General features: G+C 41.6%; 1 protein-coding gene across 2 annotated transcripts; it reads left to right on the forward strand.

Moving 5' to 3' along the window:
• The first annotated feature begins 6,041 nt into the window (after positions 1 to 6,041).
• On the forward strand, positions 6,042 to 34,694 carry LOC147880093 (Ribosomal protein S8e family protein). Of its 2 annotated transcripts, XR_015540656.1 has the most exons (10): positions 6,042 to 6,128; positions 6,222 to 6,341; positions 18,983 to 19,050; positions 19,190 to 19,298; positions 19,436 to 19,504; positions 19,635 to 19,692; positions 33,482 to 33,717; positions 33,889 to 33,940; positions 34,069 to 34,192; positions 34,445 to 34,689. XR_015540656.1 is itself a non-coding variant. In XM_087371685.1 (9 exons), exons 1-9 carry the CDS (start codon positions 6,126 to 6,128, stop codon positions 34,134 to 34,136), a joined length of 783 nt encoding a protein of 260 aa, XP_087227811.1. In that variant the 5' UTR covers positions 6,042 to 6,125; the 3' UTR covers positions 34,137 to 34,694. The 2 variants fall into 2 exon arrangements, 1 of the variants encoding a protein (XP_087227811.1); XM_087371685.1 differs by having other exon boundaries at positions 34,069 to 34,694.
• The last annotated feature ends 29,103 nt before the right edge of the window (positions 34,695 to 63,797 follow it).

Here is a 63,797-nt window from a genome sequence, read left to right on the forward strand (position 1 = left end):
ACAAGTTTGGACACTATGAAAGAGATTGCCGCAAGAAGCAGTACGACCAAGGCGGTCAATCAAGCAGTAATCGAGGAAATTTCCGAGGAAGAGGAAATCATCGTGGTGGACATTCTAGTCAGAGTCATTTTGCAAATGAATAAGGAAATATGTTTCTTGCAAGCGAGGAATTGCATCAGACTGATACAATGCACCTAGACACTGATTTCAATCCCAAAGAGGATTACAGTTATCAAGTCGACCAAGTGGAACAGGATCCTTGGTACATCGACAGCGGTGCATCATCTCATATGACAAATCATCAAGAATGGTTCGTAGAAATGAAGCCATTAGAAGGTCAGAAGAATGTCATCTACACAGCAGACAATACACCGAATCCAGTTCAAGGAACAGGTGTTATCCCTATGAACAATTTCACTGGTACAAAAGGATTAGTCAAAGATGTGCTCTATGTTCCGAAGCTTAGCAAGAACCTTTTGTCAGTTTGTCAAATGACGGAACACAACTACAAAGTCATCTTCGACGATGATGAATGCACTATTAAAGACAAATAAAAAAAGATGTCAGCTAGTAGCAAAAGGTGTCAAGGAAGGACGCTTATACAGAATGCTAGCTACAGTACCAGATAAGCATGCCATGTCAGCTCAAATGCAATAGATGCCACTATCTGCAAAATGGCACAAGAGATATGGTCATGTCAACTTCAAGTACTTCAGGAATCAGAATATGGCAATTGGGATTCCGAAGCTATAGTTTCTTGGAAAAGTTTGCGAAGCATGCTGCTTCGGCAAACAAAAGCGAACCCACTTTGTCAGAAGTACCTCTCGTGCATGAGGTATTCTTGATTTGATTCATACAGATGTATGGGGTTATGCCCAGACCCGCAGCATCAATGGTTCACTTTATTACTTGACCTTCATTGAGGACTATAGCAGATATTGTTGGGTCTACTTTCTGAAAGAGAAATCTGAAGTGTTTTCCAAATTTCAAGAATTCAAAGCCATGGTAGAAAACCAAACAGGCAGAAAGATCAAGGTCATGAGATCAGACAGAGGAGGTGAATACATGTCTTCAGCATTCATGAACTTTTGCAGAAATCACGGCATTCGAAGACAATTCACATGTGCAGATACTCCTCAGCAAAATGCAAGAGCTGAAAGGAAGAATGGGACTTTAGCAGACAGTGCTAGAGCAATGCTTAGTGAAAAGCATCTTCCGAATCAGTATTGGGTAGAAGCAATAGCTACAGCAAACTACTTGCTTAATCGGCTTCCTACCGAACCGATACAGGGTATGACTCCTTATGAAGCATTCACTGGACACAAGCCACGCATTGGGCATCTCCGCATATTTGGTTGCATAGCATATGCCCACATACATGATGATCATTGCAGGAAATTGGATGCGAAGTCACGCAAATGCATCATGGTTGGCTACAGTGAAGAAAGCAAAGCATACAAATTGTATGATCCCATCAACCGCAAAGTCATTATCTCCAGAGATGTAATCTTTGATGAGGAATCAGAATGGAAAACCTCACCTACACAGGAGATAGAAGCATCGACTTCACAGTCATCTACAGAACAGGTTGATGAAGAAGAGCAAGAATTGCCAGCAACACCCCAAGCAGCGCCACAGCAGCTTAGACGGTCTACTAGGGAAAGCAGACCACCAGCCAGATTGACATATGCTCAGAAAGGCAAAGCAATTCAGGTGGAAAACACCAACTATGCTCTTATGACTACCATCATGGCTATAGAAGAGCCAGTGTACTTCAAAGATGCAGTAGACAAGCCAGAATCGCAAACTGCTATGAATGAAGAAATGGATGCTTTGTATAAAAATAACACTTGGGAATTATGTGACCTTCCACCAGGAAAGAAGGCCATAGCAAACAAATGGGTATACAAAGTGAAGTACAATCTAGATGGCAGTATTCAGAGATACAAAGCCAGATTAGTTGCAAAAGGATTTGCACAACAATATGGTCAAGACTATGGGAAATTGTAACAGATTTTGCATCCTCTGGGACACTGACTGATGAGACTTATGCTTCAATAGCAAAGATGGATTCCATACGGTTCTTGATATCACTAGCGACACTCACCAAATGGAATGTGTATCAGCTTGATGTCAAGAATGCATTTCTCAATGGTTATCTAGACGAGGAAGTCTACATGCAACAACCATCAGGTTATGTTGAACCAGGAAAGGAGAAAAAGGTTTGCCATCTCAAGAAAAGTCTCTATGGCTTAAAGCAAGCACCCAGAAGTTGGTATAGCAGAATTGACAAGTATTTTGCTGGTTTGGGATACATGAAGTCCAATGCAGATCATACTCTCTACTACAAAGTTCAAGGGGAAGACATTACTATTGCACTTTTGTACGTAGATGATCTGATTGTGACAGGAAGCAAGGATAGCTTCATCAGAAAATTGAAACAAGACTTATCTGCAGAGTTCGACATGAAAGATCTTGGATTTATGCACTATTGTCTTGGAATTGAGTTCTGGAGAGATTCAGATAGCACATTCATGAGTCAGCTCAAGTATGTTGATAGTCTCCTGAAGAAGTTTCATATGGCAGATTGCAAGATTGCAGCCACTCCCATGGAACAGAGTTTGAAACTTACTAAAGATTTAGAAAAGCCTACAGTCAATGACAGATACTACAGGCAACTCATCGGATCTCTTATATATCTGACAATCACACGACCAGATATTTGTTATGCAGTAAGCTCACTAGCACAGTTTATGGCAAATCCAAAACAGTCTCATTGGAATGCAGCCAAAAGAGTCTTGAGATACATCAGAGGAACAAGACAGTTTGGGATAGAATACAGAGGAAGTCATCTGCGGTTGCATGGATACTGTGATAGTGTCTATGCCGGAGATCATGAGACCAGGAGATCGACACAGGGATATGCATTTTTCCTTGGTCAAGGTGCTATATCATGGTTGTCAAACAAACAGCCAACTGTTTCTTTGTCTTCAACTGAAGCAGAATATAGAGCACTCACTACAGGTGCATGTGAGGCTATATGGCTCAAAAGACTATTGTCAGAAACAGATTACTTTGATGAGTCAAAGCCAACAACAATATACTGTGATAATCAATCGGCTCAAGCATTGGCAAAAAATCCAGTATATCACTCCAAGACAAAGCACATTGATGTCAGAGAGCACTTCATCAGAGACAGAGTGTTACTTGGTGACATCACTCTGCAGCATTGTGATGGCAAAGAGAATGTTGCAAACATCTTTACCAAACCACTCGATAAAGAGCTATTCGAGAAACACCGACTAGCTCTTGGTTTGACGCAGAGGAAGGACATTCCCATTAAAGGGGTGTGATGGAATGTAACGCTCAGTCCTTCTTCGATTCCCCAGAATCATCATCTTGAGGGAAGGCCTACTTCATGATGTTGATCTTGAGGGAAGGTGTTGAGAGTTCACACTCAACATCATGTGATCATGTGTGCATAGCACCATCACGTGATCATATGTGCATAGCACTAACCTTATAGAGTGCTATAAAGGAAAGGGTTAGAACCCCTAATCCTAACCCTAACCCTAAAAGGGTTTGTATATATTCTATTTTTTCAACTAAATCTAGTGTTGATACTATATCATTGGCATAAATTTGCCAAGAAAATTCAATGCACATGAAAAGAGATGGTGCATTGATGGATAGACTCGAAAAGCATGTCTATGTTTTAGTCAAAGCAAGCATTGAATCATATTCATGAGCTTGAAGTTCATGAACACCTTTGCTATGAATATAGGTTTTTCTTTGTAGGAGATAGCAAAGTCATAAAGCTCACAACTATCTTGAATATGAATACATGTCTACTTTGGTGGAAACATCAAATGTGACAATTTGGACATGCTTTGTAATAGTCCATCTCACATTGAATTTGAGGCTCATTTAGCCCGCACATTAAGAGCCACTAAGTCATGTGATAATAATCAACATATCTATTTAGTTTTTTAAAGGATTTAAAATTCAATCATCGTGAGACTACAATTGTTGTGATTAGCACATTGTAAAGTACATCCCTCCTCATCCCAACTGAATAAATAATTTTTTGCACAACCAATTTGTATTCAACGTAAAGAGCCATTTTTCCATGGTTGCACAAATTGCATCCATAGTCTTGATATCTTAAAGATTTCAACCATGCTATTGGGCATGCTTGCTTCTAGCAAACACATACATCCCTTCCTTTATGAGCCCCTTGAGGTGTTACTTTTATAACAACCTCATCAAAATCCACTCTTCTTGGGGCTCTCTAAGTACTATGGGAAGGCTCTTTATTGTATATCACCTCTTCATTCCTATTGAGCGCTATGTAATCTAGCTTTTGCCTACTCAATCATATTGCCAACATGATTTGCATTGGCCTTTAGGATACTTGTGCTTGCTCAGTCTCTACAAGGTAAAATGCAAAGACGGTTGATTAGCATGCAATAGTATGATATAAAGGGCATCTACCATAATGAAGACATACTTTGGCCCTTCCTATCTATGACATCTAAGGATTAATGGGATAGAAGGCTCTTTAATATCAAAAGATTGCTCCCCTTCATGCCAAAAGTAGCGCCATGCAAAGTGGATGCATGGATGCCTTGCCATTGGAGTCTCCTTCATGATCATGTGGTCCAAGGTTGGTACTCCGTTGGTAGCACTGTGTAATGAGTTGTTGTGCCCATCAACTCATAAAGCCTTTGTTCTAATGTCCTTGAGCCTTGACTCCTTTCTATTCCCTATGGATCGAACCAACACATTCAACTCCTTTGCTATAGTTGTGGTCCCTTGTGAATAGATTTCTATTCATTTTCATTAAAACTATGATAATAAGGGTCAATTTGCTCTAGTCCTTAGAAGGAATTCAAATTTGTTCAAATGCAGGAGCATATAGTAATGAGTTAGTGCAACTATGCCATGTGCATATGTCATTCAACAAAAAGTATACTAATGAGCCTAGTGCAACTATGACATGTGCACATGGCATTTAACAAAAAGTATAATAGATTTTAAAGTCCAATTGCCAATACCAAAAGTCAGGGGATTTTGGACATATCCTTTGATGTTGCCAGTGCTAGAGAATATGTTAAATGCCAATAAACAATGAAAAAATCATGGATATGCAAACATACCAATGGTTATAGAGATGATTATTCTATTACCAATGTTTAAATAGTCGTGTCAATATAATGTGAAAAACTTTTGACTCAACCATGAGAATAAGGTCTAAGAACAGCATTATGAACACCTTAAGCCCAAGGCAGTCAGATAGCACACTAACGACATGAGACCAAGCAAGACCCCTAGTGGAGTGGAATTGAAGGTCTTGAAAGGGATAAACTTAACATAACTATCTCAATTGTTTTTAAGTTATTACTTATGTTATGCATAAAGTTGTCATAATAAGAAATTTCAGTTTTTTTTTCTTTTGTGCATAAAGTGGTATATCTGTACATGTGATGTCAGTTCTCCGAGCTAACAATTACAATGGCTTCCTCTTTTCAAGCACTTTGAAATGAGTACCTACTACCCATATTGTATAGCTTCCTTGTATTGTTTCCAGTTGGTCTCGAGCTTCAAGAATACATAACAAAAATCTTGATTAAAATAGCATTCCCATGGTTCACCTTTAAGCTAAACCCCGATTTTCTACATTTTAACTTCTTTCCTTCACAAAAGGTGCTTAAAGTACCTATTTTAACGTAACTAAACCCTCTTGAATCCCCATCTCTTATTCTCTCTCTCTCTCTCTCACACACACACACACACACGCACACACACACACACACTTTTTTTTTGTGGGAATACACACACACACACACGTCACACACCCGTAAGGGCCCAGCACGGCCAGGTCATTTGTCTGGATTCAAACGAGGGCAGCCGGGGCAAAATGCCCTATACTTGAGAGTGCTCCTCAAGTAGGAAGTCAAATCTTGACTCCGTAAACCCTTTACTTTTTTTTTTTTTTTCAAAGACCTTAAACCCTTTACTAATCAGGTTTAAGTAGGAAACTTGTTTTAAAATCGTCCTCTTTTCTCATGAGCTCCTGAGCTGAAGAGATTGCCATTTGGACAACCTTCCTCTGAAGAATCACCATGGTACGAAGGCCTCATCATTTGCCCTTTTTTCTTGAAAGAGAGCTGTAATCTTCTGTTCAAGATGGATTGATCTTGTCTTTGGAAATCTTACAGCCTCAGGGAGAGCATATCGAGTTGCACCGCAAGCGGTATGGATACCGCCCGGATTACTTTGAAAGAAAACGCAAGAAGGATGCCAGGGAGGTGCACAAGCGCTCGGCCTTCGCTCAGAAGGTACGCTGCCAATATCACCCTTCTTAAACGATATCACCCCTAGAGAACAAAGTGAAATTTATTGCTTGTTTCACAAATCGGTTGGAGACCTGAAACGCTTTCCAGAGACTCAATGCAGCATCGCTCGTGTTGCCCAGGATCTCTATTTACATGTTGTGTGCACAGTTTTTTCTATAGATGAAACCCGGCCATTCTTGTTCCGGTATTTGAACGCTCTTGTATTCAAATTCGCAGGGTCCTATGGTTATTAATCCTAGGACGGTACTAAACGCTCGTCTCAAACACTTCAATTAACTCTTATTAATATTATTTCGAGGGCTTTTGTAAAAGTCAATCATCCTTTGTTGAATTGTCGACCAACGACGGCCATACTTTGACTCCTTTGTACTGTCTCTTAATAAATGATGTGCACGTGCGTGTTTGTTTGGAATTATTTGTTTATTGTCTCCTCTTTGATAGAAGCTTGGTACAAAGCTTTTTGTAGAAGTGGATGCTCATGTCTGCTGTCTGCTTGGGCGTATGGATACAAATTTGTGCATGTTCCATCCTGTCGTTGATGGTTAGGATGTTATGTTAAGACACTGTGTCCAAAGGGTTTATAGAGGGTTCTACCAAGGGTATCCATTTTTTCTTGTTCCTGAACAGTCCTGCAGACCAGCATGATCCCTTTCAGCAGATACCCGCAATGTGTAATGGAGTTGATGGTTTTGGCAATGAGGAAGGGTGAAACTGCACTGTTCATTCTGCTTTTATAGATGAGTTTGGACATCTTTTTGGATTCATCTAGATATATGGTCTTACTGCTAGCCTTGGCTGCCTTGTGGCCATTAGGGCAGAACGAGGTCTAGGTCAGAATTTCAGGTCCTGAAGTATGCAACTGTGCACAGCAGAAAACGCAGACAATTCTCTTTAATACACAACAACAAATCTGATCCCACTAACTCTAAATGAAAGGAACTTCCAAAATATACTCAGTTTAGGTCACCACAAGACTGGCTGAACTGCTTCAGGGTGAAGCTACAGACATCTAGCAGAGTGCTGGCAAATACAGGCAACTGAGACTCTGCAAAACGGAGGTATAGATGTAGATAGAAGGGCTCCAGAAAGTCTACGTGGAAGCACAATTGTTACTTAAATTACTCAATAAACTTAGAATTTCAAATTAGAAATTAACAAACGTTCACATATTTCACACATGGTCTAGAGTAGAGAAAGAGGAAAAGCAGAAGAATCGGGCACCTGATGGGGTGTGAATGAGATACACCCCCTACCTGGGCTGATTACCAGGTATATTTTTGTATTACACTGATGCTCTGCTTCAATTACAATAGTGCTCTTGGACAGAACCTGGGGTAACCTAGAAGACCTAGGATGTGATCATGGAGTCCAATGCATACACAGTGATCTCCCCAATGAATGAAAAATGGAAGAACTCAATACATAAAACTGTAGAAGACCTAGAAAGTAATCACCGGCAGCCCCCAGGATATCTGGGTGAAGAAAGTCCCAAAATCCTTCTGAGTGGAGCCCCCGTTCTCAGCAAAATATTGGGGCTGGGTGCTGTAATAACACTACATTGGTACCATTCTAGATGTCAAGCTCTGAAATACATAGAATTCAGATTTGGAACAGTTAGGGTTGGAATTGCAGGTTTGGAAATCCCTAGAAATCATTATTTTCAACGTAAATATGATCAAAGCGATTAGAATTCAAGGTGGGTTGCTTAGAAGTAAAGGGATTTACTTCTAGAATTTGTAAAACGAAAACTGAAACAGAGAAGAGCAAGCTGAAACTGAATCGCAAATTCAGTGGAAGGAATGATTACTATCACACACGTTTGATAGGTTTATCAAACGTTTGAAATATGTGTGGTTCACCTTGAACTCATATAGACCACATTCTGTTCTGAAGGCTCACTCTTATTTGATGGTAGCGTGATCTTAGGTCTATCTTTGTAAAGTAATTGGCTCCCCTCAGCTCTTCAAGTAAATCATCAGTTCTAGGGATAGGAAATTATCAAATCCCTGTAAGCAATGCACATCCCATATGAGCCATCCTTCTTCTTAACCAAGAGAACATGGGAGGCAAAAGGAGACTGATTTTATGTGATGAAACCTTTGTCTAATCAATGCACATCCTATATGAGCCATCCTTCTTCTTAACCAAGAAAAATGGGAAGCAAAAAGGAGACTGATTTTATGTGATGAAACCTCCGTCCAGACTCCAAATCCTTGACTTGCTTTGCTACTTCCTCCCTTTCAGCCCTTGGAAGCCTATAGGGTGCCCTATTTATATGTTTTGACCCCAGCTCAAGATCAATTGCATGGTCCACATCTCTCTTGGGACATAAGCGATGAGGAAGATCAGAAAAAACATCCGTAAACTGCTGCAGCAACTCCTGGATATCCTTGTCCTCCACCATCAGTCCATTGCTGTCCTCTGTTTTAGCTAAGTGCACAGCATAGAGTCCACAATCCCCCTTGAGGTCCCTTGCAAATTTTGAGGATATGACTGTCACCTTAGGAGGTTTGAAGCCCATAAGTGTGATCTTTTTTCGAGAATGCAGAAATTTCATATACATCTTGTCCAAATCCACAGAGAACTCTCCTAAGGTCCTCAGCCATTCACAGCCCAATACAATATTAATAGGTCCCATATCTAGAACATGTAGATCTCCAATAAAGGTGCATCTCTAGCAAGTTTAACTTGAGTGGCTTGAAAACATTGTTTGTCTATGGAGTGCTTCCCATTAGCCACTTCCAACTTTAAGCCCATGATCCAATGTAGATGGGTTCGATTTGACTGCTTGGACTGTCACGAGCATCCACACGCCCGTGGCCATGCTAGCTAGTGCCAACGAAGGCAACCAAGTCAACGGCCACGTAGACGTCCGTACAGCCATTCAAGAAGCCCTGCGCAATCAGCAATCAGCACACAGTCTACAGGCAGTCAACGCCATGTCATCGCAGGTAAAACACGCAGAGTTGACTTTTTGGTCAAAAGTCAACGCGTTGACTTTTGGGGGTCAAAGTTGATTTTTTGATTGACCAGGTCAACGGTCGGCGTTGAACAAGTTGGCTAGGCTGACCTATCAGCCTATAAAAGGGCAGCCTTTGGCCCTCATTCTTCATCCACTCCTCAGGCCTTCAAGCCTTCAGAGCAGCAGAGTCAGGCCTCCCCGCAGTAGACCAGTAGGGTAGCCTCAGCCTCAGCCTCTTCAGGGATCTAGTGAGGATTCACCTCCTCTAGGTAGTCTAGTCTTCTAGTTTTGCAGTGAGGGTTTCAGCCCCTCCATACAGTTGTATTCAGCCCTTTTGGGCATTCATTATTCAGTTGTATCTATTTCCTCTTTGGAGGTCCACTACATTCTCTCCCTCTGATTCTCTCACTCACATCCATAGCTCACTTTGTGTATTGAGTGCATCATCTTGCAATTGCAGTTAGTACTGGGCAAGGAGAGTGAGGATAGTCTATCGCCCGCTACATGGATAGATTTGGAGTTGATGAAGTTATGGGTGCTTCTGTTGGAGGCCAACATCTCCTGATGTCACATTGTAGAGGGAGAGGGCCTTGCTTGTGGGTGTGCCTGCCCCGTGAGAGGTTAGGGTAGTGAGGGCCTGTGTTGTGGGTATGCCCGCCCCCTGTGAGGGTAGGGTAGGGCAGATCTGCCCATTGTGGGCCAATCTAGGCTTGGTGAATGCGATGGGTCAGCCCTTGCTGTGGTGCACTTTGCTGAGCAGTGATGAGGGCCTATGTGGCTGCCCCTGGAGCTGCAGGTTTTCCCTTATGAGGCCTTGATAGGCTGAGGTGGGCCGAACTGTTGGTCGGCCACGTTTGTCCTGTTGGTTGGCCCATAGGCAGGGGGTTCAGCCCCCTCTATTTAGCTGCGTGGCAGTTTGTTAGAGTGCTGGAGGGGGTCGGCCCTCTTGGAGCAGCTTTGTCGGGCAGAGGGGCAGGGGTTCAGCCCTATAGGCTGCATGGCAGCCATCTCATAGGGCAGGTTGCTGAGGCGACTCACCTAGTGGCAGAGGGGGAGACTGGCTGTATGGCAGCCCTTGTAGGCTGGAGGAGGTGGGTCGACCCACCTTGCTGGCTGGTCGGCCCCTAGAGCAGGGGGTGGGTCCCTTGTTGCAAACGACTAGGGAGGGGAAGGCTGCCTATATATAGGCCCCCCTTCCGTCACTTGGTGGTATCTCAGTTCGGAGCAGTTTTGGCCTATATACAGCAGAGGTTTTCCCCATGGTTTGGAGTTTTGTCCTGAGGTCCCTTGCATTTCTCTTGGTCTCTCTCTCTTCTTTCCAGTTCATTTCATGTGTGGTCTGCTCTCTCTCTCCATTTCTGTTCAGATCCGCTGCACTTCTCACAGTTTAGCCTCTGGAGAGATGCTGTACAAGACAAATTGAGGGTCCCAAAACACTTCATCATTCTCAACACAAGATTTTCCTTCTGAATCTCTTCCAACATCCACATATTTATTAACAATTTCAGCGTTCCATTGTTGGCATGCTCTTGGGCAATTGGACGTAGTTGCCATGGATCATGGAGGTGTCCCATATAGAACCACTTGGGTCAAATGGAAAGGTATTCTCTTTTTTGGATCCTTGTATGATGCCATCGTCATCTTTGCCATCATTCTCACAATAATGAAATTATGAATTTGCATGTGGATGATCAGAGGGTAGATCATCATCAACCTCTAGTATCATGCTGACTTTTGCCCCTGCCCTTAGCCTTGCATACACTCCAATGCTTCGGGGCCCACTTTTCACCGCATAAGTAGCACATATTGTTCTTTTTCCTTCCATCCATAAGGGCCTGAGATAGTTGCTTCACCACCTTCTCCTTCTTATCACGTAAGTCATCCCCGAGGGTAGGCTTAAATGAGGCCTTTGCATCCTCAGGATTATAAGTTTTTGCATGCCCCATATTACTGATTGAAGAGGTTGTAGATGATGCATGAAGCTTGTTTTCATCAGTAGGACCACCTTTGATTGAAGGCTTGGTGCCAATACCCAAGTTCCGTTCCTTCAAATTGTACTTGGGTTCATATGACTCAGCCAATTGCATGGATGAAATAGTCTTCCAATTTTGTTAGTACTTAGTCCTAGTATGAGCCTTGTAGGTCAGGTCAACCATATGGTTGACTTGGGGGTATTTTCCTCTTATCCATTTGAGCAGTACTACGTTTTGCTCCAACTTGTTGTATGCTTCCTGCACCATTGCTTCCTGCACCCAACAATGGTATTAGAGCAGGTTCTCTTGCTCCTACCTGCCTTCCCTCGTGCTCTCCCATTGCTCCTACCTGCCATTTTGCTCTAGCTCAGTCCGGTGCCTCATTTCATTGCCAGAAACCTATTTTTTTGAGCAAATAAACAGTATAATGACTGTTTTATGACTTTTTGAGGTCTGATTTCAACGTTTTTTGAAATTTTTGAGTTGCCCGCATACAAACGACCTTGTCTTGCACCATTTTGGCCGGAAAAGAATTGTTTGTACGACTGTACGGACCTGTACGGACAGGTGAGCGATGTTGCCAGGAATCCGTACGACTTGTCAGAAGTCGATTTCGAGCACTTTTGAACTGTTTTTGGAGGTTTTTTGCTCAGATTTGGACTCTTTTCAGTTATTCGGGAATTCCTCCAGGTGCTCCAACTTGCTCTAGCACCATTTGGCTGGGATTCTCTCCCTCTTGACTTAGACCTGCCTAGTAGAGTTGGATTTGAAGCTTTTCACCCTCTTTTATGTCACGTTTGCACACATTGTATTGACATTGAGGTGATTTTGCTCTAGCGATTGGGGCTTTTGTGTCACATTTGCAGATTTTGCAGTGACATTTGCTCCTTTTGGTCACATTTTGGGGCTTTTGCAGTATTTGCCCTATTTTGACTTCATTTCCACTCCGACATTTCCACTCCGACACTGGGGATTTTGGATCTATTGCTGACAGATTACGGGATATTTTTGTAGGTTATTTTGTCACATTTGCTTTATTTCAGCAAAATTTGGGGCTTTTGGTCATTTGCCCCAAATTTGACAGCTTTGCCCTTCCAAAAATTGGAGATTTTGTCAATTTTGTTGAAATTTGCAGTGACATTGGCTTGGTATAGCCAATTTTGGGCATTTGGTAGATGCATGAACATTGACATTGGCTTGGAATTGCAGCACATTGAATCACATTTGCAACTTGCAGCACAATTTGGGGCTTTTCCCAATTTGCCCTCTTTTTGGCATATTTGCCCCTCAGATTTTGGGGCTTTTGCCAGATTTGCTGTCCATTGCAGTGACATTTGCTTTATTCACCTCAATTTGGGTATATTATGCATTTGCCCCTTGATTTGGGCTTGTTGTCTTGTCATATTTGAGGCACGCAGCCTCCATCTGGGACATTTATAGCTCAATTGATTATTGGATACACTTGCAGACATTTGTCCCTTGTTTTGGGCTGATATTTTTGTAGGACAGCTATCTTTGGCAAGGGGGTCCTTTGACCGGACAGATATTGTTTTGCAGGTCATATTTTTGGAAATAGCACGTGCATTTAGCTCATTGTTTGAGCAATCAACTTTTGGTTGGTCATTGCCTGACATTTGCTGTCATTTTTGGACAGGCAGCTCATTTTGCAGTGAAAGCCTTGAGGCTACTCTTGAGCGCACATGTTTTTCTTCAGGGATTTATTTTTGCTATGGAAAGCAACGATTGGATGGGTATGTTCTTAGTTGAGGGCAAGCTTGATGGACCTAATTATCCCATGTGATCATACATGGTGAAACATTTGCTGGTTGCCAAAAATTTTTGGGGTATTGTCTCAAGATCGGATCTTCGACCTTCCTGTGTGGCATCCACTTCTACTACTGCTACAGCTGATGCAGCTGTTATAGCCACTTTTGGATCTAGTGCCACCGTTGGTGCAGCTGTTACAGCCACCTTTGGATCTACTACTACTCCAGCCACACCTCGAACATGCCAGATGGGATGGTAGAGATGCCCAAGCACATTCTATCATTGCTTTTTTAGGCAAGAGACATATCATTTCTCACATTCAGTCTTGCAAAACATCAAAGGTTGCGACATCTTGGCTCACCTTTACAAGGTTCGCAATGAGGCATGTGTTGCTTTCTTATGTAGGCAATTGCAGAATGTCAAAATGGAAGAGGGGGACAGCATGGATGCATACATCACAAAAATCAAGGATTTTCAAGAGAGCTCATTAATGTGGATGAAATTATTTCAGATGCTCAAGTAGTGTCCACGACACTCAATGGACTTCCCGAGTCCTACCAAGGGTTTGCTACTACATTGAGGTTGGTTGCCATGGGCAATCTCAACACTTATACTTTCGACCAGCTTGTTTCCCTTCTCGTGCGAGTCGCACAAATCGTGCTGCCTCTCAAATTGCAAATCAGGCTTTTTGTCGCTAATCACAAAAATAAACGAGAGAACGGGCGAAATTACAGCCTTCTGGAGGCTCATCAATTGCTGGACACTCATCTAATTTTGCACCGTCCGATGCAAAGAAGAAAAACAACAAACGTTTCATTATTGCCGAAAGCCAGGACATGACATTTCTGAATGTCGCAAGCGCATCGCTTCTGAAAAGAAAAAGCAGCAAAAGGGACTTGCTATCACTACTACTGCTGCTGCTTCAGATGATGGTCATGAGGCAGCAAACATTGCTCACCATGAGTGGGCTTTCACAGTGACATGCTAGTACCATCTAGAGAAGCATGCTACAGCCTTGTCTGTCTTAGATTCTAAGTCAGATTGGTGCTTTGACAGTGGTGCTTCCAAGCACATCACTTCTTGCAGATCACTCTTTCAGACATTGGGGGCTGCTCCACATGGTGGCACAGTGACATGTGCCAACAATGCATCATATCCTGTGAAAGGGATTGGCCAAGTCAAGGTCACTTCAGTTTCAGGTGATACGATCACGCTCATGGACGTTTTGTCCCTTCCAGGTATCAAGAAGGACGCCATCTCCATTGTAGCCATATTTTTGAATGGCTTTTGGGTTCTCTTTGATGGTTATCGATGTGCTGTGTACGACAACCGGTATGATGACATCATAGTACTTAGTGGGTCACTTTCTTCTGGGCTATATCATCTTGATGTTTATGACAATCAGCCTGCTATGGAGGCAAATTTGGTGGTTGAATCAGTAATTTCAGAGTCCCACTTATGGCATGCGAGGTTGGGTCACCTCAACTATAGAAGCTTGGTTAAAATGCATTCACAAAACATGGTGGTTGCTCTCCTACCCATGCGTGCACTGGTTAAACATGTTTGTGAGGTATGCTTGTTGGGCAAAATGCACCGTTTCTCATTTTCAAAGGATGGGACAGTTGGTGCATCCAAGAAGCTTCACCTTGTGCATAGTGATGTGCGCGGGCCGATGCGGACAACATCTCTTGGGGGCTACCTTTACTTTTCTACCTTTGTGGATGACCACACCAGGTTTGCTTGGATATATGGCATGAAGGCCAAATCTGATGTGTTCCCATGCTTCAGACATTGGCTTGCCATGGCTGAAAATGAATCAGGGAACAAGCTCCTTACTCTACGCACTGATAGGGGGGGAGAGTACATGTCCCGTGAATTCTTTGATTTTTTGGCAGCTCGGGGTATTATTCATCAATGTACATTGCCTTATACTCCGCAGCAGAACGGGCTGGCAGAGAGGAAAAATCGGTCAGAGATGGAAATGGGCAGGTGCATGCTCAAAGGAAAGTCTTTGCCAAATAAGTTTTGGTTGGATGCTGTCATGTGCTCCAACTATGTGCTCAATCGGCCACCCAAAAAGGCATTGAAGACTATCACACCTTACGAGGCATGGCACGGTTGCAAACCTGAAATTTCTCATATGCGGGGGTTCGGGTCATTGGCTTATGCTCATGTGCCATCTCAGCTGAGGCACAGGCTTGAAGACAAAGCTGTAAAATGCATATTCATTGGTTATAGCGCAGAGAGCAAGGGATATAGGTTGTATCATCCCAGCACGGGCAAGGTCATTGTCAGTAGGGATGTATTCGCTGAAAATGTGCCTTTACCTTGGCTGGAATGCAAAAAACAGCCTACTGTTGATTCCTCAGATGTCTTTGATACATTGTTGCCTCTCTTTCAGTCACCCACAGAGTGTGTGCCATACGCTTCTACCAGTGCACATCTTCCTCCAATAGTTCTTGCTCAGCGTGATATGCCTTTAGTTGATGATCATGCTATGGAGCAGGCAGTTGCATAGGAGAGTGCTGTCATTAAACAGCAAAAATCAGTCCCGAGATGGCTTTTGGACACCCTCAGGGACAGCAAACAAGCTGAGCCTTGGCCCTTTGCCAACCCGCACTGGAGGTGCGCATAAACAGATGCATGGCAACTATTTGGCTGTAGCTTTGGTTGCTACTGCTTGCAATGAGGAACCTTTATGTCACAAGGATGCCTTTGACAGCAAGGAATGGATGGGTGCCATGAAAGCTGAGCTTGAATCCATTCATGCAAACAACACTTGGGAGTTGTGTGACTTGCTAGCAGGCAAGCGTGCCATTGGCACGGTGGGTCTACAAGGTGAAAAGGAAAGCTGATGGTAGTGTTGACCGCCTCGAAGCCCGCTTGGTTGCAAAGGGATATGCACAGCAGCACGGCATTGACTTTGAGGAGACCTTTGCTCCCACCTCACACATTACTACTATCAGGTGTGTTATTGTTATGGCATCTCATCGGCATTGGGAGGCTCATCAGCTGGACATCAAGGCTGCCTTCCTTCATGGTGATCTTTAGGAAGAGGTCTATGTCACTCAGCCACCTGGTTTTGAACAATTAGGTTCTGAAAATATGGTTTGCCGGCTAAGAAAAGCACTCTATGGCTTGAAGCAGGCACCCGGGCTTGGTATGCAAAGACACATGCATTTTTGACAGCCCGTGGCTTTCAGAGTAGCCCAACCGAGGCCACTCTTTATGTCCGAAAGAGTGCATCAGAATTTTTTATTCTGATTTTATATGTGGATGACATGCTTATCACTGGGCCAGATCTGGAACAAATTGCAGATTTCAAGGCTGATTTACAGCAGTCTTTTGCCATGAAAAATATGGGCCGGTTGCACTATTATTTGGCCATACAGTTTGCATATGTTGAGGGGGCTATAATGATGAGTTAGTCCAAGTATATTGGACAGCTCGTTGATCACTTCCAGTTCGAGGATTGCAAGCCAGTTTCTACTCCATTGGAGCTTGGCTTTCGTTTCGCCTCCGAGGATGGAGGTTTGCCATTTGATGCATCCCTTTATCAGTAGGCTGTTGGTTGCCTCATATACCTTTGTCATACCCGGCCTGATCTTCAGTATGCCATTTCCCAGCTCAGCAGGTACATGCACAAGCCACAGTGAAGAAAGACTTGAAGGCTACGCAACATTTGGGTTTACTCTATGGTTCAGAGGCCCCACTTGTTTTGCATGCATTCACGGACGACGACTGGGCAAGATGTTACGACACTAGGGTGTCACATAGCGGCAACTGTTTTATGCTTGGAGCTTCATGCATCTCTTGGTTCAGTAAGAAGCAGCCTACAGTTGCCACATCTAGTCGTGAGGCTGAGTACAGAGCAGCTTTCACAGGTACAGTAGAGTGCGTTTGGCTTCGCAAGGTACTTGCAGATATCATTCAGCCTGACTCTACTACGATCTACACCGACAGCCAGAGTGCTTTGGCGGTTGCTAGAAACCCAGTGTTTCATGCGCGCACAAAGCATATTGAAGTCCACTATCACTATGTTCGAGAGCGATTGTCTAGTGGAGAAATCCAGTTGTCCTATGTTCTCACCGAGGACAACTTGGCAGATTCTTTCATGAAAGCTTTACCGCGGCCCAAGTTTGAGGCATTTTGACATGCTTTACACTTGGCTCCTTTTGTTACGTGAGGGATCACTCTGTACGTACATATCATAGATTGCTATATCCCTCTGGGATGAATATGTGCAACCATGATGTAGTTTCCAGGTATTCCTGAGATATTTCTAGGATACTTCAGCCATACCATGGAGGGGGGTTTGTTAACACTTAGCCTTGGTATGAGCCTTGTAGGTCAGGTCAACTCTATGAGTTGACTTCTCTGGTCAACCATATGGTTGACTTGGGGCCCATATAGGCCACCCTTTGTATTTTCCTCTTATCCGTTTGAGCAGTACTACGTTTTACTCCAGCTTGTTGTTTGCTTCCCGCCCTCCACTTCCGTTCCATTGCTTCCTGCACCGAACAAATTTGCGTACCCTTGGATTCTGAGGGTCTCACAGTCTAATATATTGCTGGAATGTGAGGACTGATCTGAGATCAACAGGCAATCCTTTCTGTTCATTAAACCTTTGACATAACAATACAGTTTCAGGACTGTTACCTCTCTGAGGTGCTCCATGTGAAAGCTATTTTGCTTGATGAATTGTCTCTTCAAAGTTATAGTGAGCCTTCCTAGCTGAAGCCATAAATCCTTAAGGATTAATCACATGTTCAGGATCATCATCCGAGATAGGACCTGCTTCAAAATTAGTCACTATGGGTCCTTTTCTTCTTAAATTTGGCTTCTCTTGATATGATCAAACCCTTTATTCATAGTGCCAGATAGGTTTGGCAGCCTTTAGTCCATTCTTTGATTGTTGAACTTAATTTTATTAGTTAGCTTTTTGAATTCTTGGAGTATAGGGCCCAAACAACGTTGAATTAATTGCTCCTGCATTGATTGCGTTTGTTTTCGGTGGATGGCTTCCATAGAGCACTGATTATGGATTGCAGGCTCTTACTTATACTTTCCTCTTCAACCTGTTCGGCTGCAGTAGATCCCAATCCTTCAGACCCGATGGGGTCCTCAATTGCCTCACATTCCATCCTGGGGCTTGACTCCATCAATACTTGCTTTGTGAACTGACTTCCAGGTTTCCTTGGAGGCATTTAGAAATGTAGAAAAGACTAGAGCTCAACGATTTTCTCCATTTTGATCACTGAATTCAACAATTTCCCAAAATTTGGGCATGCACTGGATTCAATTGAACACAAACAAGGAATAAAACTGTAGATTCCCAAAGTTGCTGGAAATTAGCTGAGATTATAAGAATCTGGCAGTTGCTCCTGTCAGCAAGGGAAATTTGTCCACAACTGGAGCAAAACAATTCCGAACAGAATTAGACTTTGCACATGCCTTCTAACAGCAATTGTGTTTTAGTTTATATTGTCAAAGCTGAATTTGAAGCAAAAATGTCAGCACTGAATACATTCACATTTCTTTGGAAATAGAAAGGGTTAGATCCTCAGGCGTGAGATAGGTTTCCGTCAGCAGTTGGCTGCCCTCCAGAGCGAGGAGCATAAGAGGCCTACAAATGCTTGGATTCAGGAGCGCCTTGCTGTAGCAAGTGTCCAGCAGCAATCACTTTTAGATCACAGAGCAGAGTTACCTTTCATGCCAAAGAGTCATTTTGGACTCAGATGGGAGGTAGGGTCAACAAGCAGTTCTTCTCTACTCAAAGACTTGGAGTTCCTTTGAAATCCTACATACCTTGTTGTCAAGAATCAAATTTAACACAAGTGCTTCTGCCATTTGATGGATGGATGATGGGTGATTAGTTCTAGACGGTGACTTAATCTGTGTTGTTTCTTAATACATTCCAGGCACTTGGTATCAAAGGGAAGATGTTTGCAAAGAAGCGTTATGCAGAAAAGGCCTTGATGAAAAAAACGTGAGTAAATGCATGAGCTTCACAGTCATCCTGTTTTGTACACAACACATTATTATTTTTCATCTCTCCTTAGTCGAGCAGTTGGATTCTTGTCCAGGATAAATTATTTGTAATGTGGTGTTTGAGTGCTGTTTTGCAGTCTTGCTATGCATAGTGAGAAGACCAACCGAAGGAAAACTGACGATAATGTCCAGGAGGGAGCAGTACCTGCTTACCTTCTTGATCGTGAAGCTACAACTAGAGCAAAAGCAAGTGACTTGCAATTATAAAACTTTTCCTGGGCTGTTGTTATTTTTTACATGGCAGTCAGTTTTAATCATTATAATCAGGATAGCTCAAATGTTTTCTTTGGTCTTCTTTATGATTATAGTTAGCTACTTTTTAGGTGTTGAGCAATACGATCAAGCAAAAAAGGAAGGAGAAAGCTGGTAAATGGGAGGTTCCCCTTCCAAAGGTAATTTTGCAAACATCAAAGTGTATTTCTCCTGAGATGACATCAAGATTATTGGCTTAAATTTCAGGGATTATTATTGATAGGTTCCTCAATTCTCCAACTTCTCATCAATGGCATCCTTTGCTGGTAGGTACGGCCAATGGCGGAAGAGGAGATGTTCCGAGTCATTCGTTCTGGAAAGCGTAAAAGTATGTTTTCTATTGAATAGTTCAATTGAATTTATCTTAAGGTTACATAGGGTGAGCTGTGGGTTACATAGGGTGAGCTGTGGTCATCTGTGTTATAATTTCATACGAGTGATCATCATTTCCGGCATTGTAATGAATATGTATGTTTGAAGAACAGAATGCAGACAAAAGCATCTAGTATTAAGTGTGAAACTTTGGTCATACAAAAACACTCAAATAAAGCTCGCAGTTATACTTGCTGTGTATATATGTGATTGTTCCCAAGCATGGACTAAGCTGCCAGCTTGCAGGTATTTGTTAGTGGATAGTTCTTGTGTATCTATGTTGTTGGTCCCAAGCATTATGCCCATGGCGTGAGCCTCTTTGTAGGACAGAAAGGGGAAGCAGACTGTTTAGTTAGTAGCATTGAGCATGGTTAGTGTCGCCATCCTTCTGCACCACATGGGGCTAAAAGGGCCAGCCCACACAGCCACAGGAGCGAAGCATGGCATTCCGCAGGCAGTTGTGAAGCAGGAGAGGTAGACCAGTGTCACCACAATGTAAATATCCTAAGTCAAAGTATAGTTGACCATTTATTTGATCATAATTAAAGAGTTTTATATGTGTTAATTATGGTCAAAGAGTTCTTTTAATGGTCAAAGGATTGACTACGGTCAAAGATACTTGACTCTAGTCAAGTAAACCTGACTTCGGTCGGGGAGACTTGGTTTATTACCAAGAGGGTTAACCCCGGTTAACCAAGATGTGCCAACTTCGGTTGGAGAGTTGTGCTAACTTCGGTTGGAGAGACTTGGCTATAATTAAGGCGCCCCGACCCTTGGTCAAAGCTCCTTAATTATAATCAAGAGTGTTGACTCCGGTCAACCAGAGAATAAATATATATTTTTATATTTGTTTAGGTGTGCACATGTATTCAGTGGGGACGCCCACCGTGACTAGAATTAGTCCACAGTGTGTTATTTGCATGCAAAGCGCTAACAATTAATGGGTGCCATGGTGGTGCGCTTTAATTAATTGTTGCAGGTACTAGGAAGAGTTATTTTTCCTAAGTGTTACGGGAGCCTAATAAGCATCTAGGAGGCGGTTTGTGTGACCAAGTGCTTTGAAGACTCCAGAATGGCCCTTAGTGGCATGTAATAGGACTTGGTCTAAATTTTAGACAAGTGGCATGTTGCCAATTTGAAATGAGCTTGAAGCTCTTGTAATGAAGGATTCACGTTTTGGATTAGAGGAGGTATCAGACAGCTCTATGCTGAACTTTTGTAACAGATTCTCTTCAAGAAATAAAATACCTTCGGGGGGGTCCAGCCCGACATGTTGTCCTGGGCCCTAGTGTCTTTGTTGAGAGACAGAGAGAGGGAGAGCAAAAGGAAGTGTGCTTGCTGTCTTTTACGAAGGAGGTTTCGTAGTGAATCAAAGAGGAATTGCTGTCTTTAAAGAGCGAGAGGTATTTCATTGGTATCAGAGCACAGCTATACTGTCTTCTTAGACAGTGACGATCCAAGGAGTTGATGCGTGACGATGAGGGCGCACGATATTTGAGCCTGCGCAATAAGATTGGCGTATGGGAGGCTTCCTAGTTCGTTCTCTTTATGCTATTCCTTGGGTGACGATCTGAAGATTACAGGCTGTGACGACCCAGTAAGGAGTCTCCTTCTACCCGGTACTATCTACTATGCACGGGGCCCTGCAACTAAATAGCAAAGGAAATATTTCCGTCGAACGGCGAAGGGGTACCAGTGTATAAAGATTTCCGTCGAACGGCGAAGGGGTATCAGTGTATAATAATTCCGTCGAACGGCGAAGGGGTATCGGGGAGGTCATTGCGTTGCACACAGACGGCTCCAGCGAGGCGCGACGCGCGTTGGTTTCTGAGGCGCGATGCAGTCAAGTGAAGGTGTGAAACCTTAGGCTTACGTGGTTCCTGGTGACGTGGCCAGGGTGCCAGCAGGTCCAGCTGACGTGGCGCAGGAGGACACATGGCAGATAGGCAGCTGCTGACGTGGCGTCTACACGTGCAGTAGATGACGTGGCACTGACACGTGGCAGATAGCGCACTAGATGATGTGGCACTGACACATGGCAGCCAGTGGTTAAGTTAACCCTGGTACAGTAAATCTTGGTTGGTTGACCTGTGGTTAATGAAACCCTGGTTAAGTTAACTACAGCTAGTCAACTCTGGTTAGTTGAACCAGTACCCAGTTAGTTCAACATTGGTCCAGTTAATCTGGCCTAACCAGACCAGTTTGGTTGGTGTAACCAGTCCAGTTAGTCTAGTTGCAGATTAACCAGACCAGAACTAGTCAGTCTGGTTAGAGTAACTAGTCAGTTACTCCATCTGGTTACTGTTCTTTCAAAAAAAAAAAAAGGACAGTTGCAGAGACTGTTTCTGCTAGCAGGTTTCACCTGCCTGTCAGACTTTTACTGTCAGAAAAGCAGCAGAAAAGCAGAGAAAACAGAGAAAGCAGACTTTTACTGTCAGAAAAGCAGCAGAAAAGCAGAGAAAAGCAGAGAAATCAGAGATTTGCAGAAAAAGAAAATGCTTGCCTTTGTGCACTGAGAAGATGAATCAGATGCTTCTGAGTGCTTTTTGCAGTAGTCAGAAAAGGGGCAATACAATTGTTGATGCTTTAGCAATTTTGTGGGTTTATGCTTTGAACTGATAGCCCAATTACTGGCACAAGTTGTGAATGCAAGACACCTCTTGTTGAGGTATTTTTCTGTTGGAAAAGCAAAGGTAGTTGTGCATTAGTTACCTACATGGTGTGTGAAAAATTTGCAGATCTCAGAATATGGATCAATCACCTATCCAGTGGGATTCACAAGATAGGGATGTACATCTAAGACAGAGAAGTGTGCAACAAACTCAGCAAGAATTTGAGTTGATGGTACGCACTCGTATACAAGAGATGGAAAATCTCAAAAAGGATCCAAGGGCTCAGCATTTGTTTCAAGCAGAAGCTATGCCTAATGCAGTATATGACGTGCCAATGCCAGAGGCACACTCTCGTGTACAGCCTGAGAAAGAGAGATCTCATAGGGGACGGTCTCATAGCAGGAAGAGATCGAGGCATCATCACCGATCTCCTAGTCCATCACCGTCTACCTCGAGTTCGACTTCTATATCTTCTTCTTCTTCTTTATCAGATAAACCATCCAGAAAAAGAAGGAAACACAAGAAGTCTAGGAAGAGAAAGTCTTCCAGAGAGACCAAGGAATTCAAAGAGGGAGGTAAATTTGTCAAGTTTATGACCTACAATGGACAGTATGGTCATACAGACAAAGCATTGCAGTTCATCAGGCAGTTTGATGCTGCATTCGGCACATAAAAGTTTTTAGAATCCTCCAAGTTAAGAATGGTCAGTTTGCACTTGACAGCGACAGCTAGTGCATGGTGGAGTGCACAGACCAGAGATGGGTCAGCCCCAAGGAAGTAGGACTTCAAGAAAGCCTTCTACCAGCAGTTTATGCCTAAACAGTTTAGAGACCATGTTCTTCAAGATTGGGACAGTTTTGGATGCAGGAGATACAGTGGATGTGTACAATCAAAAGTTTTGGGATGCTTATTTGCAGGTTGCACCTTTCAAAAAGATCTCCAAAGGGACCTAAATGAGAAAGTACAGAGCAGGTCTCACTCCAAGAATCCAGGAAGTAGTGAATGCTTTGGGGGCAAAGAACATTCAAGACCTTATGCATTCAGCTTCAGTAGCTAGTCTTGTGCTGTTACAAGATCCATCTACAATACTATCCTTGCATGCAGGACGTGCTGATAGAAAGAAAACTGATTTTTCAAAATCAGAAAAGAAAGAGTACCCTAAGGTTGAAAAGAAAGGGTTTCAGCCTCAGAAGCCGAGGGGTACTCAGTTTTCAAAGGCTTATAAAGGCAAATCTACATTCACCCCTGAACAGATAGCTGAATTCCGTAGAGATGGGAAATGCTTCAAGTGCGGCAAAGAGGGGCATGTGGCTGCCCAGTGCCTAGAAAAGCCTTCAACTTCGAAGGGAAAAGAGGCAGAGAAGCCACGAGGACCGCAAAAGCCAATGGCGGGAGGAATTCCTGACATACTGGGTCATGTTTCAAACCCAGAAGAACGAGAATTGCTGCTATCATGGGGCAAAGTCAGAGACCAGCAAGCGCTAATTTTATTTGATCCAGGGGCTACTGATAATTTCATATCAGAGGACCTAGCCCTGAGGCTGGGAATAAAGACGGAGGAGTTGGGCAGGGCTTTGGATGCCGATTAGATGTTCTGTGGGAATCCTGTACCAGTCACTCCCTTGATAGGGAAGCTCCGTCTTCATGTACAGAGTTATGTGGATCAGGAAGACTTCTTCATTTCTCCACTGAAACATCATGATGTAGTCTTGGGAATGCCTTGGTTTCATCGCAAGGCAGTGAAGTTGACTCTTCCTGAAAGAGTGCTGGAGTTTGTGCATAGGGGGAAAAATCAGCGTTTAGTTGCCAGGAATAAAGGGGACACTATCCCCATTGTATTTGATGTTACATGTGGTAAAGCAATAAAGTCTGCAATCTCTGCGTACATGGTTTTTGTAAAAGAAAAAGAGAATGATATGCATGCTGAAATTAATGATGCAGACAAAGATAAGTTTCAGTTTCTTGTAAACTTTAAAAATTGTTTTTTCGATGCTTTACCAGGGGAGTTACCCCCAGAGAGACCAGAAGATCATCAGATAGAGTTAATGCTTGGTAGTGAGCCACCAAACAGACCACCTTATAGAGTCAGTGCGACTTAGAGAGAGGAGATTATGGCTCAGGTACAGGACTTGCTGTCCAAAGGGTTGATTCAGCCCAGCTCGTCTCCTTTTTGTTCCTCTGTACTGCTAGTACAGAAGAAAGATGGTTCATTCCGTATGTGCGTCGATTATCGCGCACTGAACAAAATGACCATCAAGAATAGATTCCCTATTCCGCGCATTGATGATGTGCTGGATCAGTTAAATGGAGCTTCAGTTTTCAGCAGGATAGACTTAAAGAGTGGCTATCACCAAGTGAGGATATAGCCTCAGGATGTGCACAAGACAGCATTCCGCACTACATTCGGGTTGTATGAATACTTAGTGATGCCTTTTGGGTTAACAAATGCTCCAGCCACATTCAATAGAATGATGGATCGCATCTTCCGAAAGCACAGGCATTTCACGGGTACTTTCTTTGATGATATCCTAGTCTTTTCAAAGACAGAGGAAGAGCATAGGGAACATCTTGCTATAGTGTTTCAAGAGCTGAGAAATCATCAGCTCTACGCAAACAGCAAGAAAAGTGAATTCTTCTTGGAAGAAATCCATTATCTGGGGCATATAATATCCAAGAATGGGATACAAATGGATCCAGCAAAGATCCATGCCATTCAGGAATGGCCAGAGCTGAAAACTGTGCATGAAGTTCGAAGTTTCCTAGGCCTGTGTTCTTACTACAGAAGGTTTATCAGACATTTTGTCGCAGCTCCATTACATGACCTTACTAAGAAAAATGCAGCCTTCACATGGGGAATATCACAAAAGAAAGCATTCAATACACTCAAGGAGAAGTTGACTACAGAGCCTATTCTTGTAGTCCCGGATCTTTATCAATCTTTTGATGTTGATTGCGATGCTTGTGGAGAATGTGTTGGGGCTGCATTGCATCAGAATGGTCAAGCAGTGGCCTATGAAAGCAGGAGACTTCGGGATGCAGAGAGATATCTAGGAATCTATGAGAAAGAGTTATTGGCTGTAATTCATGCCATCCATACATGGAAGCACTATCTTTTGGGTGCAGATTTTATTGTTAAGACAGATCACCAAAGTCTGAGGTACTTTTTGATTCAGACCAAGCTTTCCGAGAAGCATATGAGATGGGCAAACATTCTGTCAATGTATCATTTTCAGATTGTCCATACCCTAGGAATTCGGAACAGAGTGGCAGATGCCTTGTCCTGAAGACCCCAGGTCAATAATGTGACTATTGCTTATCATCAGGACCTGGAAGGCATGAGGGAGCAATATGCTCGTGATGCAGATTTTGGTGAAATTTTACAGCAAATGCAAGAGGGGCAATCCACCAGTCACTATTTCCTGAAAGATGGGTATCTAATGAAAGATGATTGCCTATGCATCACCCAGGAGATGAGGAAAAAGATTTTGGAGGAATGCCATGCACCTCCCTATGCTGGACATAGAGGAATTACAGCAACAACTCTAGCACTAGAGAGGTATTTCTTTTGGCCAGGGATGCGGAAAGATATACATCAGTTTGTTACTGAATGCCTTACGTGTCAGAAAGTGAAGTATGATAGACGGAAGGCACTTGGCCTACTTATGCCTCTTCCCGTGCCTCAGGCACCATGGGAAAGTATTACAATGGACTTTATTTTTGATTTGCCAAGATCAAAGTCAGGGAATGATGGGATTTGGACTATCATTGATAGATTCAGCAAGCAAGCTCATTTCATTCCGGTTCGCAAAACCATAAAGGCAGATCATATGGCTAAGCTTTTCATGGTACAGATTTTTAAGCATCATGGTATGCCTAAGTCCATTGTTAGTGATCGAGATCCCAGAATGACCAGTCTATTCTGGAGAGCTTTATTTGATAACATGGGGACGAATTTGAATTTTTCTTCTTCTTTCCATCCCCAGACAGATGGTCAAAGTGAAGTAGCAAATTCTACAGCATTAGATATGTTGAAATGCTACGTGAGTGACCAAGGTTCAGACTGGGAAAAGTACCTACCACTGGTAGAGTTTGCTTGCAATAATATAGTACACAGCTCTACAGGGAAAGCCCCCTTTGAGATCATTTATGGGAAGGTGATTTTGCCACCTATATTGAGGACCAAAGATGAAATATTTGCAGCTGATCAGTTTGTGAGAGACCTCCAGATAGCTTACAGCCAAGTCCGGACAGCAATCGAAAGGTTTCAAGAGAAACATAAAAGAGCTGCAGATAAGCATAGGAGACAGTTAGATCTCAAGGAAGGGGACTGGGTACTTTTGAAGTTTGAAAAAGCTAGGCTCCGCAAGTTTAAAGGCAAACATAAAGTGTATGGAAAGTTATCTCCCAGATACTATGGCCCTTTCAGGGTTACGGAAAGAATAAATGAGGTTGCATACAGGTTAGCATTGCCAGAGCATTGGAGGATTCACAATGCATTCCATGTGAGTCTTCTAAAGAAATTCCAGGGACCAGAGCCTACAGAACCAGTATGAGAGGATCCACCAGAAGTGGATGAGCTGGAGGAGGTCCTTCAGCCAGAGCAGATTGTGTACCATACTGTACGCAAAGGCCCTCAGGGTAAGGAGTTTTACAGGTATCTTGTAAAATTCAAGAATTATACGGCATTAGATGCCAAGTGGATGGACGAAGATATGTTATCCGACCATCCATAGCTTTTGGATGTTTACAAGGAAGCTTTTCAGTTGAGGTCAACTGAATAGAAGCCGAGGGGATGTCACCACAATGTAAATATCCTAAGTCAAAGTATAGTTGACCATTTATTTGATCATAATTAAAGAGTTTTATATGTGTTAATTATGGTCAAAGAGTTCTTTTAATGGTCAAAGGATTGACTACGGTCAAAGATACTTGACTCCAGTCAAGTAAACTTGACTTCGGTCGGGGAGACTTGGTTTATTATCAAGAGGGTTAACCCCGGTTAACCAAGATGTGCCAACTTCGGTTGGAGAGTTGTGCCAACTTCGGTTGGAGAGACTTGGCTATAATTAAGGCGCCTCGACCCTTGGTCAAAGCTCCTTAATTATAATCAAGAGTGTTGACTCCGGTCAACCAGAGAATAAATATTATTTTTATATTTGTTTAGGTGTGCACATGTATTCAGTGGGGACGCCCATCGTGACTAGAACTAGTCCACAGTGTGTTATTTGCATGCAAAGCGCTAACAATTAATGGGTGCCATGGTGGTGCGCTTTAATTAATTGTTGCAGGTACTAGGAAGAGTTATTTTTCCTAAGCGTTACGGGAGCCTAATAAGCATCTAGGAGGTGGTTCGTGTGACCAAGTGCTTTGAAGACTCCAGAATGGCCCTTAGTGGCATGTAATAGGACTTAGTCTAAATTTTAGACAAGTGGCATGTTGCCAATTTGAAATGAGCTTGAAGCTCTTGTAATGAAGGATTCACGTTTTGGATTAGAGGAGGTATCAGATAGCTCTATGCTGAACTTTTGTAACAGATTCTCTTCAAGAAATAAAATACCTTCGGGGGGGTCCAGCCCGACATGTTGTCCTGGGCCCTAGTGTCTTTGTTGAGAGACAGAGAGAGGGAGAGCAAAAGGAAGTGTGCTTGCTGTCTTTTACGAAGGAGGTTTCGTAGTGAATCAAAGAGGAATTGCTGTCTTTAAAGAGCGAGAGGTATTTCAACCAGAGAGGTGACTCTAGCTACAGCAGATCACCAAGTGGGAGCTTGAAAGAAGACTGACGTGGAGGCCTTCTAGATTGAAGTGCCCTCCACACATAAACACAAGTAGGATAGATGCACGTGTGTACGTCGCACACACACAAAATGAATTGCTGGAATGGAAATGCCAACATTGGCTAGAATGAAAACATACAACTGAAAATGCAGCAACTACTGCAAGGTGATTAACGAACCCAACATATAGCTAACCTTAGCCTGAGGAGGTGCGAGGGTGAAGCCTCATGGTGGTTTTTCACAGAAGCTAGGGCTTTAGCCACCCCTCCTATGTGTCAAACTAACACAGTGTGCCCTATCAGAATGCATCAAACACATGCACAGATGCCATAACAGAATTTGATTGGCTGCCCTAGAGTGAGTGACATGGTGATTGCTGTGTGACATATGGCAATGAGCTAGACTAGTGACATAGCTCTCATTCCCTTCCTCCATGATGGATGTATGTGGGGGTTACACCACATCATGCAGCCCCTTAAAAATCTCTAACGACTGTTCATGACATAACATCAAAAGTTGCATAACCTAGGACCTAAGGTCTACCTACTTCTCTTTTTACCTTTGATTACCCTACCCCGAAATCACCCAAAGGGTGAATTAATGAACTAACCTTATTGCTTTGATCTATGTTGGTATTTGATCCAATATTCACGGCTGTGCAAACAGCAAGAGGGGGACAGACAGATTAAGGCAGTCATAGATGAGAGTAAGGAGCACTTCAATACCTTAGAAGGAGCCGTTGCCACGATTGGAAAGGAGCCTCCATATTTCTTCGGTGTCAATACTTACAGGCCAAGGAAGATCTCCCACTTCCGTCAGTTGTTGGCACACAGAGCCCTTGTAGTGGGAACCTGGCATGGGTTTGGTCATTTTCCAGTTACACGCTCATGATGTGGTTTTGCAGAGGAGTCTCAGAGCCACGGCATTTGGGATTGCTCTCTGGCACAAGAGGTTTGGAAGGAGAGCTTTGAGGATGGTCTTCGCTGGGTTCAGGATGAGATAGTGGTGACATGAGGGGCTGTGGCCTGGGTTACAAACAGAGGACCTGCTTGTGGGTACAAGACATTTAAGGGAGTTTGTCCTTCAGATTGGTAGGGCAGGAATTGACCTTCGTCCATACTATGGACTTCACAAGTACAGTGCAGACATTTGGACACTATTATAACTGGGAGCTGATAGCGAGCATCATTATCCATACTCTGGACTTCACAGGGACATGTAGACACTTGGACACTGTAATAGATGGGAGCTGATAGCGAGCATCATTACCTGGTACATATGGACGGCTAGGTGTGGGCATGCCATAAAGCATCAGACCACACCATTTGGTTAGATATCATTCATACTCTCAGTGGTAGATGGGATAGACTCCAGGGAGATTCAGATTGCACTAGGCGCATGTGGGAGGCCTTTATCAGTATATGGGAGCTAGGCCCTTTCCTTCATTTGACAGATGGTGGTATAATATGGTATTATAAACTACCGGATTGGCTATTTGTTCAGTCCTTTGTATGAGGTAATCCCCCAAAGAGCGGCCAGCCAAAGGGGATATCCTTGTGTTTTTTATATTGTACCCTTCATTAGGGAGTTGTATTTTCCTTGGTATCTGTGTCACGAAGGAGTTTATTAATAAAATGTTCTTTTCTCTGGGGAAACGATAAGTTTGAGTGTTCTAAGTGAGTTGGAAGGTTGTAGCCCCAGAGCCAGCCTGAATGTGGGCTGACAGTCATCCAATTGTGCTGACAAGGGTGGCCCATGTGGCTGCCCTAAATGTAATCTTAGAATGATTTGTTGTTGCTTCACACGTGGCAGTCTGTATGCTGCCTCATTTGGGGGCTCATAGGTATGGCATTGACCCTTATATTCCAACAAAACTACCAAAAAAACACGCAACCCACGATCCCTTTCATTGACAAGATGTCAGATTTATGCATTGCAAAGGCTCGTAGCTTATTTCTTTGAAAAAAAAAGGCTCATAGCTTATGATATTTAAAGAAGTTTAAATACATACGTGTTGTATCAAGAGTGTGTAGATGAAACCCACACTCAAGGTACACAAGTAGAAAGGAGATTGCAGCCTACAAACTCTGATGTGGACAAACACTGGATAGATGGTTAGGAATATGGAGAACTCTAGAAGGGACCTGAGGCACAGTGTGAATAGACCTAGGGCAACCCACATTAGGGCTCAGTATATATTGCATTATATTCTTTTTCTTAGTAGTAGGTCATGTCCCCACTTGGAAGCGCCCATATATGAGGACATTGGCAACAGATCAGCAGTACTGCAGCAGCAGGTATGGCGACTGGAGCGGTATTGTTAGGGCTGATTCAGGACCTGACAAAAATGGCTGGGGCTGTAACCAGCAGCCAAGGTGCATGCAGCAGAGGCCTTAAGTAAGCCAGGATGCGACAAGAAACCCTATTGACTAGGTCTGCTGACAGACTGCCAGGTCGGTTAGTCTATGGGTGCTGGTCGGCCAGTGTGGGAGGCTTAAGTGCCCTATAAATAGGCCCATTGTGGGTACATCCATAGTTCAATGTGGAACAGACCTTTGCCAGTATTGGGGCAGATCTAGGTGCTGATCTTGAGTGGTAAAGAGAGCAATGTCAGGAGGCAGAAACAAGTAGAGCTTAACCAGAAGCAGCTACTGGAGCCTGTTAGAAGAGGCACACGACAGTTTTGAGGAGATTATCAGAGTGCAGCATACGGAGTTTGAGATGGTGTCTAACCTCTGCAGAGCTTGCTGCAGCTGTAGGTACTAGGTACACTGTTGGAGATTGCTTGTATCGGTCCCCACATCCTTACGAGATCTAAATTGCTTTACATCTGCACATTATTTTTCTCTCCAGTTCTGAAAGTGTCTCTGTCTACCTCTTCATCTAAGTGCACAGTCTGAAGTGAGTTATGTGAGTGTTATACTTTGGCAAAGTCTTCCACATTTAGATGTCTTGTTTTCTCAGTCGGAGAATGCAAGGACATTCATCTACATGTTGTATTATGTTTCCAGACAAGTGGAGGTGTGTTATCAACATGGTATGAGAGCCAAGGTGGTGAACATCTTTGGTGGCAAAGCCAAGTCGCATACTCCAGAGACCTGCTTTAGGAAGAGAAGAGGCTTGCAGATAAGTGCAGAATCAGCCAAAGGGCTTGAGGTCATCTATACCCTGCCATGGGTTCCAGCTCAATCATTCCGTATTCTGATGAGTCTGGCAAGCTGAAGCTGATAGAGAGCTTTGGGCTCCTCCTTGATCCACTAAAGACCTTGTAGGAGTGGCATGGAGCAGCAGGAGTAGGGCAACAGTATGCGGCCTTAGATCTAGCACTAGTTGGAGCAGCATGCCATTGTCCACATAGGGTAGATACTGAGTGCGCTTTTGTTGGTCCTTTCAGTGGACATCTCTATTCAGTAGTTTGGTTGCCATATTTTGCTGTCTACTTAATATATGAGTGCGGTATTCTTTTTCATGTATGTGCACGTCTTGAGGAAGATCTAGAGTTCTGAAGTGAGATCTCATGGACGATTTGTTTTCTGCTGCATGTTTTAACTTGGTGCTAGAAGCCAGAGCTAGAGGCACAAGCTTAGATTTTGTGAGAGTGACACCTCTTGGATTCAGGACCTTGATCTGCTCATGTGAAGAAGATCTCCATAGTTTTAAAATTTTCGGGCCAGATATAATCCATTGCAAGATTGCGTTTTCTGTTTCCTCGTACTGTTGGTTCTTTAACCATTTTTTGTTTTTAGCTTGGGCTTCACCTTTATTGTATTCATTCCGTTATAGCACCATCTGGTTGCTGAACATGACTCTCTCTTCTTATGCAGGCTGCATTCTTTCCGTATTGCTTGTGGGTTCCTGGAGTGTGTCTAGCTACGCCGCTTAGAACTTGACTTGCCAATGAAATTTCCAGTGGCTTTAGCCTTTGTGCCATTTTTCAGCCTTTGCTAAGCCCATTTTGAAAAAGTCTTCTGTCACAATGATTAATGATGTGTGCATCTACAAATTCCACACAGTGAGAATCGAATTGCTTAAAATGTTCATGTTTACTATAATCTACCTGAGTTTGACACATGCATGGCATATCATGCCACTAGTTCTGAGCCTCACCTATTGCTCATGTTTTCTAATACTATGTCCTGAGTTTGACACATGCATGACGTATCATGCCAGAGGTTCTGAGCCTCACCTATCCCTCAGTCTACCAAGAGAGAATCACATGTGACCTCCAGATCACCATCACGCCAAAAATTCCATTCTCACGATCAGGAGCCTCCCAAAAATGTCCCCTCACCTTGCTTTTCGAGTCAACACTGCACTGACTGGTATCATCCTCCCGAGTCTTTGATGTGCAAAACCAGCTCAGCCTCCTGCATAGTTCTATTATTGTATAGTTTATGATGAATTTTTCATAGTATTAAATTCATCCTTGTCAGACACAAGGCACTCACTGTTGTGTTCCCCTAAAACAGGAAAAGATGGCTACGAGTAGGAATAATTTATCCATCAAGATACAATATTCTGTGTCCCGGCAGATTTAGTCAAATGTCTTAGCCTCCTTTATGAAGGGTTGATATCTTATTCAATGGAAACGAGTTCAACTATTTTGAGGACACTTTCCTGTCTTGCCAGCTTGATGGTCAGCTTTAATGAAATGTCTAAACCTCCTTTATCCTTGGGTCTTCAGTGCAAACTAGTTCAACTTATCTGCTCCCAAGGCCTTATCCTCAAATTTGAGGAGGCTTTCTTGTCTTGGCTTTCCTGTCTTGCTGGCTAGATGTTCAGCTTTTGGTAAATGTTTCAGCTTCCTTATATATTATTTGATTTGCATTGTTGCGTGGTTTTCTTATTCCAAAACTTCCACACGGAAGGTAGGTGTTTTTCTCTTCTCCAAGAGCCTGAAAGAGGTTACATACAGTAGATGCAGGATACTGTGGCACTCAGATTCTTCTTGTACTAACGTCATTCTGAGACCAACATCATTTGATAGCACGCTTTTTCACGGAGACCGACTTTGTTTATCTGCTAAAGGTGTTGCCCTATTGTATTGAGAGGCAAAAGTTTTAAGTAATTGTGGTGGAATGGTAATCTAGATAACCACTTCTTCTGTTCTTTAGCTCCCTTTAAAAATGAGATAATAAGAAATTTGGATCAGCCTGGTAAAACTGGAATCAAGTTTCACTGTCTGGCACTCCGATTATGAAAATAATTTCTAGTGAGAGATGTAAAACATTGTGTGTAACTTTGTAGCATGCCTCTTCAACCCCCCCCCACACAAATAGGGTATGGAATGAGTAATGGAGTAAGTTGTCATGATAACATTGTTGATGGTATTTTTGCTTATTGCTATTTCTGTAATGTAGCAAAGCAATGGAAGCGAATGGTCACAAAAGCAACATTTGTTGGTACAAGTTTCACAAGAAAACCTCCAAAGTACGAACGTTTTATAAGACCTACAGGACTTCGCTTTACTAAAGCGCATGTAACTCATCCTGAACTTAAGTGCACTTTCAATCTAGATATCATAGGGGTTAAAAAGAACCCAAATGGTACCATGTACACTTCACTTGGCGTGATGACAAAAGGAACTGTTATTGAGGTACGGAACTCTCTTTATTGCAGTTCTTAGCAGGTGCATATTCTTAGAAACTTTTTTTTTTGATTTTATTGAAAGGACAAGTACTGACATGCTTTGTTGTATTTATTTCAATAATATTTCATAATATCCTGTATTCGAAGGTCATATTTGTATTTGTTTTGAGTTGTGCAGGTTAATGTTAGTGAGCTTGGTCTAGTAACTCCAGCTGGTAAAGTTGTATGGGGTAAGTACATGTCGAAAAGGAAAAAGTCCCTCTTCAATAGGCTGCAGAGGGCTAAATGGTTATGGCGATAGGTTGGGCTTCAATATTGTTTATGGGGACCTTGACTTTATTTTGTTGCTTGCTTACAGGCAAGTACGCACAAGTCACAAACAATCCTGAGAATGATGGCTGTATCAATGCTGTTTTGCTAGTGTGATGATAAAAATTATTCTACTTACCCGTCAATCTTGGAGCTCAGAAGTTGCCAGCATGGTAGAGTCTATACCTCCTGTGATTGGTTGCGAATTTGCGTCACACGGCAAGGGTTTTTGTGTTGAGATGTAGTTGCACATGTCTAGTGAAGCCCTTCTTAAGTAAAAGCTATGAAGATACCTTGCAAAAATAGCTTTTCATGCTTGTGTTCACTATGCACGACAGCTCCTTTAATGGCGTTTTCATTCAAGGGGCAAAGGATCTTGTTGTATTTTGTCGGTACTTATGAGATTCAGTTGTGCGAGGCAAAAGAAAGAGCAATACCATTGCAAGGAAGATGGTAATCCAAGACAGAACAATGAATGATACTTGCGACAAGCTATACTAGCTTCATATTGTACTTTTGTTATAACTTAATAGTAACATAAATGCTAGGTGACTTTATTTGCAAACATAATTGTTATAAACTATATGTCTAGTTAGCACTCAAGCTGGATTTTAAATGACTCTGTAGGAGTGATTCCTGTTGTAAAATTTTTTAATTCCTCTTGAAGCATTCCGGAAAAAGAGTCTCCTATTCTCCTTCAAACCTAAGATTTTACCACGCTTTACACAAAGATTGAGTTGGAAGACCTGAAGTTTAGATTAAAAAGCTAGTGGCTGAAGTTTTCAAGTTAAGATTTGACAAAGATAGATTCAAAGTGCTAAAAGTTGAAAAAACAGCTCTATGCTTTGACTTTTTGTGGCTAAATAATAAACATCATGACATCGGTTCTAAAAAGAAAAGATACACAAAGGTAGTAAGTGTTGAAGATGTTTGCTCTTGGATAGATTTTGTTTTAGATAATCTTTACATTACAATAGGTGATTCTTTGTTTCAACAAATTATAGGAATCCCCATGGGCACCGTCTTTTTAGCCAACTTTTATATTTTATATTTTTACTTATGAATTTGAGTTTATGAAATGTCATATTTCTATCAATACATGTCCTATCATTTTACATAAGCTTAGCCAAGTTAGGCGTTTTATAGATGGTTTATTTGTACCGACTTCAAAGACTATGTATAAAGACGTTTGTGCTTTTGGAGAAGGAATTTATTCTCCTGACTCTTGTGAACTGAACTGCACTTCAAGAGGGGGCACTTACATACAATACCTTAATGTTATGTTTCCACTATAGCTCTCAATTATTTCTAGGTCTAGGTTGACCATGTGCATTCAATACCCTCGACATTTGTTCTAAGTTCAATTATCTTTTCTTCTCCTTGAGAATTCCAATTTGATTTGATATTTGTACCAAGGTCAATTATCTTGCCTTCTCCTTGAGAATTCCAATTTGGTTATCTACAAGTCTTAGCAATAGATTTACATGGATTCAATACCAAGATGCTTTGCTACTTCAAAAGCTTGTATCATAGGCATGCTTGATTGTCACTACATCCACCAATATGCTACATGATGCCAACTCTCAACATCCCTTTATTTATACTAAGTTTGATAGCTTTGCTTCCACACTCAATGAACAATTGCAGCTCAACCATTTATGAGGCTGGAGTGCTACTTGACTTTTTTGCATCCTTCATTATGTCACGTACAGTCACATCCTACTAGATTGCTTATTAGAGTTGCTATCTTCACTATTGCTTTAACAAAAAAGTAGACAAAGATATTCGTTCCAAGTATCCACACCAACTCTCCCATGTTACATTTGCAAATATCAAGTGGTGTAAGCCCTTCCGAATAGAGGAAAGACATATACCTAGATATGGATTCAAGGAACTCCACTCAAATTGGTTTGATATTATGTGTCTATATATAGTAGATGTATTGCCTACACTTCTTGTTGGGTGCCCCTGCCAAACCCTAGGTGGATATCAATATACGATAAACGTGAACAACCTAAATATAGTGGTTTACACATTATAAAAATGCCTCACATTGACTTAACATTTTTGATTTGGTAAAATATGGAGTCGTTTCTTCCTAATTCCATAGATGTTTCCGCCTTTGTACAACTAAGGAGTCTTTTATCACTCAATGTAGTAGTTTGATCACTTTACTATTACACAAGAGGTATAATCCAAGGGAAATACTGAAAAAAGGATGCGCAATCTTAGATATGAAGGCTTTTATCTATGGTGTATTGGTCTTAGGTATGTTTAGAATGATTGAACATAAGTTGAAAACAAAAAGTGGGGAGCTGAATAGCCCGTTTTTCTTTTAGTTTTAAAAGAGAGTTTGACTGAGTATGCTTGTGCTTTCTAAGTTAGGAATGGAATCTTGCCTCTTTGTAGGAAGCGATACATAAGTGTAAAGGGTCCATTTAGCTTTTTATGTTTTAAATGAGAGAGAGAGAGAGAGAGAGAGAGAGAGAGAGAGAGAGAGAGAGAATTTTAGTTTTTTGAAAGATTTTGTTTCTTGACTTATTTGTTTATTTTTGCTTAGTCACCTTCTTCCTTTCTTCTTTGTTTCTTGTTTTCTTTCTCTTTTTTGTTTATTTGATGTATTTTAGTAAGCACTGGGTTTGCCCAAGAGACTCCGCGGGTCTTTAGAACCCAGTATAGTTGCTTATTCTTGGGCATTGATGACGACATAAGTGTTGCTTTGCTTGCTAAGTATGTCTTCCTTTTGTTTTTCATAAAAGATTTTGTTTACCTCTTTTTTCTTCTCTTTCATTTTCTCTTTTACTTTCTGTGTAGATTTTTTGTCTTTAGGATAACAAAAATTCTAAATTTGTATGATTGGACTTATTCTAGTCTTACAAAGGTATATATATGTCCAGTTAGGTCTTGTAATTTAGTCAAGGCATAGCTGGCTTAGAAAGATGGAATCTCAAGGCCCTAGTTGTTACAATGTTGACAAAAATGAGCCCATGCTTAGTTAGGTAATCGAGGGGCAATTGACCACAAATGAAAGTGGTTAAACCTTAGCTCATGAAGGGTAAATGGTCTTAAGGTGTATTGAAATATTGCTTTAAAGCAGAATTACTTGGAATCTCTTATGATTTACTGAAAGAAGATCAATGTAGTTGGCAACATAGATCATTGATTGAAAAGCTTTGAAAGCTAGAGGGAAATGCTTTGTGCTTTGCAAAGACCATAGCTACGCAAACCTATGTGCTTATGGAGTTGTGCCACCTTCATCATTCTTATGAAGATCCAAATGTGTGCATGCAACTTGTTTCTTTGTGCATCATATCATGGAGATTGAATAGTGACTACAACCAATATGTAATAGATATACCAAAGGCCACCATGTTGCTTATAGAGATCCAAATGTGGAGATGTGAAAGCAACTTGTTTCTTCGTGCCTTAGGTCATGGAGATCCAGTAATGACTACAAAGATATGTAACTCTTGGTATTTTTGTGTTTGGTTCTGCCTTTACAAACTCTTTCCATGTAATTTGTTCTCTTGGATGTTAAAATGATTAGGCTTGCTTTTGGAAAACGTAATGATGAATACTTGTGGTCTTAGACCATAGTAGTCGTCTATTGATGCGACACTCATGTTGTTGACATTCCTATTGTTCTTGTTTGTGATGTGTTAACCATTCTTAAACTTGCTTGTTAGGTTTCCATTGGCCATCTTAATCTTCAAACAACCCAGTTATTCCTTGAAACATGTTATTGCATGCATTTTAAAGAAGAGAGAGGTCAAATGAAGCAATGAGGGTATAGATGGTCATATTGGGACACATACAAAGTATGTTGTTAAGCATGCAAAAATGACCCTTTGATTCCCCTATCTGTGTTTGCTTTGAGCTTTCAAGGGAGGCTAACCCAATTTAAATCGTCTTGTGGATTATTTCTTGTAGGAATGGGTTGCACAAAAATGTGTCCTATAGGAACAATTGAATTACAATGGGATCCTCTCCCCTTGACATCTTCACAGCTTTTGATATCTAGTTCTAAAATAAAGGACCTCAATGTTAAGTCTTTTGACTTGGAATTGAACCATCCCAAGATATAAAATTGTGGGGTGTTAGAATCTGTGCTCTTTTTGGTTACCACCATGATAGGTTGTGCTTAATTTATATCAGGGGTACTGTTGTTTCCTTGGATATCAAATACATCTCAACATGGAGGTTGTTGAGGTCCTTGGTGAGGTCTTGAATGGAAGCATTTGTAGGCATCGACTATGAATGTAGAGGAAGGGGAAGGAGAGAAGATTACAGTGGTAGCAGATTATGTTATGGGGGAAGAGGTTGATTGTAGAAGGTCGAGGCTACATTATCAAGTTTCAAGAGTAGAGGAGCAAATCAGTGGGGGATACCTTACAAGCTTATTGTCTTGTATCACAACTAGCAGTGAAAAATAAAGCCAAGTGCCAAAGGGCAACATTTAGAGCCAAGCACCAAGTGGCCATGGAAAAGATCCGTATACTATCCCAGAAAACCATGGGCACACTACTTGTAATTACACAAAATTATTATGCTTGATTGAGCAACTAATGGGATTGGCAATTACAGAGGCCACAAGATGTGGCATCATTTTTTTGGATGTCTATAAAAGTGCCATCGCCAATGGATAGAGCCTCCCTCCCAATCTAAAAGATATAGGTTTAAGTTCAAGGAACTAGGCATTGTAGACCCAAATGTTGGACCCTATAGCAAAGTAGTGGTTGGGATTGGCTTCAACACCTAGAGTAAGAGTTGGTTGACATTGCCTCACTCTATCCTTGTCTATTAACAACAATGTCCAAGCACCCACATTTCCTCTGTAGGTTGGTCTTGCCCAATGCAGTAGAGGAACCTCATCCTTCCACAACCCCTACACTTTGATGGCGTCCCTTCTCACTACAGTGCTAGTACCTAGCTCCAAAAAAGTGCGAGACAGCCTTTAAGCCTTGACATTGGAAGCCTGCCATTTGACCACCCAACTTTGAGTAGAGATTAGTCTATGTGGGCTTGGACCCATGAGGATACAGAACAAATAAAGCTCAGGCAAATGTTAGCCTCTAGTTATTCGGAGCCAGTTTGAGTAATTGAGCATGGGTCCATGAGTTACCACAGCAAGGAGCTAAGCTATAGGTCTCTATAGATATATGATCTTCTCTATAGGTCTCTATAGATATATAATCTTTATTGGGAAACTCTAATTTAGTCCTTCTTATTTGTCTATTTATTAATATGGGTTTTAAAACTTTGTTCCCTCCCCTTATTAATGCTAACCCTTCTAGTTTCTTGACCCCAACTTCTTTAATGACTAATCTATCCCTTACCACACTCCATCCATAGTCTTAATAATTCCACCTCGCACTCATTTTTTGTTCTTGTCCTTTCAAATTTTCAAGAAGATTAATTTTTTATTTTTTTTACCCTTTCTTTTTCTAAAATTCATTTTTCATAATTTTTTGTATACTCTCGCACTGAATTCATTAAACCTATTTTCCCCCGCTTACCATTCTTTCTCTCTCCATAAGGTTCCCAAATTCATTACTTTTGTCCTACCCGCCCGTAAAACTCATTGTTATTCTAACAAATCTATCATTTCAAAATATACATCAAGCTTGTTAAGTCTATGGTTAAGTTCTCATTTTTATTGTGACACTGATAACAAGGAAGGGGTGTTTATGACACCTGTCTTCCCAACTAAGGTTTAAGCGGGTTCTCACCACATTTTTCTTTTTGGATGGTGGCAGGTATGCAGACTCCTCTCTTCAATAAAAGTGATGCTTTCTAGGACTTATCCAAGCTCTACTTTTATGCAGTTGTGCAAAACCATTTTTACAATATTGCCCACTGCTTGGTAAATTTTAGGGGTTCACCTACTTGTTCGAATACTTTTCCTTTAATGCAATAAGTTTCTCTTTCTATTTCATTCTCCAGCTTCACTCTTTGGTCATTTCACTATGCAAAGGGGTGTTGTCAAGTCTTCCACACACATGTCCTTTCCCTTGCAACTCTGGATGGTTGCACATAGTTCACTTATATCATTAAGGCCTTCTTGGCTTCTTGACTCCCTTCTCTAACTTGTTATTTATTTATGTTTTCTATTAATTCTTCACTTGTCCTTGCAGAATTATTCATGGGATCACACTCCAAATCCAAAACTCTCAACAGCTCTCGCCCTAGTTCTGACTCCCACCTCCCAAACAATACATTTAAGGCATAATGGCCCTTGGCCTTTTGACTCTTTTCATTTCTCTTATGAGCAACACTGTTTTATTACACTTACCTTTTAGTTTTTCCCTTTTTATATACACTCTTCTATCCTAGATTATTGTCAGAATTTTCCACTTTCCTCTACTTGCCTAATATTACTATAACCACAACTTACCCATATATCTATTAAACCAATTTGCTTCCATACTCCTAAATTCTAACCTACCTTACTCAAGTACTTCTCTTCCATTCCTTTTCCATTGCTTAAAATTGCACTATAGTTCTTATTCTCTTCGAGTAGACAATAGGTCATCACAATAGGTGATGACCTACTGTCTCACCGAGTGTGTTGTATCCTACTAGGGCAAAGGTGGACACACACACACACACACACACACACACACACACACACACACACACACACACACACACACACACACGCACACACACACACACACACACACACGCACGCACACACACACACACACACACACACACACAACATGCATGCACGCACGCACGCACGCACAATCCCCTTTTTCCTTTTGACCATACTGCTTACTTTTCTTCCCTTTATAATCCTTGGAAAACCCTTTTTAACTACCTTTCCCCTTTCTCTCTCTCTCTCTCTCTCTCTCTCTCTCTCTCATTTTTCCCTCACTTTCTCTCTACCCTTCTCTCCCCTGTCTTTCTCCTAAATTCCCCCAAAACCTCTCAATTTATCCCACTCTAGCACCTTTGTTATTTTTCATAGTTTTCTCCTGATTTTGTCTATTCTCCCCTATTTTTTCTATTATTTTTTTCCTGATTTCCTAATTTTTGCTAATTATTTCCTAATCTCCCTATTATTTTCATTTTTTCTAATTTTCCTTACCTTTTAATTTCTTCCTAAACATTTTTCTAAAATTTTCTTAATTTTAACCTATTTTTTCTCTATTCTCTCTCTCTCTCTCTCTCTCTTTCTCTCTCTCTCTCTCTCTCTCCCTCTACTTTTCTAAATTCTTCAATTAAGAATTTAATTATTTACCCCCCATCTTGTACCTTAGTTCTCCTTGATTTTCTCAAATTTCATAAAATGTTTTATTTTGCCAAAATTTTCAATTATTTTTTCTTATTTTCCTATTTTATTCTTACTACACCTATTCGTTAGATATCAATGCTCCACTCTCGTGTAACTACGCAGGAACTAGCTAACTCTACTTGTAAGCTCCCCATATGAGGAGAAGGCATTTGAGTAGCTCGGTTATCCGGTAGGTCCTGGTTTGGACACCAGATGGGGGTCATGTGTGGCCTGATGGCTGGACGGCTTCAGATAGAGTTGGCACACTGCCAACTAGGCTACATGCAAGTACGGGAAGGCATCCCATGACTGAACGCACTGAGGGTAGACGGAGCATTTCCCGGGGTAGCCCACTCTCGGGCTGCGGGGCCCGTTTGGAGCCCCAGATGATCCCAGATGGCTCTGGGCTGAATGGCAACATAGGTTAGTTGCTCTATTCTGTGCCATGGTTCTAACGTGTGGTTGGTGGTCTATTTCCAGACCGGCCTCCAGTCGGCTGTTTCGGGCGAACTAGGTCGGTCTCTCAATTGGGTCTAACCGACTACGACTGGTGGCTATATAAGAGCAAGCCCGTGAAGCCCATATTCATCACTGGCTACAGCAACCTTGATTCCTTAGCATACAGCCTCCGTCGTCTACTGTTTCTAGCACGCCATCGAAGCTTCTCACACAGGAGCGCACGGCTGGGCAGCGCCATCTATTGTATCAGTTTTACAGTAATCAAAATTTTGATTCTTCATACTATCTGCTTCTCTCTCTTGCATACGAGATCCTGTTATCTGTTGAGCATAGACGTTGTATTGTTTTCTTACATGGTATCAAAGCTTGGGCTCTAGCAAGAAGATTTGGTAGTGTGTTTCTGTTTGCGAGCAGATTGTGAGAGATGGCCCAGCCCGCAAGACAGCGAATCCCACCATTCGGCGAAAGCGGAAAGTTGGATGGCACTAACTAGCCACTCTGGAAGTTCAAGATGAAGACCATCCTAAGCGCATACGAGCTTTGGGATACTGCTATTAGGGTGGACATGAAGCCGGTTGCGAGACCGAATCTAGCCAATGCAGGACAACAAATAGTAGCAACTGTGGATGAGATTCTCGCGTGGACAAGAAGAAATGCAGATGCGCTATGTTTTATTGTCTGCAGTGTAAGTGATTTTGTCATGGCGTTAATTCAACATGTCACCACAACGGAGGAGGCATGGATGGTCTTGAAAAATCAGTACGAGACCACGAATCAGACGCGGATTCAGAATCTTGAGACTCAACTCGCGAACGAGAAATTATCTGAGTTTGAAATGGCAGAGAAGTTCATCACTAGGGTGAAGAATCTATGCGATTAGATGACTGCGATTGGCATCACCATCACCAGTGAGAATCTAGCACAAAGTTGCATATAGATTCTCCCACCAAAGTATGACGGTCTTGTTACGGTGCTGAATACGTAGAACAGAAATCCGTCCCTCAACTTTGAGGATTTCAGCGCAATGCTTCTGGAGGAGATGCGTCAAAAGACAAGGACTGGAGAAGATTCGGCTTTCTGGGCTAGATCAAAGAAAGGTAAGGGTAAGGACTCTGGTAACCCATCTTCTTCTGATGATAAAAAGAGAAAGAAGAAGATCAAATGCTTCTATTGCAACAAGGCAGGGCACAAGCAGAATGAGTGCTGGAAGAAGATTGCAGATGAGAAGAACGGAGTAAAGAAAGAGTCCAGCAACAACGCGCAGCCAGTACCAGTAGAGCTATTCATAGCAATTGAGGAGATTTGCACAAACGCAGTTCATGTACCTACGGATGAACCTTGGATTATTGACAGTGGTGCATCGCGCCACATGACTAGTCGGAAGGATTGGTATACCTCTCTACATCCGGTAGGGAATGACATCCTGGTAGCAATCGACAATGATGCAAAATGTCCAGCAAGAGGAAAAGGTACGATTGCTCTCAAGTCAAATGGAGTTTTAAAACAGTTGTCCAATGTTCTTTATGTGCCAGATATCAAGAGGAACTTGTTGTCCATTTTTGCGATCACGGATCAGGACCTCAAAGTTCAATTCGATAAGAATGGCACATAGATTTTGGATCTTTAAGGGAAGGTCATTGGTAAAGGTACACGTCGCAACAACATCTACGAACTCTCAGCTTTTAGTGCTTGAGCTGATGTGAGCAACACTAAGCTGTGGCATGAGAGGTTTGGTCATCTAAACCTTAGTTCTTTAAAGGAGATGCATAAAAGTGGAATGATTGTAGACCTACCATAAATTATAGATCTGCCCGATGTATGTGAAGCTTGCATGATGGGCAAGTAGCATCAGCAGCCCTTTCCTAAAGAGGCGAGTAGGGCAAAGGCTCCTCTAGAGCTCATTCACACAGACCTTTGCGAAAAGATGGAGACGGAAGCTTTGGGTGGTTCCTACTACTTCATGATGCTGATCGACGACTACAGTAGAAGGATATGGATATACTTCCTGAAGACTAAAGATGAGGCTTTTAGTAAGTTTAAAGAATGGCATGTAATGGTCGAGAAAGAAATGGGGAGGAAGGTGAAGAAGTTGAGATCAGACAGAGGTGGAGAGTTCACATCAAGTGAATTCGAAAGTTACTGCAAAAGTCACGGGATCAAGAGGCAGATACCCCCGCCACATACACCACAGCAAAATGGAGTAGCAGAGCGCAAGATGCGCGTCATCTGCGAAATGGGCAGGAGTATGATGAAAGCGAAAGATTTGCCAAAGACTTTCTGGGCTGAAGCATGTAACATGGCAGTTTACATTTTGAATCGTAGCTACATGAAGGCTGTGAACGGGATGACTCCACTGCAGGCCTTTTCTGGTAAGAAACCTTCAGCTGCACATTTCAGAGTTTTTGGATGTGACTGTTTTGTGCATGTCCCTGATGCTAACAGGACCAAAATGGGAACCGAAGAGCGAAGTGTATTTTCTTGGGCTACAGTGAAGAGGTGAAGTGTTACTGTCTCTATAATCCTATTACCAAGAAGGTAATGGTAAGTCACGATGTGGTCTTGTTAGAACAGCCGCATCAATTAGAGGAGGATGCTTCTTTCCCAGATAACCAGGACCAGGATATCCATCTAGTACAACCACCAACAGTAGACCGAGCTCCCCCAACGGTGCTTGGGAGGAATCAAAATAAAGAAGAGGAAGAAGAGCCTGCAGAACCACAATGGCAACAGCCATTCCCAAAGTGGGTAAAGCAGCTTTTGGATAGCAGAGAACCTCCAGCCATTGAGGAGGAACCATTCGAACACCGCCGGTCCAAGAGATTAGAGCAGCAAAGAAGGGTGCAGGAACACTTGTTCAACTACGCTTTGATGACAGAGGTGATCCGTGCTGAAGAACCCAAGTGTCTTGAAGAAGCATAGGGTGATGATAGGTGGATGGAGGCTATGCAGTCGGAGTTTGGCTCCATAATGAAGAACAACACTTGGGACCTTGTGGATCGACCACCAAAACGCAAGGTAATCGGCACCAAGTGGGTGTACAAGACCAAGTACAAGTCTGACGGCACGTTAAATAAGTACAAGGCTCGGCTCATGGCAAAAGGATTCGCACAGGTACATGGTTTTGATGATCAGGATACTTTTGCTCCCACAGCTTGACTAACCACAATTTGCAGTGTTTTGGCTTTAGCAGCACAGGAAAGTTGGCCGTGTTTCCGATGGATGTAAAATTTGCCTTTCTGAATGGAGATCTCAAGGAGGATGTATACGTGGAACAACCACCAGGTTTTGTGATCCCCGGTTCAGAAGGTAAAGTTTGTAAACTAAAGAAGGCACTTTACGGGTTGAAACAGGCCCCACGAGCGTGGTACCAGTGGAGTGATGCCTACTTTCTACAAAACGGGTTCAGGAGGAGCCCATCTCATGCAAATTTGTATATCTACAGAGAAGGAGGTAGGTGTATGATCGTGGTCCTTTATGTGGATGACCTTGTCATAAGAGGGAACCATGAAGAAAAGATATCGCAAACAAAGTAGTTGCTAGGAAGAGAGTTTGAAATGACAGACCTCGGACTGATGCATTTCTGTTTGGGGATTGAAGTTTGGCAAGAGCCAAAACAGATCTTCATTTCACAGCTGAAGTATGCCGGAGAGATACTGAAGGCATTTGGCATGACTGAGTGTAAGACAGTTGGCACCCCTATGGAGGTTGACGTGAAGCTCTCAAACGAGGATTCATCACCACTGGTGGACAAAGCGGAGTACAGAAGGCTTGTGGATAGTTTTATTTACTTGTGCAACACACGGCCGGACATCAGTTTTGCGACTAGTGTACTAAGCATGTTTTCCAATAAGCCCCGAGAGAACCATTGGAGGGCAGGGATGCGGGTGCTGAAATACATCAAAGGCACACTTGATTATGGCATCACCTATACCAAGGGCAACATCTTAACCAGATTCTGTGACTCGGATTGGCCAGGAGACATGGACAGCAGGAGATCAGTGACATGTTATTGTTTCTCACTTGGATCAGGAGTTGTGTCATGGGTCAGCAAGAAGCAACCCACAATTGCTCTTTCTTCTACCGAGGCTGAGTACAAATCAGCATGTTTTGCTTCTTGTGAGGCAGTGTGGTTGAGGAGGATTTTAGGGGACATGGGTGTAGTACGCTCACACAAAACACATCGAGATTCAATATCACTTTGTATGTGAGCTCATCATGGATGGAGAGGTCGACTTAGTGTACTGTCCAACTACAGAGAATGCTGCGAACATCTTCACGAAGGCTCTTGGAAGAGACTTGCTGGAGAGGCATCTTCATCGACTTGGCATTGGGCTGAAAAGGTAAGTTCACTTGCGGGTGGACATTGAGGGGGGGTGTTAGATATCAATGCTCCACTCTCGTGTAACTATGTGGGAACCAGCTAACTCTACTTGTAAGCCCCCCATATGAGGAGAAGGCATTTAAGTAGCTCGGTTATTTGGTAGATCCTGGTTTGGACACCAGATGGGGGCCATGTGTGACCTGATGGCTGGATGACTTCAGATAGAGTTGGCACACTGCCAACTAGGCTACATGCAAGTACGGGAAGACATCCCATGGCTGACTGCACTGAGGGTAGATGGAGCATTTCCCGGGGCAACCCACTCTCGGGTTGTGGGGCCCGTTTGGAGCCCCAGATGATCTTGGATGGCTCTGGGCCGAACGATGACTGTAGGTTAATTGCTCTATTCTGTGCCACGGTTCTAACGTGTGGTCAATGGCCTATTTCGTGACTGACCTCCAGTCGGCCGTTTCGGGCAGACTGCGTCAGTCTCTCAATTGGGTCTAACCGAGACTTAATAGTCCAATTTTAATGAAAATTATATAATACATGTTGAGATATCGAGCTCCACTCGCGATATGCTAGGGTGACCGTTGTGTATTTATGTCACCAACTTGTTAGCTGGAGATGCGGTTGGTACACCGCCCACGAATAATAGCGGGATGACAGCTATCCTTATCTACACTAGTTTGTGGCTCAGTTAGTATGCCACCTTAGTTGTGCAGCACAATCTCTGGCCTATGCCGCGTGATCACTTATCATCGTGCAACCTTTTGCCATAGCTTTGCCACTTGTCATTGGGCACCGCATCCATGCAGGTCATTAAAATCGAAGGTTGGCTTGGAGAGACCATCGCGCTGATTCTTGACGTAATAATTAGACACAATCTATCATTCTGAACACCACTGGCAGTGCAATCTCTGGCCTGACCACTTGTCATCATGCAGCCTTTTGCTGCATCTTTGCCTGTAGCCCATGCAAATCATAGGTTGGCTTAGAGAGACCACCGCACTGGTTTTTGGCATAATAATGAGACATAATCTATTATTTTGAGCATTGCCTCAGCACAGTCTCTGGCCTGACGGCATATCATCGCCCAGAATTCAAGATTGTCTTGGAGAAACAATCGCATTGGTTCTTGGAGTTATAGCTCCGTTACCTATTTTTACGTATTATAGGAGGAGGTCTATGACAACCAATGCATTGGCAAACAGAAGGAGATCTATGAAAGCCACCACGCTAGTTCTTGGAGTTATATATTTGTGTGCCAAGAAAAATTTATTTCATTGGGCGACCAAGCAAAATGCAATTGATGCTCTCTGTGAGCATGTCATCTAAGGTGGTGACATGCAAATGTGTGGGGAATCGACTGTGGGAACGAAGGGTCTTCACTAGTGCTAGCATTTCTACTCCAAGTGAGTGCAACGCAATCACCTTATATGAGAAGGCAGATAACATTGGGATCACAGAGCATCAAGGGGGGGTCACAATAGTAGGCATGTTGAAGATGAAAGGGTGAGCAACAGATGAGCAGGAGAGCAGATGAGTGACGAGAGTTAGAGGAGGGAGCATGGAGCAAAGTAGAGCAGGGGGGGAAAAGAGCTAGAGGAGGGGTGTGGAGCAAAGTAGCAGAGCATGTGGAGCAAAGTAGAAGAGCATGGGTGGATTAGAGTAACATAGTAAAATGCCCGTGTGCTCTTCCTACAACTTCTATCCCCTCTCGTAATGGACCCTGCACAGTTTGGGAGCTCCTCACACAATCTTTACTCCCCCTTTACAACACACTTCGAGAGCCCCTCCTCCCCTGATCTTGATATCATGATGTATGGGAGCTCCTCTCTCACTGTTCAAAAGCCCAATTTGGATGCTCTCCAAAACTTCACCAGGTTGGTAGAGGAGGTGAACGTGAAGGAGGGGCAATTAGTTTGTCAAGGTCAGAAGATTACCATCAATGAAAGCATGATTGAAAATGCTCTAGGAATATCATGTCTCTTCCACAGCTTTCTTGAGATTACCATCAATGAAGCATAATTGAAAATGCTATAGGAATATCATGTCTCTTCCATTGCTTTCAAGAAAGTAGTGGAAGAGACATGATTGAAAATGCTCTAGGAATATCATGTCTCTTCCACTGCTTTCAAGAAAGCAGTGGAAGAGACATGATATTCCTAGAGCATTTTCAATCATGCTTTCATTGATGGTAATCTTCTGACCTTGACAAACTAATTGCCCCTCCTTCACGTTCACCTCCTCTACCAACCTGGTGAAGTTATGATATTCTAGATGTATACCCCAATGCTCAGATTAGTAAAGATGGAGGAGTCAAGATTTCGAGCTTGCCAATAGACCTCCAAGATGTGCTGAAGAAAACCATTCACTTCTTTCCTAATACGAAAGGAACCTGCAAGTTCTGGGAGGTTCAAGTAGTAGTAGAGCAATTGAAAGGACATGATGTATCTTTCTCAAGGGTGATCTCCAAGAGCGTGCTAACCAACATGAAGAATTACATGGATGGCAAATCCCAATTGTCATCTTAGTACACTGGAGTTGCAATGCACTGATGGCATCTACCCTCAAAAAGATTTTTGAGCAATATGATGCGCAGATGTCTCAAAAGGTGACTTTTCTACAAGAGAAAGCCACTGATGCAGCAAAGGCAGCACAACTTGAGAAAAGTCTTAGGGAAGGTGCAGAAGCCAAGGTAGAGGAGGCACAATCGAGGGCCTTACAGGCATAAGAGCAAGCTGAGGCTGCTACAAAATAGGTCGACATGGAAAGGCATAGAAGAGAAGAAGGAGAGAAGCACATGTAGAAGCTCCGAGATAGGCTCAAAGAAGTGAGAAATGATGGGGACATGGTGCACAAGGAGCTAGAAAGGATGCGAAAGGATCTTGAAGATTAGAGAGCTAAAAAGGAGGGTATTTACAAATGGCTCTGTAACATGCATAACACATTGAACATTGAAAAAGACTAGATGATGGAGGAGCTGAAAATGGAGAATGTAGAAACCAGAAAGGTGATGCAAGAACTGAGACAGCTTCAAGGCTAGGAAGGATGGGACAGAGAGAAGACGAGGTGGAGAAGACAATGCGGTAGCTCCTCAAGCTAGGAAGGATGTAGAGAGTAGTGTTTAGCCACCACAGTGGAGCAATTTGCAGCAGCCACAATGAGGGTTGTTTTTTTGAAACACTGTTGGAAGTCCAAAGAGTAAGCTACAAGGCCCTACAAGAAGATCATGATAGATGTGTGCACGAGCTTGCCGTGGCTTTCAACAGTCATGAAAAGCAGTCTGTCATCCTGAGAGATTTCCAAACTAGAGTGGAAGTCTTGGAAATGGCCCATGAAGATGTTTTTAAGCAATTTATGCAGCTTCAACAGATGCTGAGGGATTCAGATGAAGCTATTGCACAGAGTGAGCAAAAAGTGGAGGAGATGAAGGAGAACATCTGTAGCCTTAGGATGAGGGAGGAAGGAATCAAGAAGCAACGTCATCATGTACAGAGCAAGACTGTGATATTGACGGCCACAATAGTTAAATTGGATGCCTATCCTACTATGTAGCAGGGTTCGAAATGCATGGTTTGCCATACCCCCATCATAGATGATTGCTGTATCCGATGGCCTATGTGCTACCACCTTGTGCACGTTTTTTGCTTTGGAGTGTTTGTGCATACAAAATCTAGCTATAGAGAATGCCATTTGCCATTGCCTAGGTCATGGACAGATCAAATGTGCCTGCCTGCTACAACTATCTACAATGAGAAAGTAGATGCTGCACCTCAATTTGCCATTTGGGAAAAAGATCTTAAAGACAAGGAGCTCAAATTGAAGAAGCCAAGAATGAGCTTGACTGCAAGGAAAAGGAGCCTGAAGGGAGGAACCAGCTCCCTCAGAAAAGGAGCAAGAAGGGCCGACTAGGAAGCTCAAATCAAGAAAAGAGGAAGCGGCATGAAGGGAGGGGCCAGGGGCAATGTTTTCTCAGCTATGTGACTAGATAGTGTCCTTTAATCCATGCCAGCCCGGTGATAATAACACAACTAAGAGCCCATTATGAAATCTAGCCCCAAAACTCTATACACCGATCCATCTACTGCTGATCCACCTACAACGAATATATGGCATACCCAAATAACTTTGGAATGCTTTTGTTCTATCTGAAAATGATGCTAAATGGCATCGTCACAGAAGCAGACTTGGAGAAGAAGGAGGAAAATAGCTACAAGGAGGACATGCTTCAGTGGTGAGTGTATTACTTGGAGTCGACAGAGAAGGTGAATATTAATTTCCCTGGATATTTTTTTTCCTGCTCCTTTAAGGTATTTGTCAAGCTCATGATGTAGGTTTCTTTTGGTGGGACATGATAGAGGCGCGAAGATGTATAGAGCACAAAGACCAGGATGAAGAGGACCCCCAGCAAAAGGAGGAGTTACTATGGGCATATAAGTTGGCAGAGTCAAGCAAGCAGTGTGTAATCTGAGTGTGTGAAGAGGTCTACCATTGTGCATCAGACTGGCCTAAAGAGCTGGGAGATGCTTGCCATAGAGAGGCTAATAAGATAGTTGGGAGTCTGTAATTTCCTTGAAAAAGCAAAATGTTGTATTTTGAAAAAATAAAAATCTTGCACAAACATTTCTTGGACTTGTGGACTTTCTCATGGTGCTCGTAATAACTGATTTTGTATCGACCTGCTTCCATGTCAGTACTTAAATGTTTTAAGTAGCTCGGTGGTTGAAATCTGACGGTTAACGATAACTAGTCTAAAGGGCACTAGCACTGTGCATCAAACTTTAGGAAAGCATGACAATAGTGTAGGGATAGCACAGTAGTAATGCAGGATAAGTTATCGCCAGCACGGTGGTTGGTTGCACTAGGATATTAACAGCCACTAGCGCGGTGGTTTGCTTTTATTATTAACAAGATGAATGGATTTGTAGGATGTGTGGATTCGTTATGGGAAACTAGGGTGCTGGTTGTTGGGATATACTAAGAACAAGCATGGGATGAAATTTGACGGTTAACAAAATGATAAACAGTCTAAAGGGCACTGATTTAGTATAGCACCATGCAATAAATTGTAGGATAACATGGCAGTAATGTAGGGATAGCACGGTAGTAGTGCAGGATTAGTGCACGATAAGTTATCGCTAGCGCGGTGGTTGGTTGCACTAGGATATTAACAGCCACCAGTGAAGTGATTTGTTCCTATTATTAGAAGATGAATGAATTTGTAGGATGTGTGGATTCATTATGGGAAACCAGCACGGTGGTTGTTGGGATATACTAAAAACAAGCATGGGATGAAATCTGATGGTTAACGAAACAATAAATAGTCTAAAGGGCCCTGTTTTAGTATAACACTGTTCAACAAATTTTAGGATAGCATGGTAGTAGTGTAGGGATAGCATGGTAGTAATGCAGTATAAGTTATTGCCAGCATGGTGGTTGGTTTGCACTAGGGTATTAACAGCCACCAACATGGTGGTTTGCTTCTATTATTACAAGATGAATGGATTTGTATGTGTGGATTCGTTATGGGAAACCAGTGTGGTGGTTGGTGGGATATACTAAAAACAAGCATGGGATTTACCGTTTGAGATCTATAAAAATAATTTAATAAAACCAGCATGGTGGTTGTTTAAGATATACTAAAAAGAAGCATAGTCTCAAATACAAATTCCATTTTGTAGGACAAGTGGACATATTTTTTCCTTGCAATGAGACTACATACATTTTATTAGTACTATCTCAATCATCCTCATCCACCGCTCCAAGACACCCCAAGATGTGCTCATGCGTGTCTAAATCCAATTTGAAGACACTCTTGCCCTTCTTTTGTTGTGGCATAGGTTGCATCTGGAACTTAATAGCTCTTACTAGATAAGAGTACACACAGGTTTGTGGACTCTTATGTAGCAATTCATAATTGTGGCCTCTCTTGGATGTCTTTTTGTACCAAAAAGCTCCGACAACTACATTCCACTTCTCATAGGTCCCTCAACCTTGTACGTAGGCTTTGTGCACTGCAATAGAAAGTATGGATCATCTTCCTCGTTCTCCCTAGAATTTGTGACAACTACAAAGTTATCCCCCTCTTCCAGACAATAGTGAGGTCATCAAAACTCTCCCTAAACTGTGGTGAGTCATTTGTCTCTCCATTGTTTGTCACTCCATCTGAACGTAGAGGGAAAACTTGAACTCACTCCCATGTCTTCACAGTTGTAATGTTCTCACAATTGTCATGATCCCCTATGATGCACGCACTACAGAAACAAGAAAGTTTTCTTGTTTTAATCAGTTGGTTGTTTGAAAAGGCCCATATGCTATGCAGACCATGAACTCCTTTAATTTTCTCGCAATCGTGTCAGCTTCTCCTTTGCACTTCATCCACTTTCACTTCATGGAACATTTTGCATACTACAATATTCCATTTTTCACTTCATGCACACCGGTGGGGAGGTTGCTTAATAACAGCACCACATCCATCATGTTCACCCTTTCCATGGCTAGGCCCAAAGAAATTCCACATCATGTGTAGACCGCGGTCAGGGATTTGAGACGAAGTAGGAATCCACAGGTTGATTTAAATTGAGAGGCAGCACCATATGACCACACCCAATGTTGTTTTATATTTTTTGCACGGGGATTTTCCCTTTTCAACCATTTTCAATATAGTAGAAAAGCATGTTGCACAAATAAGGTGTCATGTTCCCTATCAATTGAAATGTAGAAATGGTACGTGCGTTGTGCTGACTTGGACTCCTATGAGTCAGCAAGCAAATTGGCATCAGGTGTGGAAGAATCAAGCAAATGACTGTACGTGATATGCACAAGAATTGTTATCTGCTTGTTGCACTAGTGAGCACTTTGTATCTCATCTTGTTCTTGAAAAGAATAATTTTCTACAAAATTCATGACAGATACAATAGTGTCACGGGGAAAATTGGCAAGGCACATCCTTAACTGCTTATCCTACCAGTTGGCCATGAAATTTTGAAGCACATATTTTGGGATGGATTGAACCATGAGACCTACAAGCTCCTTTGGCTAGGTGCTTTTATATGATAGTAGCCATCTCTTTTTATTGGATCCTTTAACATTGACATTTTCAAAACTCCTCCATTTTAGAGCAACATGGTTGTCTTCCCTCATTTCATTCGGATAGACATTGAATGTCTTCTTCTTCATCTTCAAACATCATTACTTGCATGTGCCACAAATGCATTCAATCCTGTGCCACTCATGGTCTCCCTTTGGACAAACCACTGGCTCCACAGAGATCTTAGGCTACAAAACTTGCCCTCCCTTGCAACACATGATGAGGATCCAAGTGGCCTATAGACTGCACATTCATTGGGGAGGCATGGGCATCGATCCCCATGGAGCAATTTTTCAACACGACCATATCTCAAGTCATTCATAGCTTGCCGGGGCCAGGTCAAAATCTATGTGTGTTTTGCAACAATAAACATTCTTGTCTTTGAGTTTCCTGACCTCCCAGGGCTTACAATGCTCAAAGCTCCTCTGCCCAATTGAAATGTCTGGATTTTGATCCATAAACTTGAGATACAACTCCGTCTACTGACCCAACATGCTGGAACAACATAAAAATGAGCCCCGTTTTTGCTACTACTAAAAGAATACAAAACACAGTCTACTTAAAGTATGCATTGAAGTAAAACAAATTTCAACCACCGCACTGGTTTAGGACAGTCATCACAATTTCAATCACCGGGCTGGTTTAAGACATGTTTCTTAGGACAATAAACCACTAGGCTGGTTTAGGACATGTTTAGGACAATCACAATTTCAACCACTGGGATGGTTTAGGACAGTGTCATAGTTTCAACCATCGAGATGGTTTAGCTTGACGGTCTCAACTTCACATATTAGACAATAACAAGTACATTGCTTTTCATTTGTGAATTTCACCCTTAGAAAATATCAATATATTGCTTTTCATTTCTGAATTTCACAATTTAACAGTGGTATATGACCCGAATAGCAAAAAATTAAATTTAACAAATTTAAGTACTAAGAAACATAATAATTTCAACCACTGGGCTAGTCAATAACTAATGTTTGTTCAACCACACTGGTTCAAGACAATCACATAATTGGTGATTGAGATGAATCAGCCACGGTTGCATGATGTTCCAACCATCGGGCTGGTTTAGTAAAATAACAATATATTGTGAAATAAATTGTTGTTAATTTTTGCTCAACTATGCCACCGGACTGGACAACAACTAATGTCTGTTCAACCATGCTAGTTCAGGGCAATCACATAACTGGTGATTAAGCTAAACTAGGCTACGGTTGCATGATGTTCCAACCACCAGGATGGTTTAGGACAATGAGAGGACAATCACATTTATTCCAAGAAATAAAACAAGTAAACTATCCCAAAGCTCAATCACAAACAACCACTGGGCTGGTTTAGGCACCATTAACCTGTGTTGTATCTAGCATGTGTATGATGTGCTCCTCAAACACCTTGCATCCCGTTTGCTTCTTACAGATGTCCTTTCTATTTGGAGAAACTCTTGTATTTTCCTACCAAAACGTCATCACTATAGCAACGACTTCCGCACTTAGGTTGTCTCTCCTTTTCTTGCATTTTGTTAAAGCCCACAAGCTTCTCGGATCGGGATGATTGTGCATTGCTTCTTCTCTATGTTCAACCATTGGAGCCACATTGGTCCTTCTAATTGACAACATCTTCGACATTGTGCACCCAAGCCATTTCTCCTTTGTTTCAGGGAACACCAACATAGCTAATGTCGCCCTCTTTGCAGCTAGTTAATTTAAGCTATGCACCCCTTTCACTTTATGTAGGCCATTTCTCAAGTTAGAGGCATCGCCTCTTGGGCGTACATCTCCCGAGGTGTTGGTAGGGTTGTTACTATATGAACTTTAGGGTGCAGGCTAAAGCTTGTGAAGACTCGAGACTGGTAATCACCTGAATGGCTTGATGTTGCTGTCTCGAATGCTCCCACCAATCGTGACACCATAGCTCGTGTTCTTCGCTCTGATGGCAATGATCGAATGCATGCATATGCAACTACTTCTTGTTCTGTTTCTTGACCTAGCTTTTTGACTTTCCTGTCTCACAGCCTCTGTTTGCTTCTCTTGCAAGCCATGGTGAGCTACATCTTGCCATTGACACCATGGCCATGATCAGTCCAAAATAGACCTAGACAAGGTAGCTGGTGAGGCAAGCAAAGAATAGAAGACAACTTACTTGAAAGAAGACAATGGCAAACCAAAGTTTGCACAAGGTCATATTGAGGTGCGTGTGGGTTGTAGGGCATTTGCAGGGTGGGGGTAGGTTGTAGGTACTTAATCTTCCAAGATTTGATGGGAGGAAGGTATGAAAATTTGAAATATGCTGAAGTAGAAAAATTTTAGTTGCCAGTTTTCTCCCCTCCGGAGATACACACCAGTAGAATTGGATATCCCAAACAAGTGCAATGTGGCCTAAAATGCTTCAAAACACAAATAGGTCAAAGGGCACGCTATCAAGTTTGATGCTATGTATTATTAAATGCAATGACCTTTGGCATGCTTATGAGCCATATAGCAAGCAAGCGCATGGAAAAAGAAACGATTCAAAATTGTAAATAGTGTTGGTTTTATTAAAATACTTTTGCACATGCACAAATTGCACTTTTCCAACTTCTTTTATTTTAAGGTGAATCTAGATACCAATACCGATGACTATCAATGTTTTAAGACCACCATGCACTAGTCCCAATAGTTTGGATTCCAAGTTTTCAATCCGTTTTGGTTTTCAACAAATTAAAAAAAAGTTGTGCAGCGTGCCCTCAAATGGGTATGCATCACTTTAGCACAAAATTGGAGGCCCATTAACCCATGCATAATGATCTCATTTAGGTGTGTCCTTGGGTTGAGGAGAAGATCATGTAGTACTTTTGAATGATTACTTGGTTGCATGTACGTATAGAACAAAATTTTGATGTTTTTGAATAAATTGCTATATCATATAGTCTTCAGGATGCATGCTTCACATGCAACATAGCACTTGTAATGCTTTAATGGTCTCATTCCAAATCTTTATTCCATAATTTTTTGCTCTCATGTTTGAGTTTGGAATGTGTACTACAACTTGAAGACAAAGTTTGTTGAATTCTGTTGAGCAATGCATAAGTTATGGGTCCTGCAATATACCTATATATAGAAAAGCCTTGAACCTCACCAAAAATGGCTACACCTAAGCAAACAATGACCCACATGCTAACATTGCTAGATGTGCTGGTGCCCACAGTTGCTATTGGTGTGAATTGAACATCCCATCATTGGAGAAGTGCACGTGATGGTCGCTTGCTTCAATAGGTTTAACATGCTATTTTGGTGGTGTGGTTGTTGGTGAACGTGAGGGGGCTGTGGGTGCAGATGTGGGTGAGTGCAAAGGAGAGGAAAAGCTATCTAGATGTGCGTGGGGACATGCAAAGGTGTGAAATCATGATGTGGCCTCTTCGGGGAATGTGTAACAAATTTTAAAACATAAGTCAGGTGTGGATATGGTGATACAGGGGGTGGGGGACCATGTGTAAAGAAGGAAAGCAGTGGTTGTGGTTGCTTTAGATTAAAAAACAAACATTCAAGATGACCCAAGTATGCCTCTGTATCGAGATGTAAACAAGCCAGTGCAAGCCCAAGGCCTCACATACCCACCTTTGTATAAAGCAACATATCCAAACCCATACTTGGAAAAACAACACTTAATAGATGCTCAGAACTTGGTACGGAAATGCGAGGAGAAATTCGAGCATCGGCTCAAGGTTAATAGAGGGTCAGATACTATCCTCAAAGCGGAGCCTCAAAGCGGAGACTACAACACACAACTCGCATAAAAGAGATGAGTGCTAGCCCCAAATGCAAACACAAATATTGAAACTGAAACTGCAACACACAACTCTTGCAAGAGAGATGAGTTTCAGCCTTAGATAAACAAAAAACATTAAAATCAAAGTGGAGACTATAACACACAACTCTCGCAAAAGAGATGAGTGCTAGCCTTGAGACTACAACACATAACTCTCACAAGAGAGATGAGTGCCAGTCTCAAACATGGGAGATAAGTTTACCTGCGTGAGAACTAAACTCAGTGCACTGGTAGGCAGGTGGGGGCACCAGTAGGTAGGTAGGCAAGAAGCAAAAGATAGGAGTATTCATTTGAATATAGGCTGTAAAAATGAAGGTGCAGCTTATTTATATTGCTTGTATTTGTACGAATAAACTGTGATATTCATACGAATACCCAGTTATTCATACAAATAAAAGTATTCATACGTATAAAACATGATAATTTGGTTACTGTGTTTTAAGTAGGAAAAAACACATATTTGAACCGTCTTTTTGAATTAAAAAAAACTACAGGTGAATTAATGCAACTTAGTGCAAGCATGCATACATGTGGAGGGTGTAAACATGTATGGGAAAAAAGTTATGTATAAACATGCAAGCATATATACATATGGAGGTGTGTAAACACACAAGCATGTATACATATGGAAGGGTATAAACACCTAGGGAAAAAACAAGCATGAAAAGTAAACACGTAATCATGCATACATATGGTGGGGAATGAAAATATGGGAAGAAAAGGAAAAAAAAGTAAAATTATTTATGTAGGGCTATGTTGAATACATGATTCCTCGGACATAATACATGGGTCTTGAAAGAGCTAAAAATCCAGGTAGGGTTTTCGAGTCCAAAATTTTTCATAATAATGGAGGAGGATCTTATCGTATATTATATGTGCAATCTAAGTTTGAATGGTATACGTTTTTCTATGAATTTAATTAAAGAGGATCTTATTATATATTGTATGTGTGAAATCAAATTCTCATTGAATTGCAATGCCATACGTTTCTCTATGATTTCAATTTACATGGTTATAGTATGCATTTAATAAAGTATGCTTATTAAATGTAAAAGAAGTGTTCATACATCATTAGTGGCTTGAATAATGATGAACTACACTGTGTGGTTCACTAAGGAATATATAAGATAGCATTGCATTCATATGAAGGGGATTACTCTTTGGACATGAGTTGGACATTTTACACACTTTTTTGGAAATATACTTATGGAAGAGATTTTATAAATGAAATTTAGAAAAAAATAAAATTTGTGAAGGATTAGGATAAAATTCCTATGCATAGTACGGTATTAAAATTGTCCAGTTGAATGCATGTGCTATCTAGGGTGTTTGAATATTGAAATAGCCAATTGATCCTCTAAACATTCTAGAGATTGAATGTTCTAGAACCAATCATAGATCGTAGTGCTTCACGAGTCTAAAAGATTGTCCATATATTAGCATGGTATAGGTGTAGAATGGTGTAGAAGTCTTTGTAATACAAGAACCAATGGAATTTTAATTAGAAAAGATGTGGTAGTGGGAAAAGAGACAAATACCATCAATGAGATAGGGATAAGACATGTCGCCTACAAAAAGCCTTGTCATACTGATGTATTCATCCCTTTATGTTATGTATGTCGAGCCTTCGCATTATTCAAATTGTACAATACATTGGACAATGTACTTGATGCTAGAAGTTGCAAGTTTGAAAATGTATAGATGCTACTATGTTAAAGAAGCATGGTTCTTTAAAGCGAGGCTATTCAAGTCTTTCAAGTGGTAGCATTACTTCAAACTTCTCGCATCAAAATAAAGAAGCATGGTTGCTTTGAGATCTCATTGGAGTGTCTAGATCAATTCCTTTGCTTCACAATATGTCCTTGAATTGAATTTCAATGGAGCATCTACAATAAGTTTACTCTACACATGAGTGGTGTAAAGTGGTAATGTTATTGCACATGTGAGGTATAGGCACTTGCTAGCTTATAAACCTTGTAAGTTTTATTTAGATTTTTTGTTAATAAGGTTGCACCATTCCAAATCTAAATGCAATAGGATGAAAGATGAACATTGATTTATGTATAAATCGAGCATTTTTAGATTAAAATTTGGTTTATATAAACTAGACTAATGCATTGATTTTCTCGAGGCATGGGAGTTTAACACTGCACCATAACATGTGGGATAATTATACTAAAAAGTAAGCCAAAGGCTAGTGATGTGAGAGGGGGTATTATCATGGGAAAATGTCATGTGTGTTCTTAGATGGTTTCACTTTTGAATTCCAACATCCCTCATCTTGCTTTAACAAGCATCTTCCAACTTCGCCTTGGGAATATTTCTCCAATAATGCATAATGGGGCTCAATTTCCGTCATGTGATGGAAAAAGAAGATAGGATATGCACATATCCACTTGTGGTATCCTCGCGCAGAGTTTCTTTTTACACAAGGAAACCCAAGTAATGTTTCCCACGACTTGTGATAGGAACTCACTTGTCACCTTTTAGCTTCGTGGGTCCTGATCAAAGGACGTCCGATCTTTTCAAATTCACAATGAGAGACATTTTTCACGCATTGCCCACCGTCGCGGCGACCAATACGTCCGCCCAAGTTTCTGTCTGCAGCTTTAGCACGTGCCTTGTGGGGACTCGGCGCAGTACACATATGAAGTAGTGGGGTTGAGTGTGTCAATCATAAAAGATTGGCGACGTTCGCGAATTGATTCCAAATCCAATCTTCACGGCATAGATAGCAACTGGCGATTCCGTCATTGAAGAGAAAGAAGACGATAGATTTTTCTGGTCTATATAGACGTTAATCTTATTGGGTAATTACTTAGATGCCACGGGATACCTCCTTTCACTTCAATGCTCATCTAAGGCCATTCAATGGTTTCTAACCCTCCCGTGTACTCATCATAGATTGAATGAAGATTTGATAAGAGATTGAAATCAATGATTTAAAAGCTCTTTAAAAAAAAAGAGATTGATTATTCCTAAGTGATTGTTTAATCACAACATCGTATTTGCTACTACCTTCTAGTAAACATTACTTATATATAATGTAATATGAGAAACTCAGCGATGTTGGAGATCCTCTTTAATGACCTGGTTCACCTCATGATAGGTGAGTGGGGTGGATAGGGTCTCAAGCTATGCCCACATTAGTTTTTCACGTATTAGCTTTCCAAAACAACTTTGTAACCATACCTGTTCCGTTGATTATCGATTATTTGCTATAGAAGCATGTATTTTAAATGATATTAAGCATCTAAATGGATTTAATTAGGCCTAAATTGTATTTTTTAAATTAAAAGCATTTTCTAAAAGATCTCTATTTTAGTTGCACAAGTATAATGGTGCGAGATGTTTTAATCATAGGCGTTCAGCAAATTTATCCCATTGTAAAGTAAGAAAATTCTATGTCTAAGAGAGGTCAAACAACAAGTGTCCTTCACATAAAGCATCTACTTATTGTGTGTACTACTCAAATGCTAATGAAAGGCTATGATGTAAGGCATTGATCAATTAATTTTTACAAAAGTGAGGTCATGCTTATGTTACTCCTGATCAAGGCCATGGGAGGCCTGACATCTGTTTGACATGATAGCTTAGACTTACTTATGGTGAGAAAGCTATGAGAATGTTGCTTCCATCATTTTTACAATGCCCCATATCTTTGATATATGAGAAAGGGATCAACTTGCCCGCCTTGTCTTAACATGATGGCGTTTGCTACAACCAATTGTGCTGAGCCCTCTTGAAGATTAAGGGGCCAAAACTGTCACATCACGGGAGATAAATAAACATTAGAGTTTAAATGTATAGTGGGAACTTTGATATCAATGCATCCATATAGGGGGGACAAGTGCAACTATTCTAGAACATCGATCCTTTTCCAGCCATTATATTGTTTCTTGAAACCTACATGGATGGAGGGTGTTGCACTCTTGAGTCGGAGTCCCCACTAGGGGAAAATACCTGGGGGCCATTGGGGGACCAGTCAAGTACTATTATGGCCAATACTATTGATTGGTGCAAACCGAAGAGAATCCTTAAGATAGGCTTGATTTGTGTCTCTTGGATTCTAGCTAATCAATGCCAACCAAAGATTTTCATGTCTTATGGTTGGGAAAGGTCCTCTTGTGATTGAATTTAAATGTAAGGGACATTCCTTGAACAAATAGCTCAAAATGATGGCTTCCTAGAAATAACATATCGTCACCCAATGCTAGTTACAAGCTAATCACACTGCTACACATGCCCAAGATCGTCTTTCACATCTACTAATAAGGTAGCTTAAACGTCAATGTTGAAAGACCCATCCTTTGGGAAATGTACCAATTAATCTATGACTAGGGGTTAGAAAAGGTTAGTTTGTGACATGCATTGACTTGAGAGTTGAGACAAGACAAAGTTCTGACACATGGACTCTAGCTATTGTTCAAACCTATGCATAAGGATTCTATTGGAGGTGAACTAAGATTTTGTGCACCCAATTCTTGAGTTGTTATTGGCAATGACCTATTTGTCACAATACCTTCAACCTATAGCTCACACTGAAGAGATACTTCCCAAGTGTGGCCTCTTTTGGAGGCACTACATGTGTCTCCTAGTTTAACTCACACTTTCTTCTTAGCTCTTCAACTTCTAAGGGAAGGTCATCCCTCTATGAAAAGAGACTTTGATCTCCAGTGTCCAAGAGAGCAATGGCATGAAATCAAGCTTCATTGTCGAGTGCATAAGGGAGACAACACAAGAAAAACAAGATAAATGCAAAAGAAAAGAAAATGTAACAGACAATAAGAGGGGAGTCCAAGGATGATTTTTTCATGTTAGTTTCATTAAGAAGCGAAACTTTTATATTGGTGTCAAAAGTTTGTATGCCCTAATAAAAATAAATGTTTGAAACATTCGCCAGGATTTGAAACTTTTATGTGAAATTTTTTGAAGTTTTGCCAAGATTTACATATTTTACTTCAAAATTCGAAAGAAAATATACAAAAATCTGCTGTATGCTATTAATATTGTGAAACTAAAAAAAATAGCTCGATAAATTTTTGCCAATATTTTATATTAATATATAAATATACCTTCAATAAAAACATCCATGGAGGAGTCTTAGCTTACACCAAATGGACATAGGACCCGATTCCTCTTGACAAAGTATCACACATACAAGGGGTTTTGAGAATTTACCACAGGGTGAAAGCATGATAAGATGGTTGATGGGGTAATTAATTACACTTGAAAGATGATTATTGTTAATGTCAATTTGCAAGAAGCAACTATGCATGTAGGGGTGTTTGGTTTTTTTAATAAAAACAAGCATATAAGAGCACCTATGCTCTAATTATAGTCCTTAGTAGTATTGTCCTAGGCACTTCCTTTTGTACCACCTTATCACGCATCTATCTCTAACACTTCCTTTATTCTCCTAAAAAACAATTCCTGTACTAATTCAACCACTTAGAACTATTATAGAGGCTTTGGCTTGTCATGGGCATACTAATAAATGAAGCGAAGATAGTCTTGTAGACATCTTTACCAAACTGCTTGAAGATGAGATTTTTAAGAAACACTAACAAGCTCTTAGTTTGATAAAGAGGTAGGACATTCCCCATTAGGTGAGTGATGGAAATTAGTAATTCCTAGGGGAGTAATGGAAAGTCATGAATCATGAAAACCCCATGAGGGAGGGCCAACCTCATGATGTTGATCGAGTGTTCATCCTGAGGGAAGGTGCTGAGAGGAACATCTCAATATTTTGTAAATACCACATGCATATATTATTAATAGCATGTAAGGGCATAGTAGTATACACTAAGGTTACTTTAGGATGAATCTAGGGAAAATGGATAGTATCCCTATCCCTATTTTATAATTATGCACAAGTGTCTAGTTCCTTATCTTTCAATACAGTTTTACATTATAGATTTCTGTGGTGTACACTCTCAATTTCTCTCTCTTATCTTCACTTTAAACGGGGGTCCATAGTCAAATCCAAACATTGCAATTGATCATGCTATTAACCATATTTATAATAGGAACATGTGACATAGGTGGAACCATTGATGCAACACTTTTGCTTAAGAGGGGTAACCCTTGACCAAGAAGCACATATGGCCAAATGATGGCTTTGCATTTGCTCCAAAATCACATCGATGGAGTGTTAATGCAAGAACTAGCAGCTTCTAAATGAAGTCCCTAATCATGGCATAGGTAAATGTATCCTCCATGTATGCAACCATGCAAGTGCATGTACATGCGTATGCCATTTCTCCAACATAGTATTTAATCTAGGCTTGTAAGCATGGAGTAATGTGCAACGAGGCTTGATTTTGTGCCCATTATATTTTAATCATTAATTTCTCTCTTACATAAGATGATGTAATCACATAATGATAACGATGGTATTCTTACTTTTCTCTCACCCCACAGATGAGGATACACATAAAACTAATCCACATGAGCCCCCCAATGCGTAATTTAGATATGCTTCATAAAGAACCTATAAAGTTAATTATCCATGTAGCATCTCTAATTTGACTCTAAATTGCCTTAATGATAATTATGCTAGAGTATCATCCAACTCTTGATCAGATAGCCACTTTGTCTATAATTGGGAAATATACTTCAAATTTGGTTTGTCTACACACAATCACCTCCATTAGCCATTATTTTTACACAGGGAGCTAGCCTATCCTTAGTGCAAGGGGGTCAGTTGCACCCTAGAGCACCTTTGTGCTCTCTAAGCCTTCTATTAGAGGACATTTATGGCTTGGTCCACCATAGGAAACCCATTTCATCTAATGTGGAGTTGCCTCTAGA

The sequence above is a fragment of the Dipteris shenzhenensis genome, chromosome 33 (assembly GCF_047967505.1).
Source record: "Dipteris shenzhenensis isolate YYH24624 ecotype China chromosome 33, Dip_SZ_1.0, whole genome shotgun sequence".
NCBI classification, from domain to species: Eukaryota; Viridiplantae; Streptophyta; class Polypodiopsida; order Gleicheniales; family Dipteridaceae; genus Dipteris; species Dipteris shenzhenensis.

Excerpts from the sequence above, each read along its gene's own strand:
- LOC147880093 (XM_087371685.1), top strand. Across the intron at positions 19,693-33,481 it reads TCGTTCTGGAAAGCGTAAAA|CAAAGCAATGGAAGCGAATG; the intron begins GTATGTTTTCTA and ends TCTGTAATGTAG. Across the intron at positions 33,718-33,888 it reads CAAAAGGAACTGTTATTGAG|GTTAATGTTAGTGAGCTTGG; the intron begins GTACGGAACTCT and ends TGAGTTGTGCAG.